Source organism: Phalacrocorax aristotelis, unplaced genomic scaffold (genome assembly GCF_949628215.1).
Source record: "Phalacrocorax aristotelis unplaced genomic scaffold, bGulAri2.1 scaffold_64, whole genome shotgun sequence".
NCBI lineage: Eukaryota > Metazoa > Chordata > Aves > Suliformes > Phalacrocoracidae > Phalacrocorax > Phalacrocorax aristotelis.
In genome coordinates, this window is record NW_027441142.1 from 448,100 (window position 1) to 516,733 (window position 68,634).

The 68,634-nt window shown below is 56.4% G+C and overlaps 1 long non-coding RNA gene across 1 annotated transcript; it reads left to right on the forward strand.

The window, feature by feature from the left end:
* The first annotated feature begins 3,337 nt into the window (after nucleotides 1-3,337).
* LOC142050945 (uncharacterized) lies at nucleotides 3,338-43,596 on the forward strand. The gene is made up of 15 exons (XR_012658221.1): nucleotides 3,338-3,636; nucleotides 8,913-9,018; nucleotides 9,368-9,427; nucleotides 10,494-10,648; nucleotides 11,028-11,137; nucleotides 25,832-26,023; nucleotides 26,283-26,392; nucleotides 29,253-29,362; nucleotides 33,777-33,968; nucleotides 34,228-34,337; nucleotides 34,867-34,959; nucleotides 35,210-35,328; nucleotides 35,419-35,522; nucleotides 37,468-37,574; nucleotides 42,764-43,596. It is a non-coding gene; the product is annotated as an uncharacterized LOC142050945 (long non-coding RNA).
* Nucleotides 43,597-68,634: the final 25,038 nt, after the last annotated feature.

Below are 68,634 nucleotides of genomic sequence, written 5' to 3' on the forward strand. Positions count from 1 at the left end.
ACACGGGAAATCAGTGTCGGAATCTATTTTCTTCTGACTGCCAAATTAAAAATAATGGCACGCTTTGCAACGCTAAGCTCGCTCTGATCGTCTGAACTGTTTCTTTCCAACTCCCCACCGCCCCCAGCACACCGTTCAGCCTCCTCAGCCTGAAATGCCTTGTTTTCCTTCTTTTTTTTTTTTTTTTTTTATGACAGGGCAACTTCTGTTCCTGAGGTGGTGCCTACAGTACAGCTATCTCTTCGAAGGCAGTTTGGTTTAGGTCAGAGAATGTTTAGCCTGGACTGAATCAGCCTCTGTTTCTATTTCTGGAAATCATCGGTCCTGTGCATAAAGCCCGGAAAAAAGGAAATATGAACCAAAGGACGTGGGGCCTGCAGGGGTAGGAAAATATTTGAGAAGAGGTTCAGTGGGGAAATGATTGTTTGTCTGTGGGGCGTCCAGGCAAGCAACCCAGCTGCTAGAAAGCGGCGCTGTCCCCAGGATGGCCTCGGCGGTCCCGTCGGAGTCGGGGGAACAAGGACAAGGCAGGGTGAAGCATCTGACCTGCCGTGTGGAACGTGACTGTACAAAGCACGTGTGATGCACTGCAAGTTCATTTGTTTAAACTGTGAGTTAAAGAAGGTGTGCAGTTGCTTTGTAAACAGCCGACGCTCTAAAGCTACACCCATCTAACTGCTAGCTGTATTAAATCTATCGTATTGCTGTTTCTGCATTAAAAAAAGTAACAAACCAACACACCTATGTAAGCACGTCTAAGTACAATGGAAAACCACTGTTTAACGCGTGGCATGTGTGGGTTGTTTTTTTGGGGTGGGAGGGTGGGGTGTATGACAAAAACCTGCGAGAGACACACGCACACACGCACATGTAATGTTTAGCGCTCACCTAAACCCAAAAAAGAAAATCCACTCTTTATTTTGCAGCATTAGCATTAGCTTCCAGCGCACAGCCTGAGCGCGTACCTCTGCTCTCACCATCTGCTCCCTCTTCAACCGTGTGTGGCTGTCATCATCAGCTTGCACAGGCTTTCCTCGTGCAAGTTTCCGCGACAGCTTACGAGAAGGCAGGGAAACCAACCCAGCAAGACGCGTAGTGCCTTCCTCTATGGGCTCCGTCCAGCCTTTGTTAAAATGAGCAGAAAAGAAATCTGCTGCTGCCTTTACCCTGACTCGCTCTTACAGAGAGCATCTGACTTGACCCGCAGCAAAGCGATGCCCCAGGCAGCAGCACGTATTGGCGCGCACCGCGGTTTCACCCACCTGTTTTACTGCGCCGGTCCTTTCCCACGGCCGATGCCGCAGATGTGGCGCGCCCCACCCCCAAACCTCTTTACGAGGGTTCCCTGGGCTCTGCAAGTCGCCTGCTGGACGTGTTGCTGATTCAGGCACGGGCAAAGTCAGCTTCTTCGCTGGCCTCGGGCCAGGGCAGCCACGTACTCGAGGGAAACTGAGAATATCTCCAGCGAGATCTCACCGGGAGGCTGGGACCTCGTCAGTAGGGGAGAAAGCCAAGCGACTGACACTGAAAGGGAGCTCTTTGCTAGGCTGTAGATCGTAAAGTTAAAAAAGAAAACAAACCTGCCTTTTTAAAAATGCCCTCTTTTGAGTCTGCCACGTTTGATACAGATTTTTAAAATTGCAGGGTATATCTCCTACAGGCCTCATGCAAAGGGAAGCGAGTACCTCTGGCTCTCAGGACAAGGGGGTCCCTCAGGAGCCCAGGCGCTCACGCCAGCCGGCATCTGGCACAGCACAGGGCAGGAGCTTTGGCAGTAGTACGTGAGCTGAGAATGAGAGTCAGGCAGCACTGCACGCTTCTCCTGTGAGCCGCCGAGGCTCGCGCGCTGTACCTTCCACAAATAAAAGGCCAGAAGAGTCAGCATTTCTGCTAGTTCCAGCCTCATCCGTACCCTCGTTAGTGTAACTGTAAGCGAGCGTCCCGTAGCGACTGGGAGCGTGGCAGCTGGGCTTCCTGCGCTGTCTTAGGTTGTGCCCTTGGAGAGACCCTTCTCCGAGCCCCGGGCTGGGTGGGCTGCAGTGCCGTTCAACGCTGAATAGGCACGAAGGCCTATAAACAAAATGTATTTATATTGCACCCATACCCGGCAGCCAACCGCCGCTTTATTTACGTATTCTGCACCTCCTGCCGACGCTTTTAAACTTAGCCGATATTGCCGCAGTTTTCTCTGACGGGGCAGGGGACTGCCACGCAGCAGGGGGAGTTTCTGGGTGCCTCCCACGGACACAGACGTCCTCAGCTGGGTAGGGACAGGGTGAGAGCTGGAACAACTCTGCTGACATGTAAGGGCCGTCCCAGGGCAAGGCTCCTCGGTCTGGGGGCTGAAAGGCGAGCCGCGCTGGGTGGTTGGTGTGGGAGTTGTGGAGCAAGTAGGGGAAAAAAAAAACAACAAGAAAAAACCATCCAAATGTTTCACAGCAGGTAGAAAGCTTGGCGGAAAGCAAACTGAATGCTGTAAAGACAAAAGCCGAAAGCCGGCTATGGACTGTACGAAAAGAGTCAGTGCCACGGAAAGAGGTTATTTCTTCAATTGACCATAGGAGGCTTTTTGTGAGATAACACAACACCTCTTCTTTCTGCTACGGCGCGGCACCGCAGCAGTAATGGGCCAGAGCGTGCGAGCGCCTTTGGCAGTATCGGTAACGACCGGGGCACGGCCGACCGGCCAGCCCACCTTCCGCACAAGGAAAACACCATTCCCCTGGAACGCCACGCAGACCCAGGACGGGTAAGGCGGAGGCCGAGCCCAGGCGCCCCCATTGCCAAGGACCACCTTGGCCTTGCAGCGTCTCACGCTTCGGGGTGTTCTGCTGGCCGTGGCTAAGCTCAGGCCCTCTGCTCGTGGCTGCCCCCGGTCCCCCGGCGCCGGTCGGGCCCCAGCCCCCAGCGCGGTGCGGCGCAGGGCAGTGACCCAGCAGGGCGGCCCCACGGGCCCCAGCCCCCCACCCCCCGCCTGGGGCCAGGGCCCCGCGGCCGCCGGCCCCTTCCTCCTCTGCCCGCTCCCGTCGCGGACGGTTCGGTATGTGTCACGAGGGGCAGCCCCGTTGAGCAGCTCTCGGAGGGCGCGCGGCTCTGCCCGGCCGTGACCGGGGCCCGCAGGGGTTTCCCGCTCGCTCGCTCGCCCCGAAAGGAGCTGGCCCCGAGCCGGCGCGTCCCCCCCAGCCCGGCCCACGGCGCCCTCGCGAGCTGAGCGCGGCCCGGCCAGCAGGGGGCGCTGGCGCTCACCGGCTGGGCGCGGGGGCGGTCCGGCGCGGGGGAGGGGCCGGTGGGGGCCGGTCCTTCCGGCCGCCCTCTAAGGGCCGCCCCGCGGGGCTCCGGCTTCCGGTGGCGCAGCGCGGCGGAGCGGAGGTGGGAGCGGTGCGTGGGGCGGCTGCGCCGCGAGGTGTCTCTTTGCGGTGCCGGGGCCCCTCTGCGGCCCGGCGTGGGAAGCCCGTGGCCGGCGGAGACTGCTCGGAGCTGGGCGGGGAGCACCGCGGCAGTCCGACCGCAGGCAGCCATCCCCTGCGGTGGCCGCCAGCTCCTCAGGACTCCTGGAGGCCTGGCAGCGCCCGACCCTCGCCTGCGGCAGCCGCCTGGGAGAGCAGCGCGGCCGTGGCCAGGGGCCGGAGAGCGCTGGTGAGTGAGTTCGGGCAGCGGTGGAGGCTCCGTGCCGGGCCCGACCCCGGGCCGGGGTGGGGGGGGGCGGCTCCGTGCCGGGCCCGACCCCGGGCCGGGGTGGGGGGGGGCGGCTCCGTGCCGGGCCCGACCCCGGGCCGCTCCGGGCCGGGGTGGGGGGGGGCGGCTCCGTGCCGGGCCCGACCCCGGGCCGGGGTGGGGGGGGGGCGGCTCCGTGCCGGGCCCGACCCCGGGCCCGGGCCGGGGTGGGGGGGGGCGGCTCCGTGCCGGGCCCGACCCCGGGCCGCTCCGGGCCGGGGTGGGGGGGGGCGGCTCCGTGCCGGGCCCGACCCCGGGCCGCTCCGGGCCGGGGTGGGGGGGGGGCGGCTCCGTGCCGGGCCCGACCCCGGGCCGCTCCGGGCCGGGGTGGGGGGGGGGGCGGCTCCGTGCCGGGCCCGACCCCGGGCCGCTCCGGGCCGGGGTGGGGGGGGGGCGGCTCCGTGCCGGGCCCGACCCCGGGCCGCTCCGGGCCGGGGTGGGGGGGGGGGCGGCTCCGTGCCGGGCCCGACCCCGGGCCGCTCCGTGCCGGGGTGGGGGGGGGGCGGCTCCGTGCCGGGCCCGACCCCGGGCCGCTCCGGGCCGGGGTGGGGGGGGGGGCGGCTCCGTGCCGGGCCCGACCCCGGGCCGCTCCGGGCCGGGGTGGGGGGGGGGGCGGCTCCGTGCCGGGCCCGACCCCGGGCCGGGGTGGGGGGGGGCGGCTCCGTGCCGGGCCCGACCCCGGGCCGGGGTGGGGGGGGGCGGCTCCGTGCCGGGCCCGACCCCGGGCCGGGGTGGGGGGGGGCGGCTCCGTGCCGGGCCCGACCCCGGGCCGGGGTGGGGGGGGGCGGCTCCGTGCCGGGCCCGACCCCGGGCCGGGGTGGGGGGGGGCGGCTCCGTGCCGGGCCGGGGCCCGGGCCGGGGTGGGGGGGGGGCGGCTCCGTGCCGGGCCGGGGCCCGGGCCGGGGTGGGGGGGGGCGGCTCCGTGCCGGGCCGGGGCCCGGGCCGGGGTGGGGGGGGGCGGCTCCGTGCCGGGCCGGGGCCCGGGCCGGGGTGGGGGGGGGCGGCTCCGTGCCGGGCCGGGGCCCGGGCCGGGGTGGGGGGGGGCGGCTCCGTGCCGGGCCGGGGCCCGGGCCGGGGTGGGGGGGGGCGGCTCCGTGCCGGGCCGGGGCCCGCGCCGGGGTGGGGGGGGGGCGGCTCCGTGCCGGGCCCGGGCCCGCGCCGGGGTGGGGGGGGGCGGCTCCGTGCCGGGCCCGGGCCCGCGCCGGGGTGGGGGGGGGGCGGCTCCGTGCCGGGCCCGGGCCCGCGCCGGGGTGGGGGGGGGCGGCTCCGTGCCGGGCCCGGGCCCGCGCCGGGGTGGGGGGGGGGCGGCTCCGTGCCGGGCCCGGGCCCGCGCCGGGGTGGGGGGGGGCGGCTCCGGGCCGGGCCCGGGCCCGCGCCGGGGTGGGGGGGGGGCGGCTCCGGGCCGGGCCCGGGCCCGCGCCGGGGTGGGGGGGGGCGGCTCCGGGCCGGGCCCGGGCCCGCGCCGGGGTGGGGGGGGGCGGCTCCGTGCCGGGCCCGGGCCCGCGCCGGGGTGGGGGGGGGCGGCTCCGGGCCGGGCCCGGGCCCGCGCCGGGGTGGGGGGGGGCGGCTCCGGGCCGGGCCCGGGCCCGCGCCGGGGTGGGGGGGGGCGGCTCCGGGCCGGGCCCGGGCCCGCGCCGGGGTGGGGGGGGCGGCTCCGTGCGGGCCCGGGCCCCGCAGAGAAGCCCTGGTCGGGCATCGTTCGCTTTTGCACAATGTAGGGCTTTCCCCGTCTATTTTCTGTGTACTGTGTTTTGGGCCACCTGAAACCCTTTGGCCGGGTAGGTTTGGTGCGGGGAGATGGCAGGTCCGGAGCCTGAAAGATCTCGGGTGGGGGGCGGGGGAGGTATTTTTGCCTTAAAACTCTGAGCCCACCTCGTGTGTCATGTCGTGTTATCACGTCGTGAGTCTGGTGACTGTGGCAAATGGCTCAGTTGGGCGTTTTCTGATAAATAACTTCTGAACGTGTGCGTGTGTAGGCACGGGGAGATTTGTGCAGGGTGACAGAGCCCCTTGTGCTTCTGTGCTAATGTCTACCTGTTCTAGACCTCCAGTGTTGGAAAGCCTTTGTTTAGTGCCTAGTTGTGCCTGCGTAACAAATGTTTTAGCTGCTGATGTGTTATACCTCTGCTGTGAACTTTTTCCTGGGTGGCTTGATTGTTTCTGGTTGTCCGTGTAAATCTAGGCAGATATTTTCTGCCCGGTGGTGAAGCCTATCGCTTTGGATAACAAAGGGCAGGAGAGCAATAAAGAAAAAGGTGATTCGTCTGCTGCAGCTCCTTGGAAACGATTCGTTCCTTATTTTCTGCCGTTGGGGAGGTGTTGTGCTTTCCAGATAATGCAGCCTCTCCTGTGCCTGTCCACGCCGTGCATTTTTGTCCTGCCCTTGCTTGAAAAGGCTCTCCTTGCCTTCTTCCTCTGTGCTGCAGTTGGCTTAATCTCTCGCTGCTGCTGCTGCTGGAAGAGGGATAAAGGGAGTGTTGTCGATCGGGTTGTTAAAAGCTTTTTCGCGGGCTGTAACGCGCGGGAAGGGGTGGGCGGGGGGGGGGCGACTCAGTACGGGGGAGGGGGAGGATCAGGCTGCGGGGAAAATGGGAAACCAACATCACCCTTCCCTCCTACGGCGCAGCCCGGCTGCACGGCTCCCCGGGGATGCCCCTGCCCCGCGGGTGTACCGTGTGTGCGCCCCCCGCGTGGGGCGGGGGGGGACGACACACCCCCACACAGTCGGCGGCACTGGGGCAACCCCTGCCCCAGGGCTCCGCGCTCGTACCCGGCTCTCCCCGCTCCGGCACGGCACGGGGCTGGACGCACCGAGGAGACCCCGGGGCGGCTTCTCGCGGCTGGGCGAGAACAGGGCCTGGCCCCGAGCAGCCGAGCGGGCACCGCCGGTAGCTCGGAGGAGCGGGGCCGGCTCGGCTCGAGGCGTCAGAGCGAAAAGGGACGAGAACCATCCCGGAGCGTTGGGGGGGCGGCGGATGGTCCGGTGGCCGGGTTCGGCTCCGTTGCCGGGCCGTGGGGCAGCCGGAGCCGCGCCGGGGGGCAGGTGAGGAGCCGCGTGGCCGGGCGCGCTGTGGGTCGGCGGGTTTCGGCTGTGGGGTCTCCCGGTCCGCGGAGTCCCCGGGGGGGGGTTGCGGGCAGCAGTGGCCCCGGGCCGAGCGATTTCGTGGGTCGGTGGTTGGGTTTTGGGGCCGAGCCCGTGCCCGGCCGTGGGGAAGTAGGGGCAGCCCCACCCGGCTCTCGGCTGCTCCTCGTCGGGGTCGGGCGGCGGCGGCGACCCCGGCGGGGGCTCCTGTGGTGCCGGGCGGGTCCCCCCTTGCCCGCGAGGCAGGCAAGGACCCTGGCTGCTGCCGCCGCGGTTTGCTGGAGGCGGGCTGGGCCCGGCCCCCTGTGGGGTTGGGGTGCGGGCCCGGCGCTGCCGGGGAAACGCGGCCTGCGAGAGCAGGAAGAAAGCGCTGCCGGGCCGGCGCTGGGCTGCCCCGCCGGGGTGCGGGGCCGGGCCCGCGCAGTTCAGTTCCCAAGGCCTCCCCGACAGTGCCCGCGTGGGCCGTGGGGGTGCAGGGCTGTGGGGTGGCTGCGCTCTCCGCGCCCCTGAGCGTTGCCCGTGGGGACTGCGGAGGGGGCCGGGACGCAGCCAGGCTCAGCTGGTTTGGTCCCTGAACGGGGAGAGCACAGCTCTTCTGTTCCTGGGCCTTGAGAGCAGGCTCCTGTGGCTGACGCCGGGGCCCTGAAACAGATCGAGTCGTGCGTTTTGAGGGCCTGAGCGAGGGGACTAAGTCGTGTGGTTTTGGGCTGAGGAGCAGAGGTCAAGTGCTGCATTTTTGGGACTTGAGAACAGGCTCAGCAGCTGGGCTTTTTGGCTCAGAACCGGTCCCAAAGTGAGCTGGTTTGGGGGCCAAAAGCAGCAGCCGGTTTGGCTGCTTGTGCAGGCTGGGGGGTGGGGGCATTGGGGGCTGCAGGGGAAAGCAGGGGTTGGGCAGGGTATGAGGACCCTCCCCGGAGGTGGGGGTCCGGTCACATCGGACCCCGAAGTTCGGGAGGCCGGCATGCACCAGAGCGAACTCGCCACCTGAGGCGGGTCTCTGGAGGAAGGGTGCTTTTTGGATCCAGCGCAGCGCACCCTCTTTGGGTCCAGCTCTTCTTTCTGTGCTGCTTAGGATAGTTATTAACCAATTAATTAATCATACAAACTAAGTCACAACAGCTCTATCGGCTCCATCGTGGTTCGGAGCTCTGAATCGGTTTCATTTGGTGTCTAAGACGTTTTTTTCCCCAAGGAGAGGCTAAGTTTCAAAGTTAATTAGTTCTCACAAGTGTGTCAGTCGATAAAATTGAGTTACGATTGTTAAAACCACAAAGGTGACAGGAGTCTCACGCATCTGGTCTATTTCTGAAAATGTATTAATCCCATGCAAATGTCATCGGGATACAGATCATCTGCACTTCATGCTCTGACAAGACAAGATGCTGAGACAGGGATGAGCTCCAAAAGGACTGCTGAAAAGAAAAAAAACGCATTCCACAGTCATGGGGTTTTTTTGGTTGCGTTTGGGGGGGCGGGGTGGCTTTAACAAAAGAGTGCAGTGTTGGCCGGCAGCAGCCTGCAGAGCACTTTTGCTGCCTGATCTCTCCTTTTCTTCTCTTCCACTCCTCTTTCAGGGCTGTAATTGTCATTTGGATAGTTTTAGAAGAGCAGTTAAGTTGCTCGCCTGTGTCAATGTGCTGGTAATACCAGGAAGGTGAATGCTTGAACCGGTCGGGCGGGTGGGAATAACTTGGCTGCAGGTAGAATTTCTGAGGGAAGACCAGCAAAACCAGGAAGCAAATAGCAAGTTCCCAAAAAATGTGCGGGTGTCAAACACATAAAAGTTTCATTGCCGAATGTTTTTGGGAATATGTTCCCAATGGCTATTTTTAGTAAACATAAATTTTCAGGAGATTCAGGGTTGTGCGTGGCAAAACATGTCCCTCTGTTTTTGTGTCCTGCTGCACAAACGGCCGGCGGCAGGGCTCTCGTTCCCCGCTCTCGCTATTGCCACAGCAGGGCTGCGATATTTAGACCTAAGTGGGGATGGGTTTAGGAATGGAAGGAGAGAGAACGCCTGTGTTCTGTAAGGGCTATGAATGCTGACCCTTTGTCTCCGTCTGCCGCTTTTCCTGTGCGGGTGATGAAGCTGTTTTACTTTCCTCTGTTGTTCCAGGTCTAAATAGCTGCGAAGCTGTCGCCGCTGTGGGTGCGCAATTTGTGTTGCTGTGTTTCTGTGGAGTTCTAGCTACGGCTCGCTTCTAGTGTGGCCAAGCGTCAAGGTAGGGCTTTCAGCTTAAAGCTTCAGAAGCGCTGCGCGCCGAGATGGGTGTAGGTGAAACTGCTGTTGCGCCTGCAGCTGTGCTCGCAGGGATGCTGGGTGGCTCCGCATCAAACCGGCGAGGTGCGCGTGGACCTCCGTCGGGCTGCGCCCTGGGTGCGCGAGCGTGCCGTGTTTTTGCTGTTCCGGCTTGTACGTGCGAGGGCTTAACGTTTGATTTAATGCATTTCCTTTAACGGCAGGCTGTAGTTGGGCTCTAGATGGTATTCCTACGTGGGCGCAGGAGCTGTGGAATGGTTAAGCTGTTGCTGTGCCTCCAGGTGACTTGTTCAGTAACGCTGTTTTTCCAGGTGCAGATGGATGAGTCGTGCAGGGCAACGGAGGAGGGCCCAGGGGAGCGCTGTAAGAAGGTGAGTCTGTGTAGTACTGGAGGGAAGATGTGACTGATGGCTATAGGGCTCCATTATGGGTTTTACTCTTTTTTTTTTTTGTGATCCGAGGGTGCTAAGCGATGAGCCGAGCGTGATCTGGGCCCTGGAGGTGAGTCAGGCAAGGTGACCGGTGCTTGGTGGGCTGGAGTAGGTGTTCTTTTTCAGGTTATTCAGGGTTTTTTCTCCTTCTCTTCACTTTCCCATCCCAATTTGGGGCCGATTCCCTCAAACGGGGACTTCCCCCTGTGGGGCTGCTTATGCAGCCTGGGAGCTGCTGCCTGGGCACAAAAATACCTCAAACCCCTTACTCTGGGTCTGCAATGGGGGGTGAAAAAACAGAAAGAATTCTGGTGGAAAGAAAACAACTTGGGGCTTCTGGGAAAGCCAACTCCAGCTGGATTTGTGCAGCTGGAAAGGAAAAAAAGGGTGGTGGTGGGGAAGGAACAACCACCTAAAAGCACCCACCAACCATTCTCATGCACAAAACCGAAAGTGAAAATGACCATTTTTTGTAGGGTAAAAGCACAAAAAGTCCCCACAGAACTCAGTAGTTTGGAAAAGCAACCCCAATTATTACATTATGTAAAGAAGGCAGGGAAAAAAGAAAACCAAAACAAAACCCTATCACAACCCTGATGCCACATGCCTACCAGCAGTTCCTGGGGCTTATTCTGCGGGGGTGGGGAACCCAACCTTGTTCCCCAGGTTTGCTGTGCTGCTTCTCCTCCCTCGGGCATGCGGGGGGCAGTGGCATGGACAGTAGCAAGCACCAGATGTTTTTAAGCGGTCGAGAGGAAAGGACAAATGCTCGAGACGCTTTGCTGTTTGGTGCAGAGGCAATGAACGGCGCTGCTGGGGCTGCGAGGGGGAAAGGTGCAGAGGAATAGAAGCTCTGTGGATGCAGCCAAGTTACGGTTTCTGGATGGTATTAATCGAGAAGAGTAATTCAGATAATGCTGCTGCCCAGCGACCAGAATTGGGTACTGAGCCCGGGAGCCGCGCACGCGCGGTGGCGTCCCTGTGATCCCCATTGCTCTCTCCGCAGGTAACAGCCCTGCGATGCTGCGGTGCCTGCGAGGTGATGCCGCCGTGCTCGTTGCTGCTTCCTGGTAAGGAAAGGCCTCCTCCGCTCCTGCTGCAGCGTGGTGGTGTGTCGGACACGATTCCCTGTGTCGGGTGAGGCCTAGGGCTGCCGGCGAGGTGAGCGAGCGCCTTTGGTGGGTGCAGGGGTGTCTCCTGGTGTGCCTGCACTACTGGGGCTGGTGGGATGGGAAGCTTCAAACGATCCGCCGAGGCAGGCTTCTGGTATGCTAAAGGCGAGTGGGTGAGGGCAGCCCTAGGAGTTACTCGGGAGCTGATAGAAGGGAAGAGGGAAAGGAGGAGGAGGATGATGACCTTTTCCCCCTGCCCAGGGTGCAGAAGATGGCCGACTCTCCAGCTCACCAGAGCTCCCCCTCAGCCTCCCCTGGCCCCCCTTGCCCAGTGCGCCTGCTCCCAGCTCCAGCACGAGCGAGCTAGGCTACGTGCCGAGGAAGCCTCATCTCGTAAGAGCTGTAAGACACCCATGTGTTCTCTTCAGGTGGAGGACGGCCTAGAGTCTGGAACTGCAGAAGAGGCAGGGAGGAGAGAAGGGGAAAGAAGCATGTGAACGGCTAAATTGTGCCAGCAGCGCTGAGAGCGAGAGTCGCGGTGAGTCCTGGGCCAGTGGGGCCCCGCTGCCTCTCTTGTGCGTCCTGGGCCCTCCCTGTCTCTCCCCCGGCCCCCTCTCTTTCCTTACCTGCTGCAAAATTTTATTTTTTCTTTTGGGCCCCCCCCGCACCTTCTTTCTCCATCTCGCTCTGAGTGGCTCCCTGCCTCCCCGTCTTTTTCAGTCCTCCCTCTCTCTGTCCTGTAGCCTGTGGCTCCTTTTTCTATCTCCGCCTCTCTCTGCCTGGCTCTGGCTCCGTTTTTTTATTCCTCCTGCTCTGTCCTGTAGCCTGTCGGTATTTTGTCTTTCTCTGGCCCTCTTGGTCTGACTCCCTGTGTTACCGAAAAACGCGGTAAAATCGGAAACGACTCCTCAACGCCAATTTAGTATTAAAGAGCAGGCATTCTTTATTCACGGTGCCGGATGCACGGGGGATCGCTCCTCCTGGCGTGCGTACCTCACGCACCTTTCCCGTACAATTTGTAGATCAAAATTTTACGTATTCATACATATTCATTATTGCCCTGTCTACTGATCGGTACAAACTTGCTCGTTCCGTATGTAAATCGCTGCGCAGGCTCGGTTGTCCTCTTCCGTTGTTCTCTTCTGAGTAGGTGGTATTACTTGGGTCGGTGGTGGTCTGTGAGTCGGTGGTCGCGATCTCCCCCTGCGTAAAGGAATTACCTTTTTACCTTCTTGGCTAGTTTTCTCAGTCCGCTCCACGAAACCGCGTTTTGTCATCCTTTTCTGACAGAAGCACATCGTCTGTTCTGTTCGCATTAACGATCGCCTAGTGACTAAAATGCAGATCGACGGATGCGCTGATTCGTACGCTCCATGTTCCCGTAATGGAACACTGTCTCTGGTTGGTTGATTTCATCGCTTTGGTTACATTTCCCCCGTATGGAAGTTCTGAAATAATAATTTTCTCAATACTTCCATCCTAGATCAATAATATTCCACTATGTCAGTTCGGCGTTTGGTTCATCTTCTCAAAGTTTTCACTTGATTGTGGTCTCCAGGGTGTATGCAGGTCCCATTTTCTACCCAAAATTTTATTAATTTGTTGAACTACCTCTGCAAAAAAATGTGGTGCTCTATCAGAGGACATTCCCGTTGGCACTCTAAATCTTGGTATTATTTCTTTCAGCAACGTTTTAACTACTACTCTAGCTTTGTTGGTGCAGCACGAGAAAGCTTCTGGCCATCTAGAAAATTTGTCAATCAGCACTAAGAAATACTGCTATATCTATTTTGTCTGGGTAACTCAGAGAACTTAATTTGCTAATAATTTCCGGGAGAATTTTTTGTTTTGTTACTCCTAAAGGTGGTTTCCTTTGGTTCAGGGGATTATTTCTAGGACAGATTGGACACTTAGCTACTATGGGTTTAACTATTCTTGTCATGCCTACACACGCTACAGATGTTTTTAAACTCAAAACCGTAGCGTCTACACCCCAATGTGTTTGCTCATGCTTTTCTTTTCAAGTTCTGTCATAACTTGTGGGGTTGTTATTATTATTACTTGTTTTTCTGGTGTTATCTACCACCTCTGTGTTTTGTGATGTTTCCAATTGTTCTGCTAATTGCTCATCCAATTTATTATATCTCGGTTTCAACTTTGGAATTCTGATCTGTTTTACTGGTACTAGCGCAAGGATACCTTGCTCTGCAGTCCTCTTTGCAGCTTTATCTGTCAATCGTTTGCTTATGTTTACAGCCGTCTGGCCGAATCGATGAGCTTTGCAACGCTTTACCGCCACTTCTTTTGGTTTCTGCACATCTTCCGGAAGTTGGAGAGTGTCTTCTTTATGCTGTATCGATGATTTTTGGGCTGATGGCAGTCCTTTCTCCTCCCCAATAGCTCCATGATCGTGGATCACACCAAATGCACGTTTGGAATCAGTCTAGATATTTATCCTTTGTCCTTCTGCCATTCGCAGAGCTCGCTTCAATGCTACCAATGCTGCTTTCTGTGCTGAGGTGTTTGCAGGCAGCACCCCTGACTCCATTCCCTCGGCGGCGATAACGACAGCATATCCGGCCATTCGCTTCTCTTCTCGCCCAGAGCTTCTTCCATCTGTAAACAGCTCCAGATCAGGATTTTCCCAGAGGTTTGTGTCTCAGGTCTGGTCTGCTGGAATAGACTTGTTCAATAGTTAGCAAGCGATCGTGTTCGAAATTGTCCGTAAGGTTTTCTGTTGTTAAAAACATAGCAGGATTCAGTATAGCAGTAGTCTTCGATTCCACATCGTCGTGTTCTAACAGAACAACTTGATATTTCAACATTCTGCTAAGGGATAGCCAACGACCCCCCTTTTGTCCTAAAACAGTCACCGCTATGTGCGGGACACATACTGTCATCTTCTGTCCCATTGTTAACTTTGGGGCTTCCCGGATCGGCAGCGCTGTTGTTGCTACTGCCCGTAAACACCTAGGCCGTCTTTTACTCACGTGGTCGAGTTGTTTGGAGAAGTAGCCCACAGGTCTCTTCCAGGTTCCCAGTTGCTGTGTCAGCACTCCAAGGGCTAAATGTTGTCTTTCGTGCACAAACAACTGAAAAGGTTTAGCGAAATCAGGTAGGCCTAATGCAGGGGCCATCATCGAGGCTCTTTTCAGTTCTTTGAATGCCGTTTGGCATTCGGGCGTCCGGGTTAAATATTTATCCTTTGATTCTTTCAATGCCTCATATAATGGTTTTACATAGAGTCTGTAGTTCAGAATCCAGAGCTGACGCCATTTCACTATTTTCAGAAAAGCTCTCAATTCCTTCGGGCCGCTAGGTTTGGGAATTTGACAAATAGTTTCTTTCTTTTCACTTTCTAATTGTCTTTGTCTTTGAGATATTTCAAATCCTAAATAAATGGCTGCTGCTTCTCCTATTTGGGTTTTGTTTCTGGAAACTCTGCATCTTCCTTGGCCCAGAAAATTTAAACATTTCAAAACATTATTCTTTACTTTCTGCCACTATCAGAATGTCACCTGCATTCTGTAACAATATGCCTCTCCCTGGGTTCTGTTTGTTCTATGCATTTCTATATTTCTAATTTTTTTCTTGCCAGCTGAGTCCCAAATATCGTAGGACTAATTTTAAATCCTTGTGTAAGTACGGTCCATGTTAGCTGTGTCTTTCATTCTGTGGTGGGGCTTTCCCATTCCAAAGCAAATAGGCTTTGACTTTTTATGCCTGGAGGTATGCAAAAGAAGGCATCCTTCAAATCTAGTACAGTAAACCATTTATGCTCCTCCTTTAAAAGAGGTCAGTAAAGTGTATGGATTAGCTACTACCGGATGTATGTCTTGGGCCACCTGATATATAGCCCTTAAATGGTGAACTAGCTAATACTCCTTGCCTCTAGATTTCTTTACTGACGACACAGGAGTACTATATTCTGATTCACATTCCACTAAAAGCTCATATTCTGAAAAATTTTATAATTAACTTCTCTAATCCTTCTTGAGCCTCTCGCTTAATAGGGTATTGTTTTTGTCTTACCGGCTTGGCTCCAGGCTTTAAGGTTACTTTTACCGGCTCTGCCCACTTAGATCGCTCCGGAGCTCCGCTCGCTCAAACCAAAGGATAATTACTACGTTTTCCACTTCTTCGGGAACCTGTTCCTCCCTGGAGGAATCCTGTAACATAAACGCTCTCGCCTCTGTGGCTTTTGATTCTGGTATTAGTAATTTAATCTCTCCATCTTTAAAAGTTACTTGAGCATCTAATTTACTTAATAGATCTCATCATAACAGAGGCAGTGGACATTCAGGCATATACAGAAATTGGTGAGTTGCCCATTGCTTCTCCAATTTAAACTTTAATGGCTCTGAGAGGGGCTAATTTTTCTTTGCCCTGTCGCACTAACACCACCTACGGATTTATGATTAAATTTCTCTTTACGTGTATTCAATACCAAAGAAGTGGCTCCCGTATCTACCAAAAATTCTATTTCTTCATTCCCTAGCTTCAGTGTAACCAGGTGTTCAGCTAGGGTTGATTCCCCTGGTCTCCTTCATGCCAAGCTACTTCAAGCATTTTACCCAGATCTCTGGATTCGGGTTCTTCTAGCTTCTGAAGGTTTCTTCTCCCCCCCGCCCCCCCCCCCCCACTATCTGGGGCTGATTGTCTTATGAATATAGAGACCAACTGAATTGCTTTTTCTGGTTTTTCTGCGTTCAAATGAGTATATTTTCTGGCAGTCACCTTCAGTCTTTCCATAAAGGCTGAAGGGGGCTCCTTTAATTCTTGTCTCGCTTCCTAAATTTTGACCCATTTATTGCTTTTGGCATTGCATGTCTTACTCCAAATAAAATCTCTCTCTGACATCTAGTCAACATTCCCCTGGGTCCTGGCTGATTAGGGTCCCACTCGGGATTTGTAGATGGAAAATTCTTATTAATTGTTCTCTGTAAATTCCTGTTAGCATGTGCTCCCTGCACCTGCCTTCTGGCTGTATTCAATACTATTTTCTTGTCAGTTCCATCAAGTGAAGTATCCAGTATCACAAGTAGAGCAACACTTCAAGTTCTCACCACATTTTCCTCTCTCCAAAAACATTGCCGTAGAATCCTGTGGACGTATCTCACGCTGTTTCTGCCACGCTGGATGATTCCACAGTGTAAAGAACAAATCAACATATGCCACTTCTTCCTATTTGGCTTCCCTTTTTACAAAACAACATTAATTGCAAGATGGTACGATATTGCAATGTCTCACGTTCTGGCCATTTGTGCCCACCTTCCAATTGATACGTTGGCCACCAATGATTGCAATATTCAATTAATGGTTTCCGAGTTAGTAGGTCATCACCCCCGATGTCTTTCCAGTGCTTCAAAATACATCCCAAAGGTGTTCTCTGTGGGATAGGTTTCTTACTCAGAAATGCTCCCATCTCCCAGTCAACTAGTAGTTGTGATTGTGCGCTATCGCAAATAGTAGTCAGAGGGACTCCAACCCCCGTTAGAGGTCTCACTGGAAATCCGCCACTGGGATCTGTAGCGCCCTGCTAGATATCCCTGGAGACTTCAACCCCCTGTTGAAGACCCCCCTACCCTCGGGTCCCGCTCCACAGGCTTTCGCCTAGCAGAGACTTCCCAACCGGGGTACCTCTTGGCCCCAACCCTGCGTGGCTTTTGCCGCGCCTTACGGGCAGGCCCGTGGGACTCAAACCCACTATCCTATCCTATGTGGGAAGCTAACCCCACGTATTATTCTACCTAAGTTTCTTCTTAAAAGAATGCCTTGTTTACTTCAGTCCAAGGGATCTTGCTCAGAATTCTCTGGCCTGGGGATCGGAAGCTCTCCCCGAGAATTCCTTGGGGCTGGCTGCAGGTCCCACGGTCCCGCGGATCCGTCGAGATTCAAAAGCAGGGTCCCATCTGGGGTGCCAAAACTGTTACCGAAAAACGCGGTAAAATCAGAAATATCTATTCAACGCCAATTTAGTATTAAAGAGCAGGCATTCTTTACTCACGGCGCCGGATGCACGGGGGATCGCTCCTCCTGGCGTGCGTACCTCACGCACCTTTCCCGTTCAATTTGTAGATCAAAATTTTACGTATTCATACGTATTCATTATTGTCCTGTCTGCTGATCGGTACAAACTTGCTCGTTCCGTATGTAAATCGCTGCGCAGGCTCGGTGGTGGTCCGTGAGTCGGTGGTCGCGATCTCCCCCTGCCAGAATTGCCTTTTACCTTCTTGGCTGTTAATCTTGGCAGTCTTGGCTAGTTCTCTCAGTCCGCTCCACGAAACCGCGTTTTGTCGTCCTTTTCTGACAGAAGCACGTTGTCTGTTGTTTTGCTGACGTTAACGATCGCCTAGGGACTAAAATGCAGATCAACAGGTGCGCTGATTCGTACGCTCCATGTTCCCGTAATGGAACACCGTCTCTGGTTGGCTGATTTCATCGCTTTGGTTACACCTGTTCCTGTTGTTCAGTTTCTTCTTTTTTGGCTTTGTGTGATTCTCTCTGTGATTCTGTTTTTCTCTGCCTCGCTTTTCCCAGCTCCCCGTCCCTCACTTGGAATGCCCGTTGTCCTTCACCAGCTCACTCTCCCTTGGTTGCCATCCCCGTTTCTGAATTCCTCCTGCTTTGCCACGTAGCCCGTGACTTTTTTCTTAATCTCTCTCTGTCTGCCTCAACGCTCCCCCCGCGCTTTTTCATTCGTCTGCTCTGCTCTGCACCCTGCTACTGTTCTTGCCTTTCTGAGTTCTTCTCTGTCGAGCTCCCTTTCCCTATTTGTGGATTCCTGTTCTTCCTGCAGCCACCGCTGTTCCCTGTGACCTCCGTCTCTCTCTGTCCAGCTCCCTGTCCCTAGGTTTTAATTCCTGCCTCTGCCCGCTGTAGCCCGTCTAGGTTTTTCTCTCGGCCTCTCTCTCTGTCCGGCTCCCTCTCTCTGTGTTCTAATTCCACGTTCTCTGTCACGTAGACCCGTGCTATTTGTTTGTCCTCATCTCTCTCTGTCCAGCTCCTTGCTGCTATGTTTTATTTCTTCCCTCTCTCTCTGTCTTTGTAGCCCATTGCTGTTGTTGTGTTTTTGGTTTTGTTTTTTTTTTTCCACTTGTTTCTTCGTTTGTCTCTGTCTGCCTCCCAGTGCCTGATCTTTAATTCCTCCTTCCCTGTTGGGCCGCTGTTCCTTTTTTCCATTCTACGTTGTGTTCTCTTTGGTCTGCTGTTCTTATTCATCGGTTCCCTCCTCGCTGCCCTGTGGCTTGTCCCCATTTATTGTTGCCTCTCTCTCCCTCTCTCTGGCTTCTTGCCCCTGTTTTTAAAATTCCTCCCTCTCTTCTCTCTTCCCTGTTGGCCGTGTGATCTTCAGCCTTTCTCCACCTCTTTCTGCCCAGCTCTCTGCGTCTATTCATTAATTCTTCCCTCTCTGCCCTGTAGCCTGTAGCTTTTGTCCTTTCTCCATCTTGCTGTCTCTGGCTTCCCCGTGACCCTCTTTTAGAATTGTTTCTCTCTTCTCTCTGTACGCATTGCGATTCCTTTTGCTCTCCATCTCCCTTTGTTTTGGTGTTTTTTTTTGTTGTTTTTCTGGCTCCCTGTCCCTAATTGTTAATTCTCTGCCTTCTCATGCTCTGTACCACGTAGCCCCGTGGTTTGTTTTGTGGTGTTCCCTCCCCGGCCCCTTCCCTCCGTCGTTGGCTGTCTCGGCTCCCTGTCCCCGTGGCTTCATTCTTCCCTTTCTGCCCTGTTCTTGTCGCTTATCTTGTCTGTCTCCATCTCGCTCAGTCCAGCTTCCTGCCCCTGTTCTTCTTTCCTCCCTCGCTGTCGTGCTGCCTGCCCCAGGTTCTTTGTGCGTCTCCAGCCTGCTCCTCTTCCTTCTTTGTTGGTCTGTGTCCTGCTCTTCCCTCTTTCTGCTGCCTCTCTTCCCCTCTCTCTGCTGCTTTTATCTCCACCTCCGTCAGGCTCCCTGTCCTTCTCTGGCCGTCCTGTTCCCTGCCTCGTGCCTTCTCACTACACGCACACACGTCCCCCCCGCCCCGTCCAGCCGGGTGCCGCTCTTCTCTTCTCTCTTCCTACTGTCCCGTGCCCTGCTCCTCACCTTTGGTGGCCTCCCCCTCTGCCCAGCAGCCCGTCGCCCCAGGAGCCAGGCGACGGACGGTCCGTTCCCTGCCAAACCGGGACAAGCGCGTGCCGTGGCTTAGCCCCAGCTGGCTATTCTGCACCAGGGAGCTGCTTGCTCACTCCACCCTCAGTGGGCTGGGGGAGAGAGCTGGAAGGGTAAAAGTGAGAAAAATCATGGGTTGAGATCAAGGCTGTTTAATAGGTAAAGCAAAAGCTGTGCGTGGAAGCAAAGCAAGGAATTAATTCACTCCTCCTTTTCGGCGGGCAGGTGTTGAGCAACCTCTGGGAAAGCAGGGCTCTGTCATGTGTAACGGTTACTTAGGGAGAGAAATGCTGTAGCCCCTGCCCCCTCCCCCCCCCAAGGACTCCCCCTTCTTCCCCCAGCTGCGTGTGCTGAGCATGATGTCAAATGGTATGGAATATCCCTTTGGTCAGTTAGCTGGGAAAGCTTTCGCAGCTGTGTCCTCTCCCAGCCTACCTGCTGGTGGGGCACTGAGAGAACCAGAAGAGGCCCTGACTGTGGAAGCAGTGCTCAGCAAGAACCAAAACATCTCTACATTATTAATGGTGTTTTGAGCATAAATCCAAAACGTATCCCTTCCTAGCTACTGTGGCGAAAATGAGCACTATCGCAGCCAACACCAGCTCCGTGCGGCTGTGGCAACGGCGGCCGAGGTGGCCTTGGGGCAGGGGGGGAGCGTTGGGGACCCTGAGCCACGAATGGCTCCTGGGACTTGTTACGTGCGCGCCTGCACAAACACCTGCCCTCTCGTTTGCCCTCAGGGCTGCGTTTGCGCTGCCTTTGCGTGGGGCAAGGGGCTGTGATGGAGCCCAGGGGAGGAGGTGGTGCACTGTGGGGGTGAGGGGAGGGGGCCCCCCGTTGCTGCTGCGCCTCAGCTGTGGGCGGGGTCTGGATGGAGGAGCCCCAGGTGCGGGCGGTGGGGCTGACGGTGCCGGCTCCTCCCTGGAAAAGGGGTGGTGCCCGGCTCCGGGGGGCCAGTGTGAGCCGAGGGCGGAGCGGAGCGGAGCTGTGGCCGAGCGTCAGCGGGCTGCGACTGTAGCGAGGGAGGAGGTGAGCGGGGGCTGGGTGGTGGAGCGCTGCGTCCCGGGTCAAGCCCCGAGGAGGGCTGCGGCGGGGCAGCGCCGGGTCGGAGCGGGCGGTGGGGAGAGCGAGGCTGTGGTGAGGGCTCGGTGGGGCTTCCGGGTGCATCGGCGGCCGGGACGGTGGCTCGCAGGGTCCTAGAGCGGGGAGGGCGGGCTGGCGGCGTGCCGGGAGCTGTGGTGGTGCGCCTGGAGGCTGGCCGTGCGGCCGTGTTGTGGCGCAGAGCATGCCGGGAGGTGTAGTCCTTGCGGCGCGCGGCTGGCCGGGCGGCCGTGTTGTGGCGCAGAGCATGCCGGGAGGTGTAGTCCTTGCGGCGCGCGGCTGCCGGGCGGCCGTGTCGTGGCGCAGAGCATGCCGGGAGGTGTAGTCCTTGCGGCGCGCGGCTGCCGGGCGGCCGTGTTGTGGCGCAGAGCTTGCTGGGAGGTGTAGTCCTGGCGCAGTGGCTGCCGGCCCTGTCACGTGGTTCGCCGGGGCGTGGCGGGAGGCGCGGTCTTCCGGCGCTCGAGCGCCGGGCGGCCGTGCCGCGTACGGTAGGCGCGGTGTATTTTTGGGGTTGGATTCGTGTTGATTTCTGGGGGCTTGCGGGTGCGGCCGCTCCCCGAGAAGCGGTGAGTTCCCCGGGAGCTGACAGAAGGGAAGAGGGAAAGGAGGAGGACCTTTTCCCCCTGCCCAGGGCGCAGATGATGGCCGCCTCCCCGGCTCGCCGGAGCTCCCGCTCAGCCTCCCCTGGCCCCCCCTTGCCCCGTGCGCCTGCCCCCAGCCCCGGCACCTCCCCTGAAGCGTGCTGCGTAGCCCTTGGCCGCCCCCAGGCCCTGTCGTGAAGGCAGCGAGCCGGCCCTCAAGCGCACTGGATTCCCCCTCGGCGCAGGGGCCCTTAGCAGTAGCGCGGGGAAGGGGCGCTGTGTCCGGAAGCCCCTGCGCAAGGAGAGGCTTTGGTCAGGGTCGATCGACGGTAATGACGGTCGCTGTTTCTTCTTTCCCTCTCCCAGAGACCGTGCTGAGGACGTGGTTGTCTGTCCTTCCCCCGGGGACGCCGTCGACTGCGGCCGTCTCAGGCTTGCGTGGCTTCTCTCTGCCCGGCTTTGCCATCCTCGCGGCGCCGGGGCGAAAAGGGACACACAGAGCCCTTCCCGGCTGTGGAGAGGAGCTGCCTCGGCTGAAGCTGGAGACGCCAACGAAAGGTAAAGCAGAAGAAACTGAAGGCGCTCTGGCTGCCAGCTGCCTTCCTGCTGCAGGCAAGAGAGAGCCTGTCCCTGCAGGTGAGGGAGGAAGGATCCCCCTTCATAGTCCGCAGCGGGCCAGGCCACCAACGTGCACCGCAGGGTCCGTACGCGGTAACCCGGAGTTGGGTACGGGCGTGTAGGGCACGAGCGAGCTAGGCTACGTGCCGAGGAAGCCTCATCTCGTAAGAGCGGTAAGACACCCACGTATCCTCTTTAGGTGGAGGTCGGCCTAGAGTCTGGAGCTGCAGAAGAGGTAGGGAGGAGAGGAGGGGAAAGAAGCATGTGAACGGCTAAATTGTGCCAGCAGCGCTGAGAGCGAGAGTCGCGGTGAGTCCTGGGCCAGTGGGGCCCCGTTGCCTCTCTTGTGCGTCCTGGGCCCTCCCTGTCTCTCCCCTGGCCCCCTCTCTTTCCTTACCTGCTGTAAAAATTTTTTGTTTTGTTTTGGGCCCCCCCCGCACCTTCTTTCTCCGTCTCGCTCTGAGTGGCTCCCTGCCTCCCCGTCTTTTCAGTCCTCCCTCTCTCTGTCCTGTAGCCTGTGGCTACTTGTTCTTTCTCCGCCTCTCTCTGCCTGGCTCTGGCTCCGTTTTTATTTTTTTACTCCTCCTGCTCTGTCCTGTAGCCTGTCGGTATTTTTGTCTTTCTCTGGCTCTCTCGGTCTGACTCCCTGCGTTACCGAAAAACGCGGTAAAATCGGAAACAACTCCTCAACGCCAATTTAGTATTAAAGAGCAGGCGTTGTTTATTCACGGCGCCAGACGCACGGGGGATCGCTCCTCCTGGCGTGCGTACCTCACGCACCTTTCCCGTTCAATTTGTAGATCAAAATTTTAGGTATTCATACACATTCATTATTGTCCTGTCTACTGATTGTCCTTTTACCTTCTTGGCTGTTAATCTTGGCAGTCTTGGCTAGTTCTCTCAGTCCGCTCCACGAAACCGCGTTTTGTCGTCCTTTTCTGACAGAAGCACGTTGTCTGTTGTTCTGCTGACGTTAACGATCGCCTAGTGACTAAAATGCAGATCGACAGACACACCGATTCGTACGCTCCATGTTCCCGTAATGGAACACCGTCTCTGGTTGGCTGATTTCATCGCTTTGGTTACACCTGTTCCTGTTGTTCAGTTTCTTCTTTTTTGGCTTTGTGTGATTCTCTCTGTGATTCTGTTTTTCTCTGCCTCGCTTTTCCCAGCTCCCCGTCCCTCACTTGGAATGCCCGTTGTCCTTCACCAGCTCACTCTCCCTTGGTTGCCATCCCCGTTTCTGAATTCCTCCTGCTTTGCCACGTAGCCCGTGACTTTTTTCTTAATCTCTCTCTGTCTGCCTCAACGCTCCCCCCGCGCTTTTTCATTCGTCTGCTCTGCTCTGCACCCTGCTACTGTTCTTGCCTTTCTGAGTTCTTCTCTGTCGAGCTCCCTTTCCCTATTTGTGGATTCCTGTTCTTCCTGCAGCCACCGCTGTTCCCTGTGACCTCCGTCTCTCTCTGTCCAGCTCCCTGTCCCTAGGTTTTAATTCCTGCCTCTGCCCGCTGTAGCCCGTCTAGGTTTTTCTCTCGGCCTCTCTCTCTGTCCGGCTCCCTCTCTCTGTGTTCTAATTCCACGTTCTCTGTCACGTAGACCCGTGCTATTTGTTTGTCCTCATCTCTCTCTGTCCAGCTCCTTGCTGCTATGTTTTATTTCTTCCCTCTCTCTCTGTCTTTGTAGCCCATTGCTGTTGTTGTGTTTTTGGTTTTGTTTTTTTTTTTCCACTTGTTTCTTCGTTTGTCTCTGTCTGCCTCCCAGTGCCTGATCTTTAATTCCTCCTTCCCTGTTGGGCCGCTGTTCCTTTTTTCCATTCTACGTTGTGTTCTCTTTGGTCTGCTGTTCTTATTCATCGGTTCCCTCCTCGCTGCCCTGTGGCTTGTCCCCATTTATTGTTGCCTCTCTCTCCCTCTCTCTGGCTTCTTGCCCCTGTTTTTAAAATTCCTCCCTCTCTTCTCTCTTCCCTGTTGGCCGTGTGATCTTCAGCCTTTCTCCACCTCTTTCTGCCCAGCTCTCTGCGTCTATTCATTAATTCTTCCCTCTCTGCCCTGTAGCCTGTAGCTTTTGTCCTTTCTCCATCTTGCTGTCTCTGGCTTCCCCGTGACCCTCTTTTAGAATTGTTTCTCTCTTCTCTCTGTACGCATTGCGATTCCTTTTGCTCTCCATCTCCCTTTGTTTTGGTGTTTTTTTTTGTTGTTTTTCTGGCTCCCTGTCCCTAATTGTTAATTCTCTGCCTTCTCATGCTCTGTACCACGTAGCCCCGTGGTTTGTTTTGTGGTGTTCCCTCCCCGGCCCCTTCCCTCCGTCGTTGGCTGTCTCGGCTCCCTGTCCCCGTGGCTTCATTCTTCCCTTTCTGCCCTGTTCTTGTCGCTTATCTTGTCTGTCTCCATCTCGCTCGGTCCAGCTTCCTGCCCCTGTTCTTCTTTCCTCCCTCGCTGTCGTGCTGCCTGCCCCAGGTTCTTTGTGCGTCTCCAGCCTGCTCCTCTTCCTTCTTTGTTGGTCTGTGTCCTGCTCTTCCCTCTTTCTGCTGCCTCTCTTCCCCTCTCTCTGCTGCTTTTATCTCCACCTCCGTCAGGCTCCCTGTCCTTCTCTGGCCGTCCTGTTCCCTGCCTCGTGCCTTCTCACTACACGCACACACGTCCCCCCCGCCCCGTCCAGCCGGATGCCGCTCTTCTCTTCTCTCTTCCTACTGTCCCGTGCCCTGCTCCTCACCTTTGGTGGCCTCCCCCTCTGCCCAGCAGCCCGTCGCCCCAGGAGCCAGGCGACGGACAGTCCGTTCCCTGCCAAACCGGGACAAGCGCGTGCCGTGGCTTAGCCCCAGCTGGCTATTCTGCACCAGGGAGCTGCTTGCTCACTCCACCCTCAGTGGGCTGGGGGAGAGAGCTGGAAGGGTAAAAGTGAGAAAAATCATGGGTTGAGATCAAGGCTGTTTAATAGGTAAAGCAAAAGCTGTGCGTGGAAGCAAAGCAAGGAATTAATTCACTCCTCCTTTTCGGCGGGCAGGTGTTGAGCAACCTCTGGGAAAGCAGGGCTCTGTCATGTGTAACGGTTACTTAGGGAGAGAAATGCTGTAGCCCCTGCCCCCTCCCCCCCCCAAGGACTCCCCCTTCTTCCCCCAGCTGCGTGTGCTGAGCATGATGTCAAATGGTATGGAATATCCCTTTGGTCAGTTAGCTGGGAAAGCTTTCGCAGCTGTGTCCTCTCCCAGCCTACCTGCTGGTGGGGCACTGAGAGAACCAGAAGAGGCCCTGACTGTGGAAGCAGTGCTCAGCAAGAACCAAAACATCTCTACATTATTAATGGTGTTTTGAGCATAAATCCAAAACGTATCCCTTCCTAGCTACTGTGGCGAAAATGAGCACTATCGCAGCCAACACCAGCTCCGCGCGGCTGTGGCAACGGCGGCCGAGGTGGCCTTGGGGCAGGGGGGGAGCGTTGGGGACCCTGAGCCACGAATGGCTCCTGGGACTTGTTACGAATGGCTCCTGGGACTTGTTACGTGCGTGCCTGCACAAACACCTGCCCTCTCGTTTGCCCTCAGGGCTGCGTTTGCGCTGCCTTTGCGTGGGGCAAGGGGCTGTGATGGAGCCCAGGGGAGGAGGTGGTGCACTGTGGGGGTGAGGGGAGGGGGCCCCCCGTTGCTGCTGCGCCTCAGCTGTGGGCGGGGTCTGGATGGAGGAGCCCCAGGTGCGGGCGGTGGGGCTGACGGTGCCGGCTCCTCCCTGGAAAAGGGGTGGTGCCCGGCTCCGGGGGGCCAGTGTGAGCCGAGGGCGGAGCGGAGCGGAGCTGTGGCCGAGCGTCAGCGGGCTGCGACTGTAGCGAGGGAGGAGGTGAGCGGGGGCTGGGTGGTGGAGCGCTGCGTCCCGGGTCAAGCCCCGAGGAGGGCTGCGGCGGGGCAGCGCCGGGTCGGAGCGGGCGGTGGGGAGAGCGAGGCTGTGGTGAGGGCTCGGTGGGGCTTCCGGGTGCATCGGCGGCCGGGACGGTGGCTCGCAGGGTCCTAGAGCGGGGAGGGCGGGCTGGCGGCGTGCCGGGAGCTGTGGTGGTGCGCCTGGAGGCTGGCCGTGCGGCCGTGTTGTGCCGCAGAGCATGCCGGGAGGTGTAGTCCTTGCGGCGCGCGGCTGCCGGGCGGCCGTGTTGTGTCGCAGAGCATGCCGGGAGGTGTAGTCCTTGCGGCGCGCGGCTGCCGGGCGGCCGTGTTGTGGCGCAGAGCATGCCGGGAGCTGTAGTCCTGGCGCAGTGGCTGCCGGCCCTGTCACGTGGTTCGCAGGGGCGTGGCGGGAGGCGCGGTCTTCCGGCGCTGGGGTGCCGGGCGGCCGTGCCGCGTACGGTAGGCGCGGTGTATTTTTGGGGTTGGATTCGTGTTGATTTCTGGGGGCTTGCGGGTGCGGCCGCTCCCCGAGAAGCGGTGAGTTCCCCGGGAGCTGACAGAAGGGAAGAGGGAAAGGAGGAGGACCTTTTCCCCCTGCCCAGGGCGCAGATGATGGCCGCCTCCCCGGCTCGCCGGAGCTCCCGCTCAGCCTCCCCTGGCCCCCCCTTGCCCCGTGCGCCTGCCCCCAGCCCCGGCACCTCCCCTGAAGCGTGCTGCGTAGCCCTTGGCCGCCCCCAGGCCCTGTCGTGAAGGCAGCGAGCCGGCCCTCAAGCGCACTGGATTCCCCCTCGGCGCAGGGGCCCTTAGCAGTAGCGCGGGGAAGGGGCGGTGTGTCCGGAAGCCCCTGCGCAAGGAGAGGCTTTGGTCAGGGTCGATCGACGGTAATGACGGTCGCTGTTTCTTCTTTCCCTCTCCCAGAGACCGTGCTGAGGACGTGGTTGTCTGTCCTTCCCCCGGGGACGCCGTCGACTGCGGCCGTCTCAGGCTTGCGTGGCTTCTCTCTGCCCGGCTTTGCCATCCTCGCAGCGCCGGGGCGAAAAGGGACACACAGAGCCCTTCCCGGCTGTGGAGAGGAGCTGCCTCGGCTGAAGCTGGAGACGCCAACGAAAGGTAAAGCAGAAGAAACTGAAGGCGCTCTGGCTGCCAGCTGCCTTCCTGCTGCAGGCAAGAGAGAGCCTGTCCCTGCAGGTGAGGGAGGAAGGATCCCCCTTCATAGTCCGCAGCGGGCCAGGCCACCAACGTGCACCGCAGGGTCCGTACGCGGTAACCCGGAGTTGGGTACGGGCGTGTAGGGCACGAGCGAGCTAGGCTACGTGCCGAGGAAGCCTCATCTCGTAAGAGCGGTAAGACACCCACGTATCCTCTTTAGGTGGAGGTCGGCCTAGAGTCTGGAGCTGCAGAAGAGGTAGGGAGGAGAGGAGGGGAAAGAAGCATGTGAACGGCTAAATTGTGCCAGCAGCGCTGAGAGCGAGAGTCGCGGTGAGTCCTGGGCCAGTGGGGCCCCGTTGCCTCTCTTGTGCGTCCTGGGCCCTCCCTGTCTCTCCCCTGGCCCCCTCTCTTTCCTTACCTGCTGTAAAAATTTTTTGTTTTGTTTTGGGCCCCCCCCGCACCTTCTTTCTCCGTCTCGCTCTGAGTGGCTCCCTGCCTCCCCGTCTTTTCAGTCCTCCCTCTCTCTGTCCTGTAGCCTGTGGCTACTTGTTCTTTCTCCGCCTCTCTCTGCCTGGCTCTGGCTCCGTTTTTATTTTTTTACTCCTCCTGCTCTGTCCTGTAGCCTGTCGGTATTTTTGTCTTTCTCTGGCTCTCTCGGTCTGACTCCCTGTGTTACCGAAAAACGCGGTAAAATCGGAAACAACTCCTCAACGCCAATTTAGTATTAAAGAGCAGGCGTTGTTTATTCACGGCGCCAGACGCACGGGGGATCGCTCCTCCTGGCGTGCGTACCTCACGCACCTTTCCCGTTCAATTTGTAGATCAAAATTTTAGGTATTCATACACATTCATTATTGTCCTGTCTACTGATTGTCCTTTTACCTTCTTGGCTGTTAATCTTGGCAGTCTTGGCTAGTTCTCTCAGTCCGCTCCACGAAACCGCGTTTTGTCGTCCTTTTCTGACAGAAGCACGTTGTCTGTTGTTCTGCTGACGTTAACGATCGCCTAGTGACTAAAATGCAGATCGACAGACACACCGATTCGTACGCTCCATGTTCCCGTAATGGAACACCGTCTCTGGTTGGCTGATTTCATCGCTTTGGTTACACCTGTTCCTGTTGTTCAGTTTCTTCTTTTTTGGCTTTGTGTGATTCTCTCTGTGATTCTGTTTTTCTCTGCCTCGCTTTTCCCAGCTCCCCGTCCCTCACTTGGAATGCCCGTTGTCCTTCACCAGCTCACTCTCCCTTGGTTGCCATCCCCGTTTCTGAATTCCTCCTGCTTTGCCACGTAGCCCGTGACTTTTTTCTTAATCTCTCTCTGTCTGCCTCAACGCTCCCCCCGCGCTTTTTCATTCGTCTGCTCTGCTCTGCACCCTGCTACTGTTCTTGCCTTTCTGAGTTCTTCTCTGTCGAGCTCCCTTTCCCTATTTGTGGATTCCTGTTCTTCCTGCAGCCACCGCTGTTCCCTGTGACCTCCGTCTCTCTCTGTCCAGCTCCCTGTCCCTAGGTTTTAATCCCTGCCTCTGCCCGCTGTAGCCCGTCTAGGTTTTTCTCTCGGCCTCTCTCTCTGTCCGGCTCCCTCTCTCTGTGTTCTAATTCCACGTTCTCTGTCACGTAGACCCGTGCTATTTGTTTGTCCTCATCTCTCTCTGTCCAGCTCCTTGCTGCTATGTTTTATTTCTTCCCTCTCTGTCTGTCTTTGTAGCCCGTTGCCGTTGTTTTTTTTTTTTTCCCACTTGTTTCTTCATGTGTCTCTGTCTGCCTCCCAGTGCCTGATCTTTAATTCCTCCTTCCCTGTAGGCCGCTGTTCCTTTTTTCCATTCTACATTGTGTTCTCTTTGGTCTGCTGTTCTTATTCATCGGTTCCCTCCTCGCTGCCCTGTGGCTTGTCCCCATTTATTGTTGCCTCTCTCTCCCTCTCTCTGGCTTCTTGCCCCTGTTTTTAAAATTCCTCCCTCTCTTCTCTCTTCCCTGTTGGCCGTGTGATCTTCAGCCTTTCTCCACCTCTTTCTGCCCAGCTCTCTGCGTCTATTCATTAATTCTTCCCTCTCTGCCCTGTAGCCTGTAGCTTCTGTCCTTTCTCCATCTTGCTGTCTCTGGCTTCCCCGTGACCCTCTCTTAGAATTGTTTCTCTCTTCTCTCTGTACGCATTGCGATTCCTTTTGCTCTCCATCTCCCTTTGTTTTGGTGTTTTTTTTGTTGTTTTTCTGGCTCCCTGTCCCTAATTGTTAATTCTCTGCCTTCTCATGCTCTGTACCACGTAGCCCCGTGGTTTGTTTTGTGGTGTTCCCTCCCCGGCCCCTTCCCTCCGTCGTTGGCTGTCTCGGCTCCCTGTCCCCGTGGCTTCATTCTTCCCTTTCTGCCCTGTTCTTGTCGCTTATCTTGTCTGTCTCCATCTCGCTCGGTCCAGCTTCCTGCCCCTGTTCTTCTTTCCTCCCTCGCTGTCGTGCTGCCTGCCCCAGGTTCTTTGTGCGTCTCCAGCCTGCTCCTCATCCTTCTTTGTTGGTCTGTGTCCTGCTCTTCCCCTCTCTCTGCTGCTTTTATCTCCACCTCCGTCAGGCTCCCTGTCCTCCTCTGGCCGTCCTGTTCCCTGCCTCGTGCCTTCTCACTACACGCACACACGCCCCCCCCGCCCCCGTCCAGCCGGATGCTGCTCTTCTCTCCTCCTACTGTCCTGTGCCCTGCTCCTCACCTTTGGTGGCCTCCCCCTCTGCCCAGCAGCCCGTCGCTCCAGGAGCCAGGCGACGGACGGTCCGTTCCCTGCCAAACCGGGACAAGCGCGTGCCGTGGCTTAGCCTCAGCTGGCAACTCTGCACTAGGGAGCTGCTTGCTCGCTCCACCCTCAGTGGGCTGGGGGAGAGAGCTGGAAGGGTAAAAGTGAGAAAAATCATGGGTTGAGATCAAGACGGTTTAATAGGTAAAGCAAAAGCTGTGCGTGGAAGCAAAGCAAGGAATTAATTCGCTCCTCCTTTTCGGCGGGCAGGTGTTGAGCTGTTTCTGGGAAAGCAGGGCTCTGTCATGTGTAACGGTTACTTAGGAAGAGAAATGCCGTAGCCCCCAAGGACTCCCCCTTCTTCCCACAGTTGGAACCCGCAGTTCGGTACGGGCGTGTAGTGCACGAGTGAGCTAGGCTACGTGCCTAGGAAGCCTCATCTCGTAAGAGCTGTAAGACACCCCCGTGTTCTCTTCAGGTGGAGGTCGGCCTAGAGTCTGGAGCTGCAGAAGAGGCAGGGAGGAGAGGAGGGGAAAGAAGCATGTGAACGGCTAAATTGTGCCAGCAGCGCTGAGAGCGAGAGTCGCGGTGAGTCCTGGGCCAGTGGGGCCCCGTTGCCTCTCTTGTACGTCCTGGGCCCTCCCTGTCTCTCCCCCGGCCCCCTCTCTTTCCTTACCTGCTGCAAAATTATTTTTTTTTTTGCGCCCCCCCCGCACCTTCTTTCTCCGTCTCGCTCTGAGTGGCTCCCTGCCTCCCCGTCTTTTCAGTCCTCCCTCTCTCTGTCCTGTAGCCTGTGGCTACTTGTTCTTTCTCCGCCTCTCTCTGCCTGGCTCTGGCTCCGTTTTTATTTTTTTACTCCTCCTGCTCTGTCCTGTAGCCTGTCGGTATTTTTGTCTTTCTCTGGCTCTCTCGGTCTGACTCCCTGTGTTACCGAAAAACGCGTTAAAATCGGAAACAACTCCTCAAGACCAATTTAGTATTAAAGAGCAGGCATTCTTTATTCACGGCGCCGGATGCACGGGGGATCGCTCCTCCTGGCGTGCGTACCTCACGCACCTTTCCCGTTCAATTTGTAGATCAAAATTTTACGTATTCATACGTATTCATTATTGTCCTGTCTGCTGATCGGTACAAACTTGCTCGTTCCGTATGTAAATCGCTGCGCAGGCTCGGTGGTGGTCCGTGAGTCGGTGGTCGCGATCTCCCCCTGCCAGAATTGCCTTTTACCTTCTTGGCTGTTAATCTTGGCAGTCTTGGCTAGTTCTCTCAGTCCGCTCCACGAAACCGCGTTTTGTCGTCCTTTTCTGACAGAAGCACGTTTTCTGTTGTTCTGCTGACGTTAACGATCGCCTAGGGACTAAAATGCAGATCAACAGGTGCGCTGATTCGTACGCTCCATGTTCCCGTAATGGAACACCGTCTCTGGTTGGCTGATTTCATCGCTTTGGTTACACCTGTTCCTGTTGTTCAGTTTCTTCTTTTTTGGCTTTGTGTGATTCTCTCTGTGATTCTGTTTTTCTCTGCCTCGCTTTTCCCAGCTCCCCGTCCCTCACTTGGAATGCCCGTTGTCCTTCACCAGCTCACTCTCCCTTGGTTGCCATCCCCGTTTCTGAATTCCTCCTGCTTTGCCACGTAGCCCGTGACTTTTTTCTTAATCTCTCTCTGTCTGCCTCAACGCTCCCCCCGCGCTTTTTCATTCGTCTGCTCTGCTCTGCACCCTGCTACTGTTCTTGCCTTTCTGAGTTCTTCTCTGTCGAGCTCCCTTTCCCTATTTGTGGATTCCTGTTCTTCCTGCAGCCACCGCTGTTCCCTGTGACCTCCGTCTCTCTCTGTCCAGCTCCCTGTCCCTAGGTTTTAATTCCTGCCTCTGCCCGCTGTAGCCCGTCTAGGTTTTTCTCTCGGCCTCTCTCTCTGTCCGGCTCCCTCTCTCTGTGTTCTAATTCCACGTTCTCTGTCACGTAGACCCGTGCTATTTGTTTGTCCTCATCTCTCTCTGTCCAGCTCCTTGCTGCTATGTTTTATTTCTTCCCTCTCTCTCTGTCTTTGTAGCCCATTGCTGTTGTTGTGTTTTTGGTTTTGTTTTTTTTTTTCCACTTGTTTCTTCGTTTGTCTCTGTCTGCCTCCCAGTGCCTGATCTTTAATTCCTCCTTCCCTGTTGGGCCGCTGTTCCTTTTTTCCATTCTACGTTGTGTTCTCTTTGGTCTGCTGTTCTTATTCATCGGTTCCCTCCTCGCTGCCCTGTGGCTTGTCCCCATTTATTGTTGCCTCTCTCTCCCTCTCTCTGGCTTCTTGCCCCTGTTTTTAAAATTCCTCCCTCTCTTCTCTCTTCCCTGTTGGCCGTGTGATCTTCAGCCTTTCTCCACCTCTTTCTGCCCAGCTCTCTGCGTCTATCCATTAATTCTTCCCTCTCTGCCCTGTAGCCTGTAGCTTCTGTCCTTTCTCCATCTTGCTGTCTCTGGCTTCCCCGTGACCCTCTCTTAGAATTGTTTCTCTCTTCTCTCTGTACGCATTGCGATTCCTTTTGCTCTCCATCTCCCTTTGTTTTGGTGGTTTTTTTTGTTGTTTTTCTGGCTCCCTGTCCCTAATTGTTAATTCTCTGCCTTCTCATGCTCTGTACCACGTAGCCCCGTGGTTTGTTTTGTGGTGTTCCCTCCCCGGCCCCTTCCCTCCGTCGTTGGCTGTCTCGGCTCCCTGTCCCCGTGGCTTCATTCTTCCCTTTCTGCCCTGTTCTTGTCGCTTATCTTGTCTGTCTCCATCTCGCTCGGTCCAGCTTCCTGCCCCTGTTCTTCTTTCCTCCCTCGCTGTCGTGCTGCCTGCCCCAGGTTCTTTGTGCGTCTCCAGCCTGCTCCTCTTCCTTCTTTGTTGGTCTGTGTCCTGCTCTTCCCTCTTTCTGCTGCCTCTCTTCCCCTCTCTCTGCTGCTTTTATCTCCACCTCCGTCAGGCTCCCTGTCCTTCTCTGGCCGTCCTGTTCCCTGCCTCGTGCCTTCTCACTACACGCACACACGTCCCCCCCGCCCCGTCCAGCCGGGTGCCGCTCTTCTCTTCTCTCTTCCTACTGTCCCGTGCCCTGCTCCTCACCTTTGGTGGCCTCCCCCTCTGCCCAGCAGCCCGTCGCCCCAGGAGCCAGGCGACGGACGGTCCGTTCCCTGCCAAACCGGGACAAGCGCGTGCCGTGGCTTAGCCCCAGCTGGCTATTCTGCACCAGGGAGCTGCTTGCTCACTCCACCCTCAGTGGGCTGGGGGAGAGAGCTGGAAGGGTAAAAGTGAGAAAAATCATGGGTTGAGATCAAGGCTGTTTAATAGGTAAAGCAAAAGCTGTGCGTGGAAGCAAAGCAAGGAATTAATTCACTCCTCCTTTTCGGTGGGCAGGTGTTGAGCAACCTCTGGGAAAGCAGGGCTCTGTCATGTGTAACGGTTACTTAGGGAGAGAAATGCTGTAGCCCCTGCCCCCTCCCCCCCCCAAGGACTCCCCCTTCTTCCCCCAGCTGTGTGTGCTGAGCATGATGTCAAATGGTATGGAATATCCCTTTGGTCAGTTAGCTGGGAAAGCTTTCCCAGCTGTGTCCTCTCCCAGCCTACTTGCTGGTGGGGCACTGAGATAACCAGAAGAGGCTCTGACTGTGGAAGCAGTGCTCAGCAAGAACCAAAACATCTCTACATTATTAACGGTGTTTTGAGCATAAATCCAAAACGTATCCCTTCCTAGCTACTGTGGCGAAAATGAGCACTATCGCAGCCAACGCCAGCTCCGTGCGGCTGCGGCAACGGCGGCCGAGGTGGCCTTGGGGCAGGGGGAGCGTTGGGGACCCTGAGCCACGAATGGCTCCTGGGACTTGTTACGTGCGCGCCTGCACAAACACCTGCCCTCTCGTTTGCCCTCAGGGCTGCGTTTGCGCTGCCTTTGCGTGGGGCAAGGGGCTGTGATGGAGCCCAGGGGAGGAGGTGGTGCACTGTGGGGGTGAGGGGAGGGGGCCCCCCGTTGCTGCTGTGCCTCAGCTGTGGGCGGGGTCTGGATGGAGGGGCCCCAGGTGCGGGCAGTGGGGCTGACGGCCCGGTTCCTCCCTGGAAAAGGGGTGGTGCCCGGCTCCGGGGGGCCAGTGTGAGCCGAGGGCGGAGCGGAGCGGAGCTGTGGCCGAGCGTCAGCGGGCTGCGACTGTAGCGAGGGAGGAGGTGAGCGGGGGCTGGGTGGTGGAGCGCTGCGTCCCGGGTCAAGCCCCGAGGAGGGCTGCGGCGGGGCAGCGCCGGGTCGGAGCGGGCGGTGGGGAGAGCGAGGCTGTGGTGAGGGCTCGGTGGGGCTTCCGGGTGCATCGGCGGGAGGGACGGTGGCCCGCAGGGTCCGAGAGCGGGGAGGGCGGGCTGGCGGCGTGCCGGGAGCTGTGGTGGTGCGCCTGGAGGCTGGCTGTGCGGCCGTGTTGTGGCGCAGAGCATGCCGGGAGGTGTAGTCCTGGCGCAGTGGCTGCCGGCCCTGTCACGTGGCTCGCCGGGGCGTGGCGGGAGGCGCGGTCTTCCGGCGCTGGGGTGCCGGGCGGCCGTGCCGCATACGGTAGGCGCGGTGTATTTTTGGGGTTGGATTCGTGTTGATTTCTGGGGGCTTGCGGGTGCGGCCGCTCCCCGAGAAGCGGTGAGTTCCCCGGGAGCTGACAGAAGGGAAGAGGGAAAGGAGGAGGACCTTTTCCCCCTGCCCAGGGCGCAGATGATGGCCGCCTCCCCGGCTCGCCGGAGCTCCCGCTCAGCCTCCCCTGGCCCCCCCTTGCCCCGTGCGCCTGCCCCCAGCCCCGGCACCTCCCCTGAAGCGTGCTGCGTAGCCCTTGGCCGCCCCCAGGCCCTGTCGTGAAGGCAGCGAGCCGGCCCTCGAGCGCACTGGATTCCCCCTCGGCGCAGGGGCCCGTAGCAGTAGCGCGGGGAAGGGGCGGTGTGTCCGGAAGCCCCTGCGCAAGGAGAGGCTTTGGTCAGGGTCGATCGACGGTAATGACGGTCGCTGTTTCTTCTTTCCCTCTCCCAGAGACCGTGCTGAGGACGTGGTTGTCTGTCCTTCCCCCGGGGACGCCGTCGACTGCGGCCGTCTCAGGCTTGCGTGGCTTCTCTCTGCCCGGCTTTGCCATCCTCGCGGCGCCGGGGCGAAAAGGGACACACAGAGCCCTTCCCGGCTGTGGAGAGGAGCTGCCTCGGCTGAAGCTGGAGACGCCAACGAAAGGTAAAGCAGAAGAAACTGAAGGCGCTCTGGCTGCCAGCTGCCTTCCTGCTGCAGGCAAGAGAGAGCCTGTCCCTGCAGGTGAGGGAGGAAGGATCCCCCTTCATAGTCCGCAGCGGGCCAGGCCACCAACGTGCACCGCAGGGTCCGTACGCGGTAACCCGGAGTTGGGTACGGGCGTGTAGGGCACGAGCGAGCTAGGCTACGTGCCGAGGAAGCCTCATCTCGTAAGAGCGGTAAGACACCCACGTATCCTCTTTAGGTGGAGGTCGGCCTAGAGTCTGGAGCTGCAGAAGAGGCAGGGAGGAGAGGAGGGGAAAGAAGCATCTGAACGGCTAAATTGTGCCAGCAGCGCTGAGAGCGAGAGTCGCGGTGAGTCCTGGGCCACTGGGGCCCCGCTGCCTCTCTTGTGTGTCCTGGGCCCTCCCTGTCTCTCCCCTGGCCCCCTCTCTTTCCTTACCTGCTGCAAAATTTTTTTTTGGTTTTTTTTTTTTTTGCGCCCCCCCGCACCTTCTTTCTCCATCTCGCTCTGAGTGGCTCCCTGCCTCCCCGTCTTTTCAGTCCTCCCTCTCTCTGTCCTGTAGCCTGTGGCTACTTTTCTCTGCCTCTCTCTGCCTGCACTGGATTCCCCCTCGGCGCAGGGGCCCGTAGCAGTAGCGCGGGGAAGGAGCGGTGTGTCCAGAAGCCCCTGTGGAAGGAGGCTTTGGTCAGGGTTGATCTGCGGTAATAACGGTTGCTGTTTCCTCTTTCCCTCTCCCAGAGGCTGTGCTCAGGATGGGGTTGTCTGTCCTTCCTGTTCGTCTCTTCCTCTCTCTATTCCTTTGCGCTGGTCCCTCTCCTTATTGTTTATTGTTTTGCTTCTCTGAACCTTTTTTTTATTCTCAGCATTTTCCCGTGACAGGAGCAGCAAAGAAGGGAGCGGAGCATCGGGGTATCCATGGAGAGAGCATTGGGCGTTCTCCTGTCTTTGTGGGGCTGACCCTGAGGAAGTGTGGTACGTGGGTCAGTAGCATGAATATATATATTTTGTGGGTGCACAAATCCGTTTCAGAGTGTCAGAGGGTAAGGGTTTTGTTCTGTTCAGTGTAAACATTGTTCTGTTTGGTGAATTTGTCGAAGATGAGAGTTCAGTGGGGGAGGAAGTCAGCTCTCTGGCTGGTTTGAGGGTAAGGTGGGCTGTACGTGTTTGTTGGTCATCTCTCACCTGCCAGATGTTTTGAACTAGTTGTATCTGGTTTTCGTAGGGAGTCACGAAGGGGTTTGGGGCTCCCCAGTGGCGGGTGCTGTGGCCAAAAGAGAAAGCAGGGTCACAGAGTGCTTCATTTACGGGGCTGGCCTCGGCCATCTACTGCACAAACTTCTGGTATGTAGCAATCGGGACTCGATTTCCTGAAGGAGGAGAGGATGATGGAGCTCGTTATAAGAGCATAATCGTTTTGTCTTCTTTTGGCAGTACGGGCACCCGAGGACCAGCTTGCTTTTGAGGAACGGCACGAGGATGTTGGTGTCGACGCTCAGCAGAGGAAGGAAGCTTCTTTTGGAGGCCAAGAAGATGAAGTAGACTGCTTATTTGTTGTGTTTGATTTTCATTGCGGGGATGGGGAGGGGTGGAACATGCAAAACGCGGTCCTGGGCAGGGGAGGTTTCTGATGTGGGAGGCCGTGAGAGAGATCATGGACGCTGCTGGACAGGCGTTAGAACCCGTTGCTCAGGTTGGACGGACCCGGCAGAACCACCGCACCATCTTAAGTAATGCCTGCTCACGTACTGAGATTTTAGTAGTTGCCCCCGCATCAGCTTTGGCTTTTCCTCGTCGAGCTTGTGTTTTGGCAAGAAGCGTCTTTCGTTAAGCGTTTGGGTCTAAGGGGTGTCCGTGAGGCTACGTGGTGCCCATCCCCATGAGATTTTGTGACCATCAAGTGATATTCAGCATCCATCTTATGCCCGTCTCCTGTAACTACTCTGCAGTTTTCGCTTAAGGCTTGATAGCGCAGCGTTAGCTGTGGGCGGCATTTACCCCGCTGGCCCCTCCACGCCGACGGCGTTTCCCCTGCCGGCCGCTGTCCGTTCCCTGTAACTGTGACTCTTGTCCCGGCAGAACCTTTGCCAAAGCCACCTTTGTGCTCCACAGCAGTCTGTTTTCTGTCTCGAGTATGTTTCTTTTCGGTATCCGATACCCCAGAGCTGTGTACCGTTGGCTCAGGTCTCTTCTTGAGCTTCTGCGAGAAGAGAGCGCCTTCATCTGTTTTTATCCATGTGTCTCCTGGGGTGTTTTTTTGTTGTCCTTTACAATTTAGTTTTGCCCCAGCTACTGAGGTGTTAATTTAGCTGCTTCATACGGTTCCCGATACGCTTGTGTATTTCCACGTTTCTTTTCGTGTTTTTTGTCCTTTGAGACTGATCTAGTTCTGTTAAGGGACTGAGCGAGAGAGAGCGTTGAGGTGACTCCGAATGGTTGATGGTTTTACAATAAATGATTTACTTTATAACCAGAGATATTTTTTGAGAAGGGGTTCTTAAAAGATTTCGTTCTGCTTTGCCATTCCGCTGGGGTAGATGAGCCCCAGCCTTTTTTCAGGAGGCTCATTCTGCTCCTGGGCTTCTCTGGTACTGTTCCTTGAGTTGGTTGCAGGTTTTGAGCTGTCTAAGCTCTTTGGGTAGGTGTGTTTTGACATTCAGAGATGGGGAGGTTTCTGGTTGAGGTAAGAGATTAAGGAGCAGTCAAAGTTGAGCAGCAGATATATATTAGAAAGTACACTTGTACGAGCTTTTGTTTTCCCTTGGGTCAGTAAGTTTGTGTTGGGTGTTCAGGGGTAGCAAGATGGTCTAATAGTGTGTTTTGGATTATTTGGTTTTGTGGGGGTGTTATGGTTTTGTCTGGGTTTTTTTGTTTGTGGTTTGTTGGGTTTTTTTGTGTGTGGTAGGTTTTTTGTTTGTTTTGTCTTGTTTTCCAGGAATTTTGACTTGACTGAAGGTAGAACCTTATATTTTTTCCACCAGTTTTGCCTGTGTGTTGTGCAAGTTGTGTCAGCGCGGCCACTCGAGCGTGCTGTCTGCCGAGAGGTTCTCCACGCGGCTGTTCATGGAGTCGCTCAGGAGTGAGTTACCTACAAAGGGAGAGTGTGTCGCTACACCAGCCACGCCTGTTTGCTTCCCATACTGCTTTTGGTGTTTGGCCTATCAGTGTCCGCCTGTGCTTGAGTCATCTGACACGAACTGTGATTTTTGTGTGTTGCGTGGTTTGACTTTTTCTTGCAGTTTAAGTAACAGGTCGAGGGTTAAGCAGGACAGTCGAGCGAGGCGTGATGGCAAAGGCGAGCAGATGGCGTCGTGTGCTGTGACGGGGCGGGCTGTGAGGTCACTCGTCTGGGATTTCTGCCTTTGGGGTCTCTGTGTTGCCGAACAAGTCAGTCAAAAGGATTTGTTAGTTTGTTTTGCGTGGTGAGCTCTTGCTTTTGGAAAGCAGTGTCCAACATCTGTGTGCCTCTCCGTATTTCCCCAGAAGTGGGCCCGGCATTGAAGGTGACGGTTCCCCAGCCATCGGGGACGGACCGAGAATGCGAGCAGGCACCTGACGTGGCCACTGACCCGGGAGGCACGGATTGGGAGGTGAGCGGAGCCGTGTTGGCACGGTAGGGGAAAGGATGAGTCTGGAATGTGGCTGTTGGTGCAGATGCACGGTAGGGAGCCGGACACGGAAGGGAGGGGGCGAACAGAGCATCGTGAGAAGGTAGGTCAGCACGTGACAACGGAGGGGTCGTGCAGTGTGAGCACCTATGTGACTAGTTAATGAAGGGACTCACAAAACTATATGCAAAGCGGGATGTCTGCCCCGAGCTCGTTGGGCAAGGTGAGCGATGAACAGGGAGCCGTAGCAGCTGTTATTTTTGAGGTGTGGAATTGTTTGTGAGCGGGCGGCCGCTTCCAGGCGCAGGGGTCGCCTTGTCTCTCTGGTTCTCTAGGCACCGTAGGTGGCGGCGGCCACGACATCCAGCCTCATTAGAGCGTGGGGGAGCGGAAGTTCACGGCGCTTCCGAGGAGGCTGTTGTTGCGGAAGTGGCCGGCGTTGAGTGGTGCGATGCTGAGTGATGGCACCGCACGTTTGGAGATGAAGAGTATCCGTGTGACCGCAGCCCCATCCTACATAGCCTGTGTGGCCTTTTTAAAGGATGGCTTTTGAGCCCCCAGATTTGGAAGGGAAGCTGAGGGGCCGATGCGGTCTTTGTGCGGGTGGCCGGTCGGTTGCGGGAAGCGCAGGTGGGGCGGGCAGGGGTTGTAAAATCAGCGGAGGGTACCGTTCAGAGACCGGACACGTTTGGGCCGAGAGAGGTTGTGGTGTCCTTTCTGCAAAACAGAAGCATCTGCCAGGCAGGGGAGTTCCTGCCTGTGCTTGTGCTGTTGTGTGGATTTTGTAGTCTGTCTTTGTTCCTTACTGTACTCGGGTCTCGATGTGTCTGTTGTTCTCCGTGCTGAGCAGGCACCTAGGTAGCAATATTGAGGGTTTTGCAAGCCCTGGCTCATCGGCATAATGGTAACCGAGAGCTTCCTTTCTCGCATTTTAAGTCTACTGCATAGATTTGTCTTGTGTCTGAAATATTAGACCTTTATAGAAGGTCATCTTTTTGCAGCGGTGATTAAGGCGGCCTCGATACTGCTGCTGAGGAGCAGTCTGAATACGCAGAGCCCTTTTCTGGGACCTGTTCCCTGCACCTGAACGTTCTGAGGTCTTTAAGAGTGGCTTGTCGCTCGTACGTCGTCCTAGTTGTGGGTATATGGTTTTATTGCAGGTGATGATGGTAGGTGACTTCTCTGCGGATGCTATAGCTTCTTCCTCGCTGCCGTATAGATCTTCTCGCCCGGTGGCATCTCTGGGCCGGAAGTCCGTCGTCTCGGTGAGAGTTTTCTTAGGTGCCTCGATCGCGTCGCTTGTAGTATTTGTGAGCGGTGTCGGTCCGTGCACGTCGATGCCTGTGTCAGAGCTGCTCCGCCTGGGGGTGTAGCAATGGTAGAGCGGAGGAAAGAATAGCAATAAGAGTATATGGTTAATGTTAATATGCGTAGACTGTTTTGGCAACGCCCGTACAACCCTCGTCGGAGCGAGTGGCCGTTGGCAGCGGGCGAGGATGGTAATTTCCGGGGTGTTTTGTGGGTGCCGAGGGGATGACCGTAGCTGCCTGGGAGAGGCAGCTAGAGTGCTAGCTGAGCAGAGGGCACCTCTCAGCTGTTCAAGTTTGTACGTGCGTGGGGCTTAACATTTGATTGAAGGTATTTCCTTTAATGGCATGCAGTAGTTGGGCTCTAGATGGTATTCCTACGTGGAAGCAAGACCTGTGGAATGGTTAAGCTGTTGCTGTGCGTCCAGGTGACTTGTTCTATCATGCTGTTCTTGCAGAGGATGAAGATGGAGCTGTGCAGGGTGACGGAGCAGAGCTGAGTAGAGCACACTAAGGCAGCGGGTCCGTGTGCGGGATTAAAGGGAAGATGCGACCGAAGGCTATTTGAGGAGCATTTCAGGCGAGCTGGGTCGCAGTGAGGGGGCGCATGGGGCTGGTGACTTTGTTCTCTTTGCTCTCAGGAGCACAGCGCTATCCCTAGGGGCTGGCAAGGTTCTAATTGTGGGGCCGGCGCCCATCGGGTGCTTCTTTTTGCGTTACAGTTTAAAGCGTGGATCGCTCTGATGTTTGAGGAGTTTCTGGGCAGTTGTCGTCTGCGGCGTCGTTCCCAGATGCGTGAACAGCTCTGCTCTGTCGCTGTCTGTTTTCAGGGAGCGTGATTTCTTCCCTGCATCCTTACGTTCTTAGGTCTTGTAGCTGGGCTTCTTGTGCCTCCTCCCTCTCAGTTTTGAGAGGAACTTCTTGTCACGGGCCCTGACGCTCTTCTAATCATTTTGGATCTCGTTAGGGCCTCCTTGCACCACTGTCAGGGTTCTGCAGGTCTTGTTGCTGGACGAGCTCTTCCGTCCAGTTGTCTCTGTGTTTGCCGAGAGCGTTCTCTCGTCTCGGAGGCGCGCAGTTTGTAGTGTTTCTCATAGCGTTGGTGTGTGCGTTTTGTGAGTTTGGCTCGGAGCCGCCTTGCTGGCCGTGTAGAGTCGGGTAGGTGGCACAGCGATGAGAGCTTAGGGTTCATCTGTTGCTATGCTAAGGCTGTTGGGGGAAAGGTGGTACCGTCATCTCGGATGGAGTGGCCCTCCTCAGCAGGCAAGGACCGTAATCACCGTGACGTTTTGTGGGCTCGGAGGCCGTGACCGTGGCTATCTGGGAGAGGCAGCTAGAGTTCAGCTGAGCAGATTACCTCTGCAGGGTGTTCAAGCTTGTACGTGCGTAGGGCTTCATGTTTGATGTCATATGTTTGTTTTTAATGGCAGGTTATAGTCGGTGTTCAGGAACAGTTAAGGTACTGCTGTGCAACCAGGCGACTTGTTTCGTATTGGTTTTGGAGATGCCGAGGGACGAGTCGTGCAGGGCGACGGAGGGGAACTGAGGGGACCGATGTAAGCGGGTGAGTCGGTGCGTGGTGTATATAGAGGGAAGATGTGACCGATGCCTCTATGACTCCATTGCTCCTTGCGTTTGTCTTTTGTTTTGGTTTTGAAGTAGCGTAGCAATGAGCAAAGGAGGCAAGTCGAGCAAGGCGAGTGGTGATTGGTGGGCTGAAGTAGCAGCTCTTTTCTGAGGTGTTGTGTTGCTGGGGAAGTTATAAGCAACGCGTGTCGTTTGGGTGTTACGGACGGCGGGCGAGGTGCCGTGTTCAGCTGCAAGTGACGTAGGCCGGGTGGGAGGCTGTCGAGGGAAAGGGGTGCGAGACGGGGATCGGTGCGGGCAGGCTGTGGCATCGGGCAGCATCTCAGGAGGTGCCTTTTCGCTTGGCTTTTTGCAGGTGCCGCTGGCAGGCTCGGAGTGCTGCTGCCGCACGCCTATGAGAGGTCTGAGAAGGTGGGGCAGCGGCCAGCATCTAAGACCAGAGAATGCTGTGGTCCGTCGTCGAGCTCTTCAGTTTTGTAGGTAACACGTGGGCCGTCTTTGGAACGGCGTATGAGCATTAGAAGTGAGCTGGGTAGTAATGAGGAAGTCACGGGGCGGTGATTTCTCACGAGCGTAACGGTAGTTTACTGTGTGTTGATACGTTTGGTGCCACAAGCGATGACGGAAGCGGGGTGTGATGCTGGAATCTGTGCAGAGCAGGTGAGCTGATGGGCATGTTCGTTTTGATGAGGGGGGTGCTCTGGAAGAGATCTGTGTTGACCTGTGTGATACTTATTGCTGGCTCTGGGTTTTTTCCTTATGATGAAGAGGCACCTGGCCACTGCAAGAATATCCTGGTTAGCTGGTGTGTTTCTTGTTGTGAAAGGATTCATAATCTGACCCATCTGAAAGCCCCACAGTGTGACTTTTGTTAGGAAGAGATTTTGAAAAATTGAGATATTTCTTATTCAGTGAGGTTGCATTCTATGAACTTGCCATCAGAGTGCATCTTAGAGACAGTGTCTTTGTCAGCAGAACTCATCAGCACAAGACTTGCAAAGTATTGCTTTTTTTTAAAGATAAAAAAATCCATGGTCCTTGCGGAGATCCAAGCACAGCACATACTCCAAAGGTTGATGGCATTGGTAGTGCTTGGGTTCTCAGTTGTAACAGTCGAGATACCATAAAATGCGGTTCGCCTGCATGCTTCGGTACAGCCGAACGCATTAGCAGGTCTGCCGGTCCTTCTTGGTAGCCCCGTGTATTGCAACACTGGGGATTTGATTTGTGTGGTTTTTTGTTGTGGTATTATTTTTTTCCCCCCCCAAAAAAGTAAAACTATCGGGGATCTCTTCACTCACCGATTCTTCTGTCATAAATGAAAGTTTAAAAAAAAGCTAACATCGTCTGATTTACGACGTGACTTGCGCTCTTTCAGCTGTAACTGCCAAGCAGATGTAGGGTACGATTTGTTAGGTGTACTTAAGCAGGTAGGTATTTGTTGTAAATATTTAATGAGGGGCGACTGAATGTTGTGGGGGGGTGTTTCCTGCCGGTATTTTGAGGGAGCGCTCTTAAGTACTTTATTTCAGTCTCGCTTTCGACGCGCGTTTCCCTGGCAGTTCAGCAGCATCTCTTGGGCGGGGCAGCTGGGCGGACGTCCCTCCCGACTCCGTAACACGCCAAAACCCCCCAGTCACGTTGCTGCTGTGTATTTTGGAGATAGATAATCTTATGGCGGGCGTGAACGGCTGTGCGAGTTGAATGAACGCAGAAGGAAAATGGAAAGCTTTTAGAGCCTAGACGCTCATATTGGATGTGCGTAAACACGCGCCCGCCTTCTCAGCACAAAGTGAATTACTGAGATTTATTCTTAATTTTTTACGTTACTCTTTCAAGTTTGACACGCTTCACTTCAGGCTTCGTGGAGCCAGGCAGCAAGACGTGCGGCGGCAGGGCGAGGGCTGTAGCTGCTGCGGTGGATCTGTAAGCGGAGGTTCCGGTTCCGGTACAACTTTGCCCCGCAGCCTCACGGGGTTATCTCCCCGCAGCGGTGCCGTAAGGAAGGGATGAGACGTTTTCCAGCACCAGCCAGAGCGTTCAGTGTTACGCGAAGGATCTGTTCAAAATGGTATCGGTTAGTCTTAATACCGTTTTCAAGCGTTCCAATCACTCTAGCTTTTAAAGGATGTGTTGTGTTTTGACGTGACCCGTTTGCCTGGAATCTTGCTGCGGCTCAATTTCCTTCCTACCCCTTATGCTGACTGAGCTCCTCCATTTTCTTCTGTGCTATTTTATTAACGTGCTGAAATATAGTTTGGGATTTCTGTTTTTCAGATGTCGTCTAAGTGTCTCGTGATGCTCAAGAGATGCCTGCCGGTCGTTAAGCGTGGTGAAGGTAAGGGGCCATCCCTCGGCCTGGAGGCTCCTGGCTCTGTCTCCAGCGGGTGCCCCGCAGGTGCGGCCGCGAGGGCTGCCCGGTGGGGAGAGTCGGGGCCCCCAGGGACCGGGGCTGTTTGTCACCCCGGGGAGCCCGTCCCAGTGCGGGAACATGTCCGAGCGGAGCCCGAGAGAGACGTGACACCGTCCTCTGGCACGCTCCTGCTCTGCCGTGGGGCAGCCGCCAGCCTGCGGACAGGGGCTGGGGGGGCTGCAGCTGTTTGGGGGGGCTGCCCCACCTTTTAGATTTTAGCAGAGCTCCCCCTTTTCTGGGGGGTGTGGGAGGGGTGTGCGTGTACCTTTGTAAATGGCACTATTAAAGTAATGAGCTGCAGGTTGGAGCAGGTTCCCTTGTTTAGTGCCCTTCTTGGGGGTGAATAAAATTGGGGGAGTCCTGGGGGGGGTGTGATGATGTCATGTGGGGTGCCCCGGTGTCACTGGGGGAGCTGATAATGCGTCAGAGGAACAGGTGAGTGGGGGCGTCATGTAGGGGTTCCCCCCCAAAAAGGGGGGTTACAGCCCCAAAATGCCTGAAAATTCAGGGGGGCTATTACAAAAACCTCTTATATATATTGACATGTGTAATATTAATTTATAGATGCATAAAGGGATTTTGAGATAAGAACTTATCTCTCCTATATTATATAACGGATTTCGGGATACAAAAATTCTGCATCGAGATGCAGGGTTTTAAAACACAAAAGTAACTCGACCGTCTATATATCTAGATCAAAAAATAAAGGAGTTTAAAGTGAAAAGGATAGATGAAGGAATTCAAAGCAGAAGAAAGTCTGACTAGAGCGAGCATCTACGCTTAGTGTGTGTTACATAGTCTAAGTAGATGTGTAATCTAAATAGAGGTTATATAGAGTGAAATAAGCCGAGGTATAACTGTAAGTAGATGTCTAAATAGAGAAGTCGAAAAAGATTGAAGTGTCAAAGGGTAAGTAAGCAGATAGCTAGCCTAAATAGCTGTTTTATGTACGTGTTAATATGGAAGTCTAAACAGGTATGTGTAAAGAGATATTCTGTGTAAGTGTAAATAGCCTAAATAGGTGTAAGTGTAAATATAATAGCTAAGTCTAAACAGATGTTGTATGTAAATGTAAAACAGATAGTATATATAAAATATAGATGTACTCCGTAAGGATGTGTAAGTAGACACATAGTGCAAATGTCTATGCTATGTAAGGTTTTAAAATGCAAAGAAACCACGTTGATAGAGATGTTTATAGAGAAGATTTAAAAATTAGACACACAGCCCACCCCCCAATCAACTGAAGGCACAAAAGCGCTTTCAAATGCTGCCCCTTCCCCGTTCTCCTTCTCCCATCCCGATTTGGGGCCGATTCCCCCAAATGGGGACTTTCCCCTCTGGGGCTGCGTAGGCAGCCTGGGAGCTGCTGCCAGGGCAGACACACACTCCAAAGCCCCTGAGTCTGGGTCTGCAATGGGGGGTGAAAAACCCCAAACAGGTTTGGGGGAAAGAAAACAATTCGGGGCTCTTGGGAAAGCCCACTCCTGCTGGGTTTGTGCAGTTGGAAAGGAGGGGGGTAAAAAAAGCGGGGGTGGGGGGGCGGAACCCTGCTAACCATTCTCATGCACAAAAGCAAAAAATCGCCAATTTCAATGTTGTGGAAAGGGTGAAAAAAACCCGGAAGTGAACCGTTTGGAAAAGCAATCCCAACTTTTACCTTATGGAAAAGCAAAAAAAAAAAAAAACCCCAAACGGACAAAACCAAAGTAACCCGAACAACAACAAAAAAAGCCAAACCATCCAACCGGAAATCACCAAAACTAAATAAACCCACCGAAAACCCTAAACTGGGGAAAATTTGGGGTGAAACACCGGCAGTTTGAGGGGCATTGCTGGGGCTTCTCTGGAATGGATTCGCCGGAGCGGGTCAGTTATCTGGAGCGGATCATCTGCTGCAGGTTAGCCCAGGTGAGTTGCCCGTTGTGGATTATCCTGGGGGGGACCCCCTGGTGTCAGTCATCCCCATGCATGTTCCCCGTGGCGTGTCTGCCCAGACATGCCCCTGTCCAGCGGTGTCCGCCTCCTCCCCCGCCCTCCCTCTGCGTGTGTCTGTGCCCTCCCAAACGCTTTCCCCTGACATGGCCCCCCCGCATGACTTTTTTTTCCCCGGTGACGTCCTCCCTCTCCCTGGCCTCCTGTTCTGTGCTCGCTGAAGCCTTGTGCTGACGCAGGATGAGCAGAGCAGGGTCCTGGCAGTGCAGAGGCGAGGCGAGGCGCTGCCAAGCCAACGAAGCCCAAGGCTCAGCAGCGCACAAGTCCTTTGCAGGTCAGCCACTGGCACCTGGTCTGCCTGGCTGCCCCGTGCCCTGACGCACAGCTGCCCCCCTCACCCCAGGCAGCCTGCCTTCGGAAGGGCAGCTGTGTTCCCCTGATTGATTTTCTTCTTTAACCCTCTAGGACCTGTTGACTTGCTGCTCTCCCTGTCACAGCCCTGATGCCGCAGGCCTACAGCAACTGATGGGGCTCACTCCGGGGGGGTGGGGGGTGGGAAAGGGGACCTTTCTCCCCAGGTCGTTTGTGCTGCTTCTCCTCCCTAGGGCGTGGGGTGGGGGTGAGTGGGGCAGGAGGGAGGACGGTAACGGCCACCTGATTTTTAAAGCAGTCGAGACGGAAGGACTAAAATGCTCGAGGCACTTTGGTGGTGGGCGGTGCGGAGGCAACGACTGACACTGCTGGGGCTGCGGGAGTGGGGAAGGTGCAGAGAAACATGAGCTCTGCGCACGCAGTAACAGTTCCGTTATCCCGGCGAACGTGACCCAGAGCCGGCGCGGGTCTTGCCCCAGAGAAGAGTCACGGACGTCGTGCCGCTGCCGCCGTGCTGTGCTACGGCAGCCGGGAATCGCGCATGCGGAGTGGCGATGGTGGACCCTGCTGACACCGTGCGGCCAAAGTGCGGTACCGCACCCGGAACAGACGCATGCGCAGTGGCGACGATGTGTCACTGCTCGCTGCTGCCACCGAGCGACCGAACCGCGGAACAGCACGGGGGGCCAGCTGCGCTACCCTGCTCGCGGCAGTCACCGAGCGCTCAAAACCGGGTACTGCAGACGGGCAGCCGCCCGTTCCCGAGGGTGAAGTTTTTTCGCTGGTCGCTGCTGCCACCGTGCAAGCAGATGCCGGGTACTGCAGCCAGGCAGCTCCGTATGCACAGTAGCGCTTTACTTTCTGCCCCTGCTTCCACCGACCGCCCAAACGCTCGCAGTGCAGGTGGGCAGCCGCGCATGCGCAGTGGCGCCTTTTTGTGCTCGCTGCTGCCACCGAGCGATCAAACCGCGGTACTGCAGGTGGGCGGCCGCGCATGCGCAGTGGCGCCTTTTGCTCTCTGCTGCCACCGTGCGACCAAACCGCGGTATTGCAGGTGGACGGCCGCGCATGCGCAGTAGCGCCTCTTTCTGCTCTCTGCTGCCACCGTGCGACCAAACCGCGGTACTGCAGGTGGGCAGCCGCGCATGCGCAGTGGCGCCTTTTTGCTCTCTGCTGCCACCGTGCGACCAGACCGAGGTACTGCAGGTGCGCGGCCGCGCATGCGCAGTAGCGCCTCTTTCTGCTATCTGCTGCCACCGTGCGACCAAACAGCGGTACTGCAGGTGGGCGGCCGCGCATGCGCAGTGGCGCCTTTTTGTACTCGCTGCTGCCACCGAGCGACCGAACCGCGGAACAGCACGGGGGGGAGCTGCGCTACCCTGCTCGCGGCAGTCACCGAGCGATCAAAACCGGGCACTGCAGACGGGCAGCCGCCCGTTCCCGAGGGTGAAGTTTTTCCGCTGGTCGCTGCTGCCACCGTGCAAGCAGATTCCGGTACTGCAGCCAGGCAGTTCCGTATGCACAGTGGCGCTTTACTTTCTGCCCCTGCTTCCACCGACCGCCCAAATGCTCGCATTGCAGGTGGGCAGCCGCGCATGCGCAGTGGCGTCTTTTCTGCTCGCTGCTGCCACCGTGCGACCAAAGAGCGGTACTGCAGGTGGGCGGCCGCGCATGCGCAGTGGGCCTTTTTGCTCTCTGCTGCCACCGTGCGACCAAACCGGGGTACTGCAGGTGGGCAGCCGCGCATGCGCAGTGGCGCCTCTTTCTGCTCTCTGCTGCCACCGTGCGATCAGACCGCGGTACTGCAGGTGAGCAGCCGCGCATGCGCAGTGGCGCCTTTTTGCTCTCTGCTGCCACCGTGCGATCAAAGAGCGGTACTGCAGGTGGGCAGCCGCGCATGCGCAGTGGCGCATTTTGTTCTCTCTGCTGCCACCGTGCGATCAGACCGCGGTACTGCAGGTGGGCCGCCGCGCATGCGCAGTAGCGCCTTTTTGTGCTCGCTGCTGCCACCTTGCGATGAAACCGCGGTACTGCAGGTGGGCGGCCGCGCATGCGCAGTGGCGCCTTTGTGCTCTCTGCTACCACCGTGCGACCAGACCGGGGTACTGCAGGTGGGCAGCCGCGCATGCGCAGTGGCGCCTCTTTCTGCTTTCTGCTGCCACCGTGCGACCGAACCGCGGAACAGCACGGGGGGAGCTGCTCATGCGCAGTGGCGCCTTTTTGCTCTCTGCTGCCACCGTGCGATCAAACCCGGGTACTGCATGTGGGGGGCCGCGCATGCGCAGTGGGCCTTTTTGCTCTCTGGTGCCACCGTGCGACCAAACCGCGGTACTGCAGGTGGGCGGCTGCGCATGCGCAGTGGCGCCCTTTTGCTCTGCTGCCACCGTGCGACCAGACCGCGGTACTGCAGGTGGACAGCCGCGCATGCGCAGTGGGCCTTTTTGCTCTCTGCTGCCACCGAGCGACCAAACCGCGGTACTGCAGGTGGGCAGCCGCGCATGCGCAGTGGCGCCTTTTCTGCTCTCTGCTGCCACCGTGCGATCAGACCGCGGTACTGCAGGTGGGCAGCCGCGCATGCGCAGTGCCGCCTTTCTGCTCTCTGCTGCCACCGTGCGATCAGACCGCGGTACTGCAGGTGGGCAGCCGCGCATGCGCAGTGGCCACCCTTTGTATTCTGCTCGCTGCTTCCACCAAGCGACCGAACCCCGGGACTGCAGGCGGGAGCTGCGCTACCCTGGTAGAGATTTCCACCCGCCCCTTACCCGATCGCGGCAGTCACCGGTCGATCAAAACCGGGTACTGCAGACGGGAAGCTGCCCGTTCCCCAGGCTGAAGTTTTCCTCTGGTCGCTGCTCCCACCGTGCAAGCAGATGCCGGTACTGCAGCCAGGCAGTTCCGTATGCGCGGTGGCGCTTTATTTTCTGCCCCCTACTTCCACCGAGCGCCCAAACCCTCGTACCGCAGGTGGGCAGCCGCGCATGCGCAGTGGCGACCTTTTAGCTCTCTGCTGCCACCGTGCGACCAAACTGCGGTACTGCAGCCAGCAGCCGTGCACGGGCTGTAGCGACATTTTGCCGCGCTCACTTCTCCACGCCACTTAGTGACCCCCCCGCACGCTACGTGGTGACGTCACCGTGGGGGCCGGAACCGTGTAGGCACAGCCCCTAGCGACAGGTGTTGACCCCTTGCGATAGCCCGTTGAGGGCGGTCCTGATACCCCTCGCCACGCTCTTAGCAACGGGCCCTGCCCCCGGCGATGGGCAGGCGGGCCGTCTGATGTCTGACCCACCTGGCCCCACCCACCCACTTTGGTGCTGTGCGGTGCACTTTGCTCTCTGCTGCCACCCTGCGAGCCTTCATCCCTCGGGGGGGCTCGGCCCGCCCCTTTTGCGGGGCGCTGTGGGAAGGGCGGGGGCGGGGCCCGGGGGTCGAAGAGCCCCAGCCGGGGCTCGGGCAGCTCTTGCTGCCCCTGGGCTTCTCTGCCGTCGGTGCTCCCGTGTTCCCTCGGGCGGTCGCAGCTTTGGGGCTGTCTCAGCCCCCCGGGCAGGCGTGCTCTGGCGTTTAGAGAAGCGGAGGCGTTGCCTGAGGTAAGGATTCCAGAGCTTGGCACTCTTTGGCAGCATCTGTACTAGAAAGGTCCCTTGTGGCCTGCTTTGCTTTTTTTCTCCCGGGATGTTGTTTCGGGCGCTGAGGGGGCGGTGAGACGGTTTAGTGGTATGGTGTTCTGTTTGGGGTTTGTTTTTTGCTTTGCTGGTTTTCTTCCCCCTTGTGAGATCATTTCATTCATTTATCATTTCATATTATCATTTACCCCACGCCATTTCCGTCCCCTTTGGGCAGCAGCGGATCTGCTGCCGCTTCAGGCGGCCGCTTTCTCGAGGGCGAGGAGCTGGGACGACAACGGGCCGCTGCAGGCTCTGGTCAGGGTAAGAGGCTGTTCCCTGGGGAGCCGGCGCAGGGGGAGCGGAGGTACGCACGGGCACTTGTCGGTGCCCCTGACCGGTAAAGGGAAGGTTAAATTGTTAGAGTGCAAATAAATACATTTTATTTAGGGAGGAGTCGTGACTAAATTTAATCGCACCTATTACTGAGCAAACCAGGCAGTCATTATTCCTAATCTGTAATTAAAAAAAAAATAAAGGCAGTCCTTTTTTATGCCATAAATAGAGTTGCGAGTCATTAATAGCTCAATCTAAATACAGCCGTTATTACATCAACTGCAGGCATTAATGACTCCTGATCAGAAACAAAATAAGGACAGTTTTAGAATCTACAATGAAAATTGAACTGGAAAGCTAAATTGGGAGTGGGTAATACTGAAATTGTAACAGGGCTGTTAGAAAGTTCAGAGGCAGCGACAGCTCCTGCTTCCAACCCAAGCAGTAAACGAAGCTTTAGATTCTTAAATGAACAGAAATAAAGGTGAGCTGTTAAACAGTGGCTGGGGTCAAGCGTAGGCATTAAGAAAATTTGCAGGTGCGGGTGATTCCTGACGAGAACTAACAATTCCAGAAGATTTAGATTTAAAATGACAAAGCTAATGGAGTGCCACAACCGCCCGGATGTAACTGCAGCCGCTTTGGGGGAATGCCCCAGCCCTCCCCAACCACCGCTATTAATTACTGCCAAGGAGAGCGAAAGTGAAAGTAGAAGCAGTGCAGGTGAAATGCGAGCAGTACGCTTTTCCTAAGTCATCTCTTCGTGTCAGGAGAGGAAAGAAAATGGAAAGAAGATGTTTGCAGGGGGTCTGTGCTGGGTTGCCTGCGCGTCTCTTCCGTGCGTCCTTGAGGAGGCATTTAGCTCGTGTTGGGCGCTCGCAGGTGGAGACAGGGCGAGCTGGAGGCAGGATCGGTGCTGGCCCTGAAAAAGGGATGGGCAACGAGCTGAGAGAAGAGGGGGCAAGGGCTGAAAAAGGGTCTCCAGTTCTGCAGGGAAGGCAGCGGGATGTGACTCGGCAACCGCTCTGAGGAGTGCAGGGTCATTCGCTGCGATGAAGTCAGGGTCTGCGGCTGGCCCGGAGAGGCAGCAGAAATCCCAAACTCTTTGCAGGGGTACCGGCCAGATTAGGGCAACACCTGAACAGTAAAACCATTTAGGGGAAGCAGAGCTGGGCTGCACCGCGTGGCCAACCTCCCTCTTCTCCGTGAGTCCCAAAGGGGCAGCTCCAAGAATGTGCTGAGAATTCATCCCTTGCGCTAAAAATGAGACGCAAGTAGCACCCACCCGTGAATTTTATTTTCTCTCTCGCTCTGCGGCTCCTGCCTGCTTGTCTCTCCTCAGTGCTCACCTGCACCCGTGCTCGGATGGGGCAGCTGAGGGAAGGTGCTGCCATCTCCCCAGCCCCGGCGGACCGCCCCTCAGCTGTGTCCTCTGTCAGGGAGCGTCGTCATCTCTCCTGCCTCCCAGAGCGTGTCCTGTAGTGGCAGACGCGCGGGCTTTTCCCTGCACGCGCATACGGGAAGGGAAGCGCAGTGAGAGCTGGGCTTGTCAAAGAGTAACGGGGGTGGTGGGAAGCGTAGCTAGAACCGGAGAGCTACAACACAAAAGCAAAGCAGACGGGACACAAAAGTAAAATGGTGCACAGGAATGCTGAGGCGAGAACTCCCGCAGCACACGGGAAATCAGTGTCGGAATCTATTTTCTTCTGACTGCCAAATTAAAAATAATGGCACGCTTTGCAACGCTAAGCTCGCTCTGATCGTCTGAACTGTTTCTTTCCAACTCCCCACCGCCCCCAGCACACCGTTCAGCCTCCTCAGCCTGAAATGCCTTGTTTTCCTTCTTTTTTTTTTTTTTTTTTTATGACAGGGCAACTTCTGTTCCCGAGGTGGTGCCTACAGTACAGCTATCTCTTCGAAGGCAGTTTGGTTTAGGTCAGAGAATGTTTAGCCTGGACTGAATCAGCCTCTGTTTCTATTTCTGGAAATCATCGGTCCTGTGCATAAAGCCCGGAAAAAAGGAAATATGAACCAAAGGACGTGGGGCCTGCAGGGGTAGGAAAATATTTGAGAAGAGGTTCAGTGGGGAAATGATTGTTTGTCTGTGGGGCGTCCAGGCAAGCAACCCAGCTGCTAGAAAGCGGCGCTGTCCCCAGGATGGCCTCGGCGGTCCCGTCGGAGTCGGGGGAACAAGGACAAGGCAGGGTGAAGCATCTGACCTGCCGTGTGGAACGTGACTGTACAAAGCACGTGTGATGCACTGCAAGTTCATTTGTTTAAACTGTGAGTTAAAGAAGGTGTGCAGTTGCTTTGTAAACAGCCGACGCTCTAAAGCTACACCCATCTAACTGCTAGCTGTATTAAATCTATCGTATTGCTGTTTCTGCATTAAAAAAAGTAACAAACCAACACACCTATGTAAGCACGTCTAAGTACAATGGAAAACCACTGTTTAACGCGTGGCATGTGTGGGTTGTTTTTTTGGGGTGGGAGGGTGGGGTGTATGACAAAAACCTGCGAGAGACACACGCACACACGCACATGTAATGTTTAGCGCTCACCTAAACCCAAAAAAGAAAATCCACTCTTTATTTTGCAGCATTAGCATTAGCTTCCAGCGCACAGCCTGAGCGCGTACCTCTGCTCTCACCATCTGCTCCCTCTTCAACCGTGTGTGGCTGTCATCATCAGCTTGCACAGGCTTTCCTCGTGCAAGTTTCCGCGACAGCTTACGAGAAGGCAGGGAAACCAACCCAGCAAGACGCGTAGTGCCTTCCTCTATGGGCTCCGTCCAGCCTTTGTTAAAATGAGCAGAAAAGAAATCTGCTGCTGCCTTTACCCTGACTCGCTCTTACAGAGAGCATCTGACTTGACCCGCAGCAAAGCGATGCCCCAGGCAGCAGCACGTATTGGCGCGCACCGCGGTTTCACCCACCTGTTTTACTGCGCCGGTCCTTTCCCACGGCCGATGCCGCAGATGTGGCGCGCCCCACCCCCAAACCTCTTTACGAGGGTTCCCTGGGCTCTGCAAGTCGCCTGCTGGACGTGTTGCTGATTCAGGCACGGGCAAAGTCAGCTTCTTCGCTGGCCTCGGGCCAGGGCAGCCACGTACTCGAGGGAAACTGAGAATATCTCCAGCGAGATCTCACCGGGAGGCTGGGACCTCGTCAGTAGGGGAGAAAGCCAAGCGACTGACACTGAAAGGGAGCTCTTTGCTAGGCTGTAGATCGTAAAGTTAAAAAAGAAAACAAACCTGCCTTTTTAAAAATGCCCTCTTTTGAGTCTGCCACGTTTGATACAGATTTTTAAAATTGCAGGGTATATCTCCTACAGGCCTCATGCAAAGGGAAGCGAGTACCTCTGGCTCTCAGGACAAGGGGGTCCCTCAGGAGCCCAGGCGCTCACGCCAGCCGGCATCTGGCACAGCACAGGGCAGGAGCTTTGGCAGTAGTACGTGAGCTGAGAATGAGAGTCAGGCAGCACTGCACGCTTCTCCTGTGAGCCGCCGAGGCTCGCGCGCTGTACCTTCCACAAATAAAAGGCCAGAAGAGTCAGCATTTCTGCTAGTTCCAGCCTCATCCGTACCCTCGTTAGTGTAACTGTAAGCGAGCGTCCCGTAGCGACTGGGAGCGTGGCAGCTGGGCTTCCTGCGCTGTCTTAGGTTGTGCCCTTGGAGAGACCCTTCTCCGAGCCCCGGGCTGGGTGGGCTGCGGTGCCGTTCAACGCTGAATAGGCACGAAGGCCTATAAACAAAATGTATTTATATTGCACCCATACCCGGCAGCCAACCGCCGCTTTATTTACGTATTCTGCACCTCCTGCCGACGCTTTTAAACTTAGCCGATATTGCCGCAGTTTTCTCTGACGGGGCAGGGGACTGCCACGCAGCAGGGGGAGTTTCTGGGTGCCTCCCACGGACACAGACGTCCTCAGCTGGGTAGGGACAGGGTGAGAGCTGGAACAACTCTGCTGACATGTAAGGGCCGTCCCAGGGCAAGGCTCCTCGGTCTGGGGGCTGAAAGGCGAGCCGCGCTGGGTGGTTGGTGTGGGAGTTGTGGAGCAAGTAGGGGAAAAAAAAACCAACAAGAAAAAACCATCCAAATGTTTCACAGCAGGTAGAAAGCTTGGCAGAAAGCAAACTGAATGCTGTAAAGACAAAAGCCGAAAGCCGGCTATGGACTGTACGAAAAGAGTCAGTGCCACGGAAAGAGGTTATTTCTTCAATTGACCATAGGAGGCTTTTTGTGAGATAACACAACACCTCTTCTTTCTGCTACGGCGCGGCACCGCAGCAGTAATGGGCCAGAGCGTGCGAGCGCCTTTGGCAGTATCGGTAACGACCGGGGCACGGCCGACCGGCCAGCCCACCTTCCGCACAAGGAAAACACCATTCCCCTGGAACGCCACGCAGACCCAGGACGGGTAAGGCGGAGGCCGAGCCCAGGCGCCCCCATTGCCAAGGACCACCTTGGCCTTGCAGCGTCTCACGCTTCGGGGTGTTCTGCTGGCCGTGGCTAAGCTCAGGCCCTCTGCTCGTGGCTGCCCCCGGTCCCCCGGCGCCGGTCGGGCCCCAGCCCCCAGCGCGGTGCGGCGCAGGGCAGTGACCCAGCAGGGCGGCCCCACGGGCCCCAGCCCCCCACCCCCCGCCTGGGGCCAGGGCCCCGCGGCCGCCGGCCCCTTCCTCCTCTGCCCGCTCCCGTCGCGGACGGCTCGGTATGTGTCACGAGGGGCAGCCCCGTTGAGCAGCTCTCGGAGGGCGCGCGGCTCTGCCCGGCCGTGACCGGGGCCCGCAGGGGTTTCCCGCTCGCTCGCTCGCCCCGAAAGGAGCTGGCCCCGAGCCGGCGCGTCCCCCCCCGCCCGGCCCACGGCGCCCTCGCGAGCTGAGCGCGGCCCGGCCAGCAGGGGGCGCTGGCGCTCAACGGCTGGGCGCGGGGGCGGTCCGGCGCGGGGGAGGGGCCGGTGGGGGCCGGTCCTTCCGGCCGCCCTCTAAGGGCCGCCCCGCGGGGCTCCGGCTTCCGGTGGCGCAGCGCGGCGGAGCGGAGGTGGGAGCGGTGCGTGGGGCGGCTGCGCCGCGAGGTGTCTCTTTGCGGTGCCGGGGCCCCTCTGCGGCCCGGCGTGGGAAGCCCGTGGCCGGCGGAGACTGCTCGGAGCTGGGCGGGGAGCGCCGCGGCAGTCCGACCGCAGGCAGCCATCCCCTGCGGTGGCCGCCAGCTCCTCAGGACTCCTGGAGGCCTGGCAGCGCCCGACCCTCGCCTGCGGCAGCCGCCTGGGAGAGCAGCGCGGCTGTGGCCAAGGGCCGGAGAGCGCTGGTGAGTGAGTTCGGGCAGCGGTGGAGGCTCCGTGCCGGGCCCGACCCCGGGCCGGGGTGGGGGGGGGGCGGCTCCGTGCCGGGCCCGACCCCGGGCCGGGGTGGGGGGGGGCGGCTCCGTGCCGGGCCCGACCCCGGGCCGGGGTGGGGGGGGGCGGCTCCGTGCCGGGCCCGACCCCGGGCCGGGGTGGGGGGGGGCGGCTCCGTGCCGGGCCCGACCCCGGGCCGGGGTGGGGGGGGGGCGGCTCCGTGCCGGGCCGGGGCCCGGGCCGGGGTGGGGGGGGGGCGGCTCCGTGCCGGGCCCGGGCCCGGGCCGGGGTGGGGGGGGTGCGGCTCCGTGCCGGGCCCGGGCCCGCGCCGGGGTGGGGGGGGGCGGCTCCGTGCCGGGCCCGGGCCCGCGCCGGGGTGGGGGGGGGCGGCTCCGTGCCGGGCCCGGGCCCGCGCCGGGGTGGGGGGGGGCGGCTCCGTGCCGGGCCCGGGCCCGCGCCGGGGTGGGGGGGGGGCGGCTCCGTGCCGGGCCCGGGCCCGCGCCGGGGTGGGGGGGGGCGGCTCCGTGCCGGGCCCGGGCCCGCGCCGGGGTGGGGGGGGGGCGGCTCCGTGCCGGGCCCGGGCCCGCGCCGGGGTGGGGGGGGGCGGCTCCGTGCCGGGCCCGGGCCCGCGCCGGGGTGGGGGGGGGCGGCTCCGTGCCGGGCCCGGGCCCGCGCCGGGGTGGGGGGGGGGCGGCTCCGTGCCGGGCCCGGGCCCGGGCCCGCGCCGGGGTGGGGGGGGGGCGGCTCCGTGCCGGGCCCGGGCCCGGGCCCGCGCCGGGGTGGGGGGGGGGCGGCTCCGTGCCGGGCCCGGGCCCGGGCCCGCGCCGGGGTGGGGGGGGGCGGCTCCGTGCCGGGCCCGGGCCCGCGCCGGGGTGGGGGGGGGCGGCTCCGTGCCGGGCCCGGGCCCGCGCCGGGGTGGGGGGGGGCGGCTCCGGGCCGGGCCCGGGCCCGCGCCGGGGTGGGGGGGGGCGGCTCCGGGCCGGGCCCGGGCCCGCGCCGGGGTGGGGGGGGGGCGGCTCCGGGCCGGGCCCGGGCCCGCGCCGGGGTGGGGGGGGCGGCTCCGTGCGGGCCCGGGCCCCGCAGAGAAGCCCTGGTCGGGCATCGTTCGCTTTTGCACAATGTAGGGCTTTCCCCGTCTATTTTCTGTGTACTGTGTTTTGGGCCACCTGAAACCCTTTGGCCGGGTAGGTTTGGTGCGGGGAGATGGCAGGTCCGGAGCCTGAAAGATCTCGGGTGGGGGGCGGGGGAGGTATTTTTGCCTTAAAACTCTGAGCCCACCTCGTGTGTCATGTCGTGTTATCACGTCGTGAGTCTGGTGACTGTGGCAAATGGCTCAGTTGGGCGTTTTCTGATAAATAACTTCTGAACGTGTGCGTGTGTAGGCACGGGGAGATTTGTGCAGGGTGACAGAGCCCCTTGTGCTTCTGTGCTAATGTCTACCTGTTCTAGACCTCCAGTGTTGGAAAGCCTTTGTTTAGTGCCTAGTTGTGCCTGCGTAACAAATGTTTTAGCTGCTGATGTGTTATACCTCTGCTGTGAACTTTTTCCTGGGTGGCTTGATTGTTTCTGGTTGTCCGTGTAAATCTAGGCAGATATTTTCTGCCCGGTGGTGAAGCCTATCGCTTTGGATAACAAAGGGCAGGAGAGCAATAAAGAAAAAGGTGATTCGTCTGCTGCAGCTCCTTGGAAACGATTCGTTCCTTATTTTCTGCCGTTGGGGAGGTGTTGTGCTTTCCAGATAATGCAGCCTCTCCTGTGCCTGTCCACGCCGTGCATTTTTGTCCTGCCCTTGCTTGAAAAGGCTCTCCTTGCCTTCTTCCTCTGTGCTGCAGTTGGCTTAATCTCTCGCTGCTGCTGCTGCTGGAAGAGGGATAAAGGGAGTGTTGTCGATCGGGTTGTTAAAAGCTTTTTCGCGGGCTGTAACGCGCGGGAAGGGGTGGGCGGGGGGGGGGCGACTCAGTACGGGGGAGGGGGAGGATCAGGCTGCGGGGAAAATGGGAAACCAACATCACCCTTCCCTCCTACGGCGCAGCCCGGCTGCACGGCTCCCCGGGGATGCCCCTGCCCCGCGGGTGTACCGTGTGTGCGCCCCCCGCGTGGGGCGGGGGGGGACGACACACCCCCACACAGTCGGCGGCACTGGGGCAACCCCTGCCCCAGGGCTCCGCGCTCGTACCCGGCTCTCCCCGCTCCGGCACGGCACGGGGCTGGACGCACCGAGGAGACCCAGGGGCGGCTTCTCGCGGCTGGGCGAGAACAGGGCCTGGCCCCGAGCAGCCGAGCGGGCACCGCCGGTAGCTCGGAGGAGCGGGGCCGGCTCGGCTCGAGGCGTCAGAGCGAAAAGGGACGAGAACCATCCCGGAGCGTTGGGGGGGCGGCGGATGGTCCGGTGGCCGGGTTCGGCTCCGTGCCGGGCCGTGGGGCAGCCGGAGCCGCGCCGGGGGGCAGGTGAGGAGCCGCGTGGCCGGGCGCGCTGTGGGTCGGCGGGTTTCGGCTGTGGGGTCTCCCGGTCCGCGGAGTCCCCGGGGGGGGGTTGCGGGCAGCAGTGGCCCCGGGCCGAGCGATTTTGTGGGTCGGTGGTTGGGTTTTGGGGCCGAGCCCGTGCCCGGCCGTGGGGAAGTAGGGGCAGCCCCACCCGGCTCTCGGCTGCTCCTCGTCGGGGTCGGGCGGCGGCGGCGACCCCGGCGGGGGCTCCTGTGGTGCCGGGCGGGTCCCCCCTTGCCCGCGAGGCAGGCAAGGACCCTGGCTGCTGCCGCCGCGGTTTGCTGGAGGCGGGCTGGGCCCGGCCCCCTGTGGGGTTGGGGTGCGGGCCCGGCGCTGCCGGGGAAACGCGGCCTGCGAGAGCAGGAAGAAAGCGCTGCCGGGCCGGCGCTGGGCTGCCCCGCCGGGGTGCGGGGCCGGGCCCGCGCAGTTCAGTTCCCAAGGCCTCCCCGACAGTGCCCGCGTGGGCCGTGGGGGTGCAGGGCTGTGGGGTGGCTGCGCTCTCCGCGCCCCTGAGCGTTGCCCGTGGGGACTGCGGAGGGGGCCGGGACGCAGCCAGGCTCAGCTGGTTTGGTCCCTGAACGGGGAGAGCACAGCTCTTCTGTTCCTGGGCCTTGAGAGCAGGCTCCTGTGGCTGACGCCGGGGCCCTGAAACAGATCGAGTCGTGCGTTTTGAGGGCCTGAGCGAGGGGACTAAGTCGTGTGGTTTTGGGCTGAGGAGCAGAGGTCAAGTGCTGCATTTTTGGGACTTGAGAACAGGCTCAGCAGCTGGGCTTTTTGGCTCAGAACCGGTCCCAAAGTGAGCTGGTTTGGGGGCCAAAAGCAGCAGCCGGTTTGGCTGCTTGTGCAGGCTGGGGGGTGGGGGCATTGGGGGCTGCAGGGGAAAGCAGGGGTTGGGCAGGGTACGAGGACCCTCCCCGGAGGTGGGGGTCCGGTCACATCGGACCCCGAAGTTCGGGAGGCCGGCATGCACCAGAGCGAACTCGCCACCTGAGGCGGGTCTCTGGAGGAAGGGTGCTTTTTGGATCCAGCGCAGCGCACCCTCTTTGGGTCCAGCTCTTCTTTCTGTGCTGCTTAGGATAGTTATTAACCAATTAATTAATCATACAAACTAAGTCACAACAGCTCTATCGGCTCCATCGTGGTTCGGAGCTCTGAATCGGTTTCATTTGGTGTCTAAGACGTTTTTTTCCCCAAGGAGAGGCTAAGTTTCAAAGTTAATTAGTTCTCACAAGTGTGTCAGTCGATAAAATTGAGTTACGATTGTTAAAACCACAAAGGTGACAGGAGTCTCACGCATCTGGTCTATTTCTGAAAATGTATTAATCCCATGCAAATGTCATCGGGATACAGATCATCTGCACTTCATGCTCTGACAAGACAAGATGCTGAGACAGGGATGAGCTCCAAAAGGACTGCTGAAAAGAAAAAAAACGCATTCCACAGTCATGGGGTTTTTTTGGTTGCGTTTGGGGGGGCGGGGTGGCTTTAACAAAAGAGTGCAGTGTTGGCCGGCAGCAGCCTGCAGAGCACTTTTGCTGCCTGATCTCTCCTTTTCTTCTCTTCCACTCCGCTTTCAGGGCTGTAATTGTCATTTGGATAGTTTTAGAAGAGCAGTTAAGTTGCTCGCCTGTGTCAATGTGCTGGTAATACCAGGAAGGTGAATGCTTGAACCGGTCGGGCGGGTGGGAATAACTTGGCTGCAGGTAGAATTTCTGAGGGAAGACCAGCAAAACCAGGAAGCAAATAGCAAGTTCCCAAAAAATGTGCGGGTGTCAAACACATAAAAGTTTCATTGCCGAATGTTTTTGGGAATATGTTCCCAATGGCTATTTTTAGTAAACATAAATTTTCAGGAGATTCAGGGTTGTGCGTGGCAAAACATGTCCCTCTGTTTTTGTGTCCTGCTGCACAAACGGCCGGCGGCAGGGCTCTTGTTCCCCGCTCTTGCTATTGCCACAGCAGGGCTGCGATATTTAGACCTAAGTGGGGATGGGTTTAGGAATGGAAGGAGAGAGAACGCCTGTGTTCTGTAAGGGCTATGAATGCTGACCCTTTGTCTCCGTCTGCCGCTTTTCCTGTGCGGGTGATGAAGCTGTTTTACTTTCCTCTGTTGTTCCAGGTCTAAATAGCTGCGAAGCTGTCGCCGCTGTGGGTGCGCAATTTGTGTTGCTGTGTTTCTGTGGAGTTCTAGCTACGGCTCGCTTCTAGTGTGGCCAAGCGTCAAGGTAGGGCTTTCAGCTTAAAGCTTCAGAAGCGCTGCGCGCCGAGATGAGTGTAGGTGAAACTGCTGTTGCGCCTGCAGCTGTGCTCGCAGGGATGCTGGGTGGCTCCGCATCAAACCGGCGAGGTGCGCGTGGACCTCCGTCGGGCTGCGCCCTGGGTGCGCGAGCGTGCCGTGTTTTTGCTGTTCCGGCTTGTACGTGCGAGGGCTTAACGTTTGATTTAATGCATTTCCTTTAACGGCAGGCTGTAGTTGGGCTCTAGATGGTATTCCTACGTGGGCGCAGGAGCTGTGGAATGGTTAAGCTGTTGCTGTGCCTCCAGGTGACTTGTTCAGTAACGCTGTTTTTCCAGGTGCAGATGGATGAGTCGTGCAGGGCAACGGAGGAGGGCCCAGGGGAGCGCTGTAAGAAGGTGAGTCTGTGTAGTACTGGAGGGAAGATGTGACTGATGGCTATAGGGCTCCATTATGGGTTTTACTCTTTTTTTTTTTTTGTGATCCGAGGGTGCTAAGCGATGAGCCGAGCGTGATCTGGGCCCTGGAGGTGAGTCAGGCAAGGTGACCGGTGCTTGGTGGGCTGGAGTAGGTGTTCTTTTTCAGGTTATTCAGGGTTTTTTCTCCTTCTCTTCACTTTCCCATCCCAATTTGGGGCCGATTCCCTCAAACGGGGACTTCCCCCTGTGGGGCTGCTTATGCAGCCTGGGAGCTGCTGCCTGGGCACAAAAATACCTCAAACCCCTTACTCTGGGTCTGCAATGGGGGGTGAAAAAACAGAAAGAATTCTGGTGGAAAGAAAACAACTTGGGGCTTCTGGGAAAGCCAACTCCAGCTGGATTTGTGCAGCTGGAAAGGAAAAAAAGGGTGGTGGTGGGGAAGGAACAACCACCTAAAAGCACCCACCAACCATTCTCATGCACAAAACCGAAAGTGAAAATGACCATTTTTTGTAGGGTAAAAGCACAAAAAGTCCCCACAGAACTCAGTAGTTTGGAAAAGCAACCCCAATTATTACATTATGTAAAGAAGGCGGGGAAAAAAAGAAAACCAAAACAAAACCCTATCACAACCCTGATGCCACATGCCTACCAGCAGTTCCTGGGGCTTATTCTGCGGGGGTGGGGAACCCAACCTTGTTCCCCAGGTTTGCTGTGCTGCTTCTCCTCCCTCGGGCATGGGGGGGGCAGTGGCATGGACAGTAGCAAGCACCAGATGTTTTTAAGCGGTCGAGAGGAAAGGACAAATGCTCGAGACGCTTTGCTGTTTGGTGCAGAGGCAATGAACGGCGCTGCTGGGGCTGCGAGGGGGAAAGGTGCAGAGGAATAGAAGCTCTGTGGATGCAGCCAAGTTACGGTTTCTGGATGGTATTAATCGAGAAGAGTAATTCAGATAATGCTGCTGCCCAGCGACCAGAATTGGGTACTGAGCCCGGGAGCCGCGCACGCGCGGTGGCGTCCCTGTGATCCCCATTGCTCTCTCCGCAGGTAACAGCCCTGCGATGCTGCGGTGCCTGCGAGGTGATGCCGCCGTGCTCGTTGCTGCTTCCTGGTAAGGAAAGGCCTCCTCCGCTCCTGCTGCAGCGTGGTGGTGTGTCGGACACGATTCCCTGTGTCGGGTGAGGCCTAGGGCTGCCGGCGAGGTGAGCGAGCGCCTTTGGTGGGTGCAGGGGTGTCTCCTGGTGTGCCTGCACTACTGGGGCTGGTGGGATGGGAAGCTTCAAACGACCCGCCGAGGCAGGCTTCTGGTATGCTAAAGGCGAGTGGGTGAGGGCAGCCCTAGGAGTTACTCGGGAGCTGATAGAAGGGAAGAGGGAAAGGAGGAGGAGGATGATGACCTTTTCCCCCTGCCCAGGGTGCAGAAGATGGCCGACTCTCCAGCTCACCAGAGCTCCCCCTCAGCCTCCCCTGGCCCCCCTTGCCCAGTGCGCCTGCTCCCAGCTCCAGCACGAGCGAGCTAGGCTACGTGCCGAGGAAGCCTCATCTCGTAAGAGCTGTAAGACACCCATGTGTTCTCTTCAGGTGGAGGACGGCCTAGAGTCTGGAACTGCAGAAGAGGCAGGGAGGAGAGAAGGGGAAAGAAGCATGTGAACGGCTAAATTGTGCCAGCAGCGCTGAGAGCGAGAGTTGCGGTGAGTCCTGGGCCAGTGGGGCCCCGCTGCCTCTCTTGTGCGTCCTGGGCCCTCCCTGTCTCTCCCCCGGCCCCCTCTCTTTCCTTACCTGCTGCAAAATTTTATTTTTTCTTTTGGGCCCCCCCCGCACCTTCTTTCTCCATCTCGCTCTGAGTGGCTCCCTGCCTCCCCGTCTTTTTCAGTCCTCCCTCTCTCTGTCCTGTAGCCTGTGGCTCCTTTTTCTATCTCCGCCTCTCTCTGCCTGGCTCTGGCTCCGTTTTTTTATTCCTCCTGCTCTGTCCTGTAGCCTGTCGGTATTTTGTCTTTCTCTGGCCCTCTTGGTCTGACTCCCTGTGTTACCGAAAAACGCGGTAAAATCGGAAACGACTCCTCAACGCCAATTTAGTATTAAAGAGCAGGCATTCTTTATTCACGGTGCCGGATGCACGGGGGATCGCTCCTCCTGGCGTGCGTACCTCACGCACCTTTCCCGTACAATTTGTAGATCAAAATTTTACGTATTCATATATATTCATTATTGCCCTGTCTACTGATCGGTACAAACTTGCTCGTTCCGTATGTAAATCGCTGCGCAGGCTCGGTTGTCCTCTTCCGTTGTTCTCTTCTGAGTAGGTGGTATTACTTGGGTCGGTGGTGGTCTGTGAGTCGGTGGTCGCGATCTCCCCCTGCGTAAAGGAATTACCTTTTTACCTTCTTGGCTAGTTTTCTCAGTCCGCTCCACGAAACCGCGTTTTGTCATCCTTTTCTGACAGAAGCACATCGTCTGTTCTGTTCGCATTAACGATCGCCTAGTGACTAAAATGCAGATCGACGGATGCGCTGATTCGTACGCTCCATGTTCCCGTAATGGAACACTGTCTCTGGTTGGTTGATTTCATCGCTTTGGTTACATTTCCCCCGTATGGAAGTTCTGAAATAATAATTTTCTCAATACTTCCATCCTAGATCAATAATATTCCACTATGTCAGTTCGGCGTTTGGTTCATCTTCTCAAAGTTTTCACTTGATTGTGGTCTCCAGGGTGTATGCAGGTCCCATTTTCTACCCAAAATTTTATTAATTTGTTGAACTACCTCTGCAAAAAAATGTGGTGCTCTATCAGAGGACATTCCCGTTGGCACTCTAAATCTTGGTATTATTTCTTTCAGCAACGTTTTAACTACTACTCTAGCTTTGTTGGTGCAGCACGAGAAAGCTTCTGGCCATCTAGAAAATTTGTCAATCAGCACTAAGAAATACTGCTATATCTATTTTGTCTGGGTAACTCAGAGAACTTAATTTGCTAATAATTTCCGGGAGAATTTTTTGTTTTGTTACTCCTAAAGGTGGTTTCCTTTGGTTCAGGGGATTATTTCTAGGACAGATTGGACACTTAGCTACTATGGGTTTAACTATTCTTGTCACGCCTACACACGCTACAGATGTTTTTAAACTCAAAACCGTAGCGTCTACACCCCAATGTGTTTGCTCATGCTTTTCTTTTCAAGTTCTGTCATAACTTGTGGGGTTGTTGTTATTATTACTTGTTTTTCTGGTGTTATCTACCACCTCTCTGTGTTTTGTGATGTTTCCAATTGTTCTGCTAATTGCTCATCCAATTTATTATATCTCGGTTTCAACTTTGGAATTCTGATCTGTTTTACTGGTACTAGCGCAAGGATACCTTGCTCTGCAGTCCTCTTTGCAGCTTTATCTGTCAATCGTTTGCTTATGTTTACAGCCGTCTGGCCGAATCGATGAGCTTTGCAACGCTTTACCGCCACTTCTTTTGGTTTCTGCACATCTTCCGGAAGTTGGAGAGTGTCTTCTTTATGCTGTATCGATGATTTTTGGGCTGATGGCAGTCCTTTCTCCTCCCCAATAGCTCCATGATCGTGGATCACACCAAATGCACGTTTGGAATCAGTCTAGATATTTATCCTTTGTCCTTCTGCCATTCGCAGAGCTCGCTTCAATGCTACCAATGCTGCTTTCTGTGCTGAGGTGTTTGCAGGCAGCACCCCTGACTCCGTTCCCTCGGCGGCGATAACGACAGCATATCCGGCCATTCGCTTCTCTTCTCGCCCAGAGCTTCTTCCATCTGTAAACAGCTCCAGATCAGGATTTTCCCAGAGGTTTGTGTCTCAGGTCTGGTCTGCTGGAATAGACTTGTTCAATAGTTAGCAAGCGATCGTGTTCGAAATTGTCCGTAAGGTTTTCTGTTAAAAACGTAGCAGGATTCAGTATAGCAGTAGTCTTCGATTCCACATCGTCTTGTTCTAACAGAACAACTTGATATTTCAACATTCTGCTAAGGGATAGCCAACGACCCCCCTTTTGTCCTAAAACAGTCACCGCTATGTGCGGGACACATACTGTCATCTTCTGTCCCATTGTTAACTTTGGGGCTTCCCGGATCGGCAGCGCTGTTGTTGCTACTGCCCGTAAACACCTAGGCCGTCTTTTACTCACGTGGTCGAGTTGTTTGGAGAAGTAGCCCACAGGTCTCTTCCAGGTTCCCAGTCGCTGTGTCAGCACTCCAAGGGCTAAATGTTGTCTTTCGTGCACAAACAACTGAAAAGGTTTAGCGAAATCAGGTAGGCCTAATGCAGGGGCCATCATCGAGGCTCTTTTCAGTTCTTTGAATGCCGTTTGGCATTCGGGCGTCCGGGTTAAATATTTATCCTTTGATTCTTTCAATGCCTCATATAATGGTTTTACATAGAGTCTGTAGTTCAGAATCCAGAGCTGACGCCATTTCACTATTTTCAGAAAAGCTCTCAATTCCTTCGGGCCGCTAGGTTTGGGAATTTGACAAATAGTTTCTTTCTTTTCACTTTCTAATTGTCTTTGTCTTTGAGATATTTCAAATCCTAAATAAATGGCTGCTGCTTCTCCTATTTGGGTTTTGTTTCTGGAAACTCTGCATCTTCCTTGGCCCAGAAAATTTAAACATTTCAAAACATTATTCTTTACTTTCTGCCACTATCAGAATGTCACCTGCATTCTGTAACAATATGCCTCTCCCTGGGTTCTGTTTGTTCTATGCATTTCTATATTTCTAATTTTTTTCTTGCCAGCTGAGTCCCAAATATCGTAGGACTAATTTTAAATCCTTGTGTAAGTACGGTCCATGTTAGCTGTGTCTTTCATTCTGTGGTGGGGCTTTCCCATTCCAAAGCAAATAGGCTTTGACTTTTTATGCCTGGAGGTATGCAAAAGAAGGCATCCTTCAAATCTAGTACAGTAAACCATTTATGCTCCTCCTTTAAAAGAGGTCAGTAAAGTGTATGGATTAGCTACTACCGGATGTATGTCTTGGGCCACCTGATATATAGCCCTTAAATGGTGAACTAGCTAATACTCCTTGCCTCTAGATTTCTTTACTGGCGACACAGGAGTACTATATTCTGATTCACATTCCACTAAAAGCTCATATTCTGAAAAATTTTATAATTAACTTCTCTAATCCTTCTTGAGCCTCTCGCTTAATAGGGTATTGTTTTTGTCTTACCGGCTTGGCTCCAGGCTTTAAGGTTACTTTTACCGGCTCTGCCCACTTAGATCGCTCCGGAGCTCCGCTCGCTCAAACCAAAGGATAATTACTACGTTTTCCACTTCTTCGGGAACCTGTTCCTCCCTGGAGGAATCCTGTAACATAAACGCTCTCGCCTCTGTGGCTTTTGATTCTGGTATTAGTAATTTAATCTCTCCATCTTTAAAAGTTACTTGAGCATCTAATTTACTTAATAGATCTCATCATAACAGAGGCAGTGGACATTCAGGCATATACAGAAATTGGTGAGTTGCCCATTGCTTCTCCAATTTAAACTTTAATGGCTCTGAGAGGGGCTAATTTTTCTTTGCCCTGTCGCACTAACACCACCTACGGATTTATGATTAAATTTCTCTTTACGTGTATTCAATACCAAAGAAGTGGCTCCCGTATCTACCAAAAATTCTATTTCTTCATTCCCTAGCTTCAGTGTAACCAGGTGTTCAGCTAGGGTTGATTCCCCTGGTCTCCTTCATGCCAAGCTACTTCAAGCATTTTACCCAGATCTCTGGATTCGGGTTCTTCTAGCTTCTGAAGGTTTCTTCTCCCCCCCGCCCCCCCCCCCCCCACTATCTGGGGCTGATTGTCTTATGAATATAGAGACCAACTGAATTGCTTTTTCTGGTTTTTCTGCGTTCAAATGAGTATATTTTCTGGCAGTCACCTTCAGTCTTTCCATAAAGGCTGAAGGGGGCTCCTTTAATTCTTGTCTCGCTTCCTAAATTTTGACCCATTTATTGCTTTTGGCATTGCATGTCTTACTCCAAATAAAATCTCTCTCTGACATCTAGTCAACATTCCCCTGGGTCCTGGCTGATTAGGGTCCCACTCGGGATTTGTAGATGGAAAATTCTTATTAATTGTTCTCTGTAAATTCCTGTTAGCATGTGCTCCCTGCACCTGCCTTCTGGCTGTATTCAATACTATTTTCTTGTCAGTTCCATCAAGTGAAGTATCCAGTATCACAAGTAGAGCAACACTTCAAGTTCTCACCACATTTTCCTCTCTCCAAAAACATTGCCGTAGAATCCTGTGGACGTATCTCACGCTGTTTCTGCCACGCTGGATGATTCCACAGTGTAAAGAACAAATCAACATATGCCACTTCTTCCTATTTGGCTTCCCTTTTTACAAAACAACATTAATTGCAAGATGGTACGATATTGCAATGTCTCACGTTCTGGCCATTTGTGCCCACCTTCCAATTGATACGTTGGCCACCAATGATTGCAATATTCAATTAATGGTTTCCGAGTTAGTAGGTCATCACCCCCGATGTCTTTCCAGTGCTTCAAAATACATCCCAAAGGTGTTCTCTGTGGGATAGGTTTCTTACTCAGAAATGCTCCCATCTCCCAGTCAACTAGTAGTTGTGATTGTGCGCTATCGCAAATAGTAGTCAGAGGGACTCCAACCCCCGTTAGAGGTCTCACTGGAAATCCGCCACTGGGATCTGTAGCGCCCTGCTAGATATCCCTGGAGACTTCAACCCCCTGTTGAAGACCCCCCTACCCTCGGGTCCCGCTCCACAGGCTTTCGCCTAGCAGAGACTTCCCAACCGGGGTACCTCTTGGCCCCAACCCTGCGTGGCTTTTGCCGCGCCTTACGGGCAGGCCCGTGGGACTCAAACCCACTATCCTATCCTATGTGGGAAGCTAACCCCACGTATTATTCTACCTAAGTTTCTTCTTAAAAGAATGCCTTGTTTACTTCAGTCCAAGGGATCTTGCTCAGAATTCTCTGGCCTGGGGATCGGAAGCTCTCCCCGAGAATTCCTTGGGGCTGGCTGCAGGTCCCACGGTCCCGCGGATCCGTCGAGATTCAAAAGCAGGGTCCCATCTGGGGTGCCAAAACTGTTACCGAAAAACGCGGTAAAATCAGAAATATCTATTCAACGCCAATTTAGTATTAAAGAGCAGGCATTCTTTATTCACGGCGCCGGATGCACGGGGGATCGCTCCTCCTGGCGTGCGTACCTCACGCACCTTTCCCGTTCAATTTGTAGATCAAAATTTTACGTATTCATACGTATTCATTATTGTCCTGTCTGCTGATCGGTACAAACTTGCTCGTTCCGTATGTAAATCGCTGCGCAGGCTCGGTGGTGGTCCGTGAGTCGGTGGTCGCGATCTCCCCCTGCCAGAATTGCCTTTTACCTTCTTGGCTGTTAATCTTGGCAGTCTTGGCTAGTTCTCTCAGTCCGCTCCACGAAACCGCGTTTTGTCGTCCTTTTCTGACAGAAGCACGTTGTCTGTTGTTTTGCTGACGTTAACGATCGCCTAGGGACTAAAATGCAGATCAACAGGTGCGCTGATTCGTACGCTCCATGTTCCCGTAATGGAACACCGTCTCTGGTTGGCTGATTTCATCGCTTTGGTTACACCTGTTCCTGTTGTTCAGTTTCTTCTTTTTTGGCTTTGTGTGATTCTCTCTGTGATTCTGTTTTTCTCTGCCTCGCTTTTCCCAGCTCCCCGTCCCTCACTTGGAATGCCCGTTGTCCTTCACCAGCTCACTCTCCCTTGGTTGCCATCCCCGTTTCTGAATTCCTCCTGCTTTGCCACGTAGCCCGTGACTTTTTTCTTAATCTCTCTCTGTCTGCCTCAACGCTCCCCCCGCGCTTTTTCATTCGTCTGCTCTGCTCTGCACCCTGCTACTGTTCTTGCCTTTCTGAGTTCTTCTCTGTCGAGCTCCCTTTCCCTATTTGTGGATTCCTGTTCTTCCTGCAGCCACCGCTGTTCCCTGTGACCTCCGTCTCTCTCTGTCCAGCTCCCTGTCCCTAGGTTTTAATTCCTGCCTCTGCCCGCTGTAGCCCGTCTAGGTTTTTCTCTCGGCCTCTCTCTCTGTCCGGCTCCCTCTCTCTGTGTTCTAATTCCACGTTCTCTGTCACGTAGACCCGTGCTATTTGTTTGTCCTCATCTCTCTCTGTCCAGCTCCTTGCTGCGATGTTTTATTTCTTCCCTCTCTCTCTGTCTTTGTAGCCCATTGCTGTTGTTGTGTTTTTGGTTTTGTTTTTTTTTTTCCACTTGTTTCTTCGTTTGTCTCTGTCTGCCTCCCAGTGCCTGATCTTTAATTCCTCCTTCCCTGTTGGGCCGCTGTTCCTTTTTTCCATTCTACGTTGTGTTCTCTTTGGTCTGCTGTTCTTATTCATCGGTTCCCTCCTCGCTGCCCTGTGGCTTGTCCCCATTTATTGTTGCCTCTCTCTCCCTCTCTCTGGCTTCTTGCCCCTGTTTTTAAAATTCCTCCCTCTCTTCTCTCTTCCCTGTTGGCCGTGTGATCTTCAGCCTTTCTCCACCTCTTTCTGCCCAGCTCTCTGCGTCTATTCATTAATTCTTCCCTCTCTGCCCTGTAGCCTGTAGCTTCTGTCCTTTCTCCATCTTGCTGTCTCTGGCTTCCCCGTGACCCTCTTTTAGAATTGTTTCTCTCTTCTCTCTGTACGCATTGCGATTCCTTTTGCTCTCCATCTCCCTTTGTTTTGGTGTTTTTTTTTGTTGTTTTTCTGGCTCCCTGTCCCTAATTGTTAATTCTCTGCCTTCTCATGCTCTGTACCACGTAGCCCCGTGGTTTGTTTTGTGGTGTTCCCTCCCCGGCCCCTTCCCTCCGTCGTTGGCTGTCTCGGCTCCCTGTCCCCGTGGCTTCATTCTTCCCTTTCTGCCCTGTTCTTGTCGCTTATCTTGTCTGTCTCCATCTCGCTCGGTCCAGCTTCCTGCCCCTGTTCTTCTTTCCTCCCTCGCTGTCGTGCTGCCTGCCCCAGGTTCTTTGTGCGTCTCCAGCCTGCTCCTCTTCCTTCT